The 71,588-nt window shown below is 47.5% G+C and overlaps 3 protein-coding genes and 1 pseudogene across 3 annotated transcripts; all 4 read right to left on the reverse strand.

Annotated features, from left to right (window-relative positions):
* LOC102181632 (myeloid-associated differentiation marker-like) lies at positions 1,512-2,480 on the reverse strand. The gene has a single exon (XM_005695023.2). It carries the CDS (start codon positions 2,478-2,480, stop codon positions 1,512-1,514), a length of 969 nt encoding a protein of 322 aa, XP_005695080.2.
* LOC102181900 lies at positions 21,388-22,346 on the reverse strand (annotated as a pseudogene).
* On the reverse strand, positions 27,635-28,573 carry LOC102182171 (myeloid-associated differentiation marker-like). Its single transcript, XM_005695024.2, has one exon. The coding sequence runs from the start codon at positions 28,571-28,573 to the stop codon at positions 27,635-27,637; it is 939 nt and encodes a 312-aa protein (XP_005695081.2).
* LOC102182732 (myeloid-associated differentiation marker-like) lies at positions 64,635-65,489 on the reverse strand. The gene has a single exon (XM_018065856.1). It carries the CDS (start codon positions 65,487-65,489, stop codon positions 64,635-64,637), a length of 855 nt encoding a protein of 284 aa, XP_017921345.1.

Genomic DNA, 71,588 nt, shown 5'->3' on the forward strand with positions numbered 1-71,588 from the left:
GCTCCTTTTGAAGTACCTAGAAAACACTACCTGATGCACATTTCCAGAGTTGTTTTACAGATGTGAAAAACCCTGAGTGAATGTGAGACCTTAACCATTTCAAGAGCTGGACTATAAAGAAAGCTGAGCACTGAAGAATTGATGCTTTTGAACTGGGGTGTTGGAGAAGACTCTTGAGAGTCCCTTGGACTGCAAGGAGATCTAACCAGTACATCCTAAAGGAAATCAGTTCTGAATATTCATTGAAAGGACTGATGCTGAAGCTGAAATGCCAATACTTTGGCACCTGATGTGAAGAACTGACTCATTTGAAAAGACTCTGATGCTGGGAAAGATTGAAGGCAGGAGGAGAAGGGGACAACAGAGAATGAGATGGTTGGATGACATCACTGACTCAATGGACATGAGTTTGAGTAAACTCTAGGAGTTGGTAATGGACAGGGAGGCCTGGCACTCTATAGTCCATGGGGTTGCAGAGTCAGACACGACTGAGCAATTAAACTGAACTAAACAGAACCACTTCAAGACCTTGAGCACATAGCCCCCAAGCCTCCTAGAGGTAAGGACTGATAATCAGAGCATTGCATAGGAGCACCTCACTATCCTGAGACCCTCCTCCTTTACCTGGCCTTTAAATATGCTGATACTCTTAGGGGAGTTTTGGGCTTTTGGGCATGAGCCACCTTTTTCCTCCCACGACTGTGCAGTTTTTTCTTCTCCAAACTCAGACATTCCACTATTGCTTGGCCTTACAGTGCATAAGGCACAAGAGCTTGCTTTCTTTTACACTTGTTTGATACCCAGAGAGCAGTTGGGATGGAAGGCATCCACCCCTGGCTTCCTCTAAGACACCCTCCAGGCAGCAGGTATTTAGTGAGCTTGCAAAAGTTCTGGAGCCAGTCTCAGGTGGGGCTGAGCAATCCAGGTGGGGTCTCAGAATCCAGTGTCCCTGTTCTAAGCCTCCTGCCCACTGGAAATTACTAACCCTGTGAGTTTTATTTTGCTTTTTTCAGTTAGAAGGGAAGAACACTGTACACCACCCACCACTGGGAAAAAGGGGACACAATCACTAGCTACCCACCACCACCCCAAACCACCCTCCACACACACACCAACTAAGGCACCACCAAGGGGACAGACACACTTTGGCAATGAGGCCCCTCCGGAGGCTCAGGGTGTGGACAGCTGCACAGAGGGCTGTGTGCTGTGGAGTCAGCACCTTAGGAGGTGGGAGGGGGTGGTGGACAGGGAAGGAAGGAGTCTCAGGTCCTGATGGATGAGAAGAAGGAAAATGGGGAGAGATGGTCAGGACACAGGAGATGGGAAAGCCAAGGAAGAACATAAAAAGGCCAAAAAGCAGAATGTAGGAAATGAGAAAGAGGCAAAATAGATTGTGGGCAACCACACAGAACAGGAAGGACACCGAGCAGAAGGAGGGAAGAAAACAGAAAGGAGAGTGAAATGAGTGGAGAAGGATGTGAGGACAGAGAGAGGGAGCCAGGGAGATGACATCAGACAACATAATATCTCCATAAGTAGAGGGAACCTGGGGCCCGTGGGTGGAGTCTTTCACTGACCAGGTAGCTCGCGATCACCAGGTCGGCCACATAAAGCAGCAAGTTGATGGCTGTCAGAACAGCCACAGCCAGTCGCTGGTCCCAGTTGCACACGTAAGTAGTGAACTCATCTCTGCAGGTCATATCACTGGATCGCTGGGACTGGCCACCCAGCTCCTCATTGAACTGATAGAGTGGCCAGAGGACCAGAGCACTGATGTAGAGGAGGATGGAAAACAGGGTCAGCCCAAGCTGGGAAACGGGGAAGCGGATGGGCAGCCAGTTGTCACAGTAGACCAAGCCCAGCAGGATGGCCAAGGTCCCCAGGATGAAACAGGTGGAGTACACAGCCACGCACCACACCAGGGCCGGCTGGTGCTGGTACAGGGAGGTGTTGCTGATGAAGGCGAAGATGATGCAAGCCACAAAGTTCTCCAGCAGCTTGAGCAGGCCATGCACCGTATGCACATAGGTGATGATCCTTCTGGGCCGGTGACCCACCCAAGTCCAGAAAAATTCGGTCCCGTAAGCCATAGCAGCAATGCAAGAGAATGCTGTGGCAGTGATGGCGTGGTTCCGGGTGGGGCCCTGAGGCAAGAACGGCACGTAAGTAGTGGCAGAGATGATGGAGGTTGAGAAGCAGAAGAGGGCGGCATAGCAGGCGTAGTTGATGGGGAAGTTGTACCAGTGGAAGGAAAAGTAGGACCGGAGGTTACTACAGTATTCCACAATGATGATGAGGAAGGTCACAATGTAGCAGAAGCACCAGAAGAACATGAACCAGTTATCTACGCCCACCCGCTGAGTGCCCACGCTGGCCACCAGGGAGGAGGCCACGCCGGTGGAGAGCAGCTGCAGCAGGCGGATGGAGCAGCCCATCACAGTCCAGGAGCAAAGGCCTGGGGGTGACGACGTGGCTGGCATGGTGGTTCAGATGGTCAAATTGGTCACTGTCCTGGGTAAGCCCTGGCCTTCACTGAGGACCCACAAGAGAAAGATCCAGCTCCGGAGGTGGATTAAGTCAGATACTAGGGAAAGGCTTAGGGTCCTGTGATGGATGAGGCTCAGGATCCGTGGAGTTAGAACCAGTGGCCCAGACACCTGCATAACAGCTCAGCCGCTCCAGAATGATTCTCCCCACCCATCACCCTTGGCCTTGTCGGGACACTTGTCTTATCCCAAACCTCACAGCTGGGTTGGGTCTGGCACCAAACCATGAAAGTTTTTCACCTCTTTGTGCTGCGTGCCATTATCTACGGAGACACATGGTCCTTATCTGCAAGCCCAACCCTTCAAGGCTCTGAAAAATGTAGAAACTTTTGTAAAAAGTCATTTGAAACAAATTTGATCTGAACAGACATAAGTCAATCTATGACCTATATTTATTTCACTTAGTGTGAATGTTCAAAAGTTTGGTTGAAGAAACACTACTGCGTTTGATTGCAAGGTGCTTTCAGACCCCATTGTGGTGTGAGGTCATACAGAGTAGATGCAACATGCCACCTGCCTAAAGGTGAAAAATTCTGAATTTTGGACTATATCTGACCCAACAATTTCATAAAAGGCAATATGGATTGTACTGCTAACTCCATTTTACAGATAAGAAAGCTAATGCTTGAGGGAAAAAAATCTCTACCCTAAGGTCCTATGTCTAGGAAGTGGGAACTTCAGATGAAAATGCCAAAGCTGTGAGTTTGAACCTTTTGTTCCACTGTGCACATGTCCTCAGGGCCTGTGGGTGGGAGCCCAGGACAAAAGCTCGGGACTCTGGGACCCAGGACCCACCTTCAGGGTCACAGCCTCCTTCCACAGCACCTGAAGACACATGTGTCCCAGCCTGTCCTCCCTGCAGCATCACTAGAAGGAGCTGCCACCTGAGGGACACAGCCCCACCCGGAGGAGGACAGCTCCAGGGTGAACAGGGAAGAGCCATGGAGTGAGGGCAAGGCCATGGGGACAAGATGACATGGGAAATAGGAACTGTTGTGAATCCTCCCCACCCTGGGGAATTTTGCCTTCACATGTGACTCTTCCCCAGATGGAAAGGGAGACCCCAACCCAGCATGACGCCAAGGTGAGTGTCCTGGAGGAACCAAGAAACAAATATTAAAATGCCAGCTTTTTAAGCTCCAAAGCTGCCATCCAAGAGAATCTAACCTCCTTTTTTTTTTTTTTAATTTTTACTTTATTTTACTTTACAATACTGTATTGGTTTTGCCATACATTGACATGAATCCACCACGGGTGTACATGCGATCCCAAACATGAACCCCCCTCCCACCTCCCTCCCCACAACATCCCTCTGGATCATCCCCGTGCACCAGCCCCAAGCATGCTGTATCCTGCATCAGACATAGACTGGTGATTCGATTCTTACATGATAGTATACATGTTTCAATGCCATTCTCCCAAATCATCCCACCCTCTCCCTCTCCCTCTGAATCCAAAAGCCCACTATACACATCTGTGTCTTTTTTGCTGTCTTGCGTACAGGGTCATCATTGCCATCTTTCTAAATTCCATATATATGTGTTAGTATACTGTATTGGTGTTTTTCTTTCTGGCTTACTTCACTCTGTATAATTGGCTCCAGTTTCATCCATCTCATCAGAACTGATTCAAATGTATTCTTTTTAACGGCTGAGTAATACTCCATTGTGTATATGTACCACAGCTTTCTTATCCATTCATCTGCTGATGAACATCTAGGTTGTTTCCATGTCCTGGCTATTATAAACAGTGCCACGATGAACATTGGGGTACATGTGTCTCTTTCAATTCTGGTTTCCTCGGTGTGTATGCCCAGCAGTGGGATTGCTGGGTCATATGGCAGTTCTATTTGCAATTTTTTAAGGAATCTCCACACTGTTTTCCATAATGGTTGTACTAGTTTGCATTCCCACCAACAGTGTAGGAGGGTTCCCTTTTCTCCACACCCTCTCCCAGCATTTACTGCTTGCAGATTTTTGGATCACAGACATTCTGACTGGTGTGAAGTGGTACTTCATTGTGGTTTTGATTTGCATTTCTCTAATAATGAGTGATGTTGAGCATCTTTTCATGTGTTTATTAGCCATCCATATGTCTTCTTTGGAGAAATGTCTATTTAGTTCTTTGGCCCATTTTTTGATTGGGTCGTTTATTTTTCTGGAATTGAGCTGCATAAGTTGCTTGTATATTTTTGAGATTAGCTGTTTGTCAGTTGTTTCATTTGCTATTAGTTTCTCCCATTCAGAAGGCTGCCTTTTCACCTTGCTTATATTTTCCTTCGTTGTGCAGAAGCTTCTAATTTTAAATTAGATCTCATTTGTTTATTTTTGCTTTTATTTCCAGAATTCTGGGAGGTGGATCATAGAGGATCCTGCTGTGATTTATGTCTGAGAGTGTTTTGCCTATGTTCTCCTCTAGAAGTTTTATAGTTTCTGGTCTTATACTTAGATCTTTAATCCATTTTGAGTTTATTTTCGTGTGCGGTGTTAGAAAGTGATCTAGTTTCATTCTTTTACAAGTGGTTGACCGGTTTTCCCAGCACCACTTGTTAAAGAGATTGTCTTTACTCCATTGTATATTCTTGCCTCCTTTGTCAAAGATAAGGTGTCCATATGTGTGTGGATTTATCTCTGGGCTTTCTATTTTGTTCCATTGGTCTATATGTCTGTCTTTGTGCCAGTACCATACTGTCTTGATGACTGTGGCTTTGTAGTAGAGCCTGAAGTCAGGCAAGTTGATTCCTCCAGTTCCATTCTTCTTTCTCAAGATTGCTTTGGCTATTCGAGGTTTTTTGTATTTCCATACAAATCTTGAAATTATTTGTTCTAGTTCTGTGAAAAATATCGCTGGTAGCTTGGATTGCATTGAATTTGTAAATTGCTTTGGGTAGTATACTCATTTTCACTATATTGATTCTTCTGATCCATGAACATGGTATATTTCTCCATCTATTAGTGTCCTCTTTGATTTCTTTCATCAGTGTTTTATAGTTTTCTATATATAGGTCTTTAGTTTCTTTAGGTAGATATATTCCTAAGTATTTTATTCTTTTCGTTGCAATGGTGAATGGAATTGTTTCCTTAATTTCTTTTTCTACTTTCTCATTATTCGTGTATAGGAATGCAAGGGATTTCTGTGTGTTGATTTTATATCCTGCCACTTTACTGTATTCATTGATTAGCTCTAGTAATTTTCTGGTGGAGTCTTTAGGGTTTTCTATGTAGAGGATCATGTCATCTGCAAACAGTGAGAGTTTTACTTCTTCTTTTCCAATTTGGATTCCTTTTATTTCTTTTTCTCCTCTGATTGCTGTGGCCAAAACTTCCAGAGCTATGTTGAATAGTAGCAGTGAAAGTGGGCACCCTTGTCTTGTTCCTGACTTTAGGGGAAATGCTTTCAATTTTTCACCATTGAGGATAATGTTTGCTGTGGGTTTGTCATATGTAGCTTTTATTATGTTGAGGTATGTTCCTTCTATTCCTGCTTTCTGGAGAGTTTTTATCATAAATGGATGTTGAATTTTGTCAAAGGCCTTCTCTGCATCTATTGAGATAATCATATGGTTTTTATTTTTCAATTTGTTAATGTGGTGTATTACATTGATTGATTTGTGGATATTGAAGAATCCTTGCATTCCTGGGATAAAGCCCACTTGGTCATGATGTATGATCTTTTTAATGTGTTGTTGGATTCTGATTGCTAGAATTTTATTGAGGATTTTTGCATCTATGTTCATCAGTGATATTGGCCTGTAGTTTTCTTTTTTTGTAGTATCTTTGTCAGGTTTTGGCATTAGGGTGATGGTGGCCTCATAAAATGAGTTTGGAAGTTTACCTTCCTCTGCAATTTTCTGGAAGAGTTTGAGTAGGATAGGTGTTAGCTCTTCTCGAAATTTTTGGTAGAATTCAGCTGTGAAGCCGTCTGGACCTGGGCTTTTGTTTGCTGGAAGATTTCTGATTACAGTTTCAATTTCCGTGCTTGTGATGGGTCTGTTGAGATTTTCTATTTCTTCCTAGTTCAGTTTTGGAATATTGTACTTTTCTAAGAATTTGTCCATTTCTTCCACGTTGTCCATTTTATTGGCATATAATTGCTGATAGTAGTCTCTTATGATCCTTTGTATTTCTGTGTTGTCTGTTGTGATCTCTCCATTTTCATTTCTAATTTTATTGATTTGATTTTTCTCTCTTTGCTTCTTGATGAGTCTGGCTAATGGTCTGTCAATTTTATTTATCCTTTCAAAGAACCAGCTTTTGGCTTTGTTGATTTTTGCTATAGTCTCTTTTGTTTCTTTTGCATTTATTTCTGCCCTAATTTTTAAGATTTCTTTCCTTCTACTAACTCTGGGGTTCTCCAATTCTTCCTTTTCTAGTTGCTTTAGGTATAGAGTTAGGTTATTTATTTGACTTTTTTCTTGTTTCTTGAGGTATGCCTGTAGCGCTATGAACTTTCCTCTTAGCACTGCTTTTATAGTGTCCCACAGGTTTTGGGTTGTTGTGTTTTCATTTTCATTCATTTCTATGCAAATTTTGATTTCTTTTTTGATTACTTCTGTGATTTGTTGGTTATTCAGAAGTGTGTTGTTCAACCTCCATATGTTGGAATTTTTAATAGTTTTTCTTCTGTAATTGCGATCTAATCTTAATGCGTTATGGTCAGAAAAGATGCTTGGAATGATTTCGATTTTTTTAAATTTATCAAGGCTAGATTTATGGCCCAGGATGTGATCTATCCTGGAGAAGGTTCCGTGAGCACTTGAGAAAAAGGTGAAATTCATTGTTTTGGGGTGAAATGTCCTATAGATATCAATTAGGTCTAACTGGTCTAATGTATCATTTAAAGTTTGCGTTTCTTTGTTAATTTTCTGTTTAGTTGATCTGTCCCTAGGTGTGAGTGGGGTATTAAAGTCTCCCACTATTATTGTGTTACTGTTAATTTCCCCTTTCATACTTGTTAGCATTTGTCATACATATTGCGGTGCTCCTATGTTGGGTGCATATATATTTATAATTGTTATATCTTCTTCTTGGATTGATGCTTTGATCATTATGTAGTGGCCTTCTTTATCTCTTTTCACAGCCTTTGTTTTAAAGTCTATTTTATCGGATATGAGTATTGCCACTCCTGCTTTCTTTTGGTCTCTTTTGCGTGGAATATCTTTTTCCAGCCCTTCACTTTCAGTCTGTATGCGTCCCTTGTTTTGAGGTGGGTCTCTTGTAAGCAGCATATAGAGGGGTCTTGTTTTTGTATCCATTCGGCCAATCTTTGTCTTTTGGTTGGGGCATTCAACCCATTTACGTTTAAGGTAATTATTGATAAGTATGATCCCGTTACCATTTACTTTATTGTTTTGGGTTCGGGTTTATATACCCTTTTTGTGTTTCCTGTCTAGAGAATATCTTTTAGAATTTGTTGGAGAGCTGGTTTGGTGGTGCTGAATTCTCTCAGCTTTTGCTTGTCTGTAAAGCTTTTGATTTCTCCTTCGTATTTGAATGAGATCCTTGCTGGGTACAGTAATCTGGGCTTAGGTTATTTTCTTTCATCACTTTAAGTATGTCTTGCCATTCCCTCCTGGCCTGAAGAGTTTCTATTGAAAGATCAGCTGTTATCCTTATGGGAATCCTCTTGTGTGTTATTTCTTGTTTTTCCCTTGCTGCTTTTAATATTTGTTCTTTGTGTTTGATCTTTGTTAATTTGATTAATATGTGTCTTGGGATGTTTTGCCTTGGGTTTATCCTATTTGGAACTCTCTGTGTTTCTTGGACTTGGGTGATTATTTCCTTCCCCATTTTTGGGAAGTTTTCAACTATTATCTCCTCAAGGATTTTCTCATGGTCTTTCTTTTTGTCTTCTTCTTCTGGGACTCCTATAATTCGAATGTTGGAGCGTTTCATGTTGTCCTGGAGGTCTCTGAGATTGTCTTCATTTCTTTTAATTCATTTTTCTTTTTTCCTCTCTGATTCATTTATTTCTACCATTCTATCTTCTATTTCACTAATCCTATCTTCTGCCTCCGTTATTCTACTATTTGTTGCCTCCAGAGTGTTTCTGATCTCATTTATTGCATTATTCATTATATATTGACTCTTTTTTATTTCTTCTAGGTCCTTGTTAAACCTTTCTTGCATCTTCTCAATCCTTGTCTCTAGGCTATTTATCTGTGATTCCATTTTGATTTCAAGATTTTGGATCATTTTCACTATCAATATTTGAAATTCTTTCTCAGGTAGATTCCCTATCTCTTCCTCTTTTGTTTGGTTTGGTGGGCATTTCTCCTGTTCCTTAACCTGCTGAGTATTCCTCTGTCTCTTCATCTTGGTTATAATTGCTGCGTTTGGGGTGTCTTTTTAATATTCTGGTAATTTGTGGAGTTCTCTTTATTATGGAGCTTCCTCACTGTGGGTGGGGTTGTATCAGTGGCTTGTCAAGGTATCCTGGTTAGGGAGGCTTGTGTTGGAGTTCTGGTGGGTGGAGCTGGGTTTCTTCTCTCTGGAGTGCAGTGGAGTGACCAGTAATGGGTTATGAGACATCAAAGGTTTTGGAATAATTTTGAGCTGCCTGTATATTGAAGCTCAGGGGTGTGTTCCTGTGTTGCTGGAGAATTTGCATGGTATGTCTTGCTCTGGAACTTGTTGGCCCTTGGGTGGAGCTTGGTTTCAGTGTAGGTATGGAGGCGTTTGATGAGCTCCTATTGCTTAATGTTCCCTGAATTCAGGAGTTCTCTGATGTTCTCAGGCTTTGGACTTAAGCCTCCTGCTTCTGCTTTTCAGTTTTATTTTTACAGTAGCCTCTAGATTTCTCCATCTATACAGCACCGATGATAAAACATCTAGGTTAAAGATGAAAAGTTTCTCCACATTGAGGGACACCCAGAGAGGTTCACTGAGTTACATGGAGAAGAGAAGAGGGAGGGGGTAGTTAGAGGTGACTGGAATGAGATGCGGTGAGATCGAAAGAGGAGAGAGCAAGCTAGCCAGTAGTCACTTCCTTATGTGTGCTCCATAGTCTGGACCGCTCAGAGGTATTTACAGAGTTATACAGGGAAGAGGAGAGGGAGGAAGTATACAGAGGTGGCCAGGAGGATAAGAGAGAGGAATGAAAAGGAGAGAGACAAATCCTGCCAGTAACCAGTTCCTTAGGTGTTCTCCACCGTCTGGAACACACAGAGATTCACAGAGTTAGATAGAGAAGAGATGGGGGAGAAAAGAGACAGAGGCCACCTGGTGGAGAAAAAGGAGGAGAGAGTGGTCAAGCCAGTAATCTCGCTCTCAGGTAAAATTGGATAGTGAAGTTTGGGTTTTTAAAAGTACAAAATTGACAACAAAAACCAAAAGCAAAGATTAAAAATCTAGAGTAGATGTTGGATTTTCAAAAATACAATATTAAAGAAAAGAAGCAGAAGGAAGAAAAAAAAAGCCACAAGAATTATTAAAAAAACTCCAACAACAACCACATAAAGACTATGTATGGTGTTTGCCTTAAAAAAATAGTCTTTTTTTTGAAAAGTAATAGTAGGTTATAGCAATAAAAATTAGAGGAGAAATAGAAGATTTAACAATTAAAAAAAAAGTTAGAAAAAAAAGCCAGAAAAAAAAAAGAGGGGAATAAAAATAAGGAATGATTGTAAAAATAGGAAAGATATATCTGGCCCTTCTCTGATGCGGTGGGCAGTGTGGGGTCACTTCCAAGGCGGTTCCCTCTGTTTAACTTCTTCTGTTTGCTGGTTTTTTAGGCTCACTAGTTTAGTCGCGCTGTGGGGAGGGGCTATGCTGCAAAAAAATAGCACTGTCGTGTGCACACAGTGTCTCAGCCCCGCTGGACCTGTCCTTTCTCACGGCGCACAAACCGCTCTGGTTCTACGATGCTCAGCCGGGAACCGTCTGAGGCCAGCCCTAGGCTGCGCGCACCTCCCCGGTCTAAGCCGCTCAGGTTCGTCGCTCAGGTAGCCCTCAGAGGCTCAGATTCGGTTGGGACTGCGTTTTGTGCCCTTCCCAGGTCCGAGTAGCTCAGGAGTTTGGAGAGCGCGGTCGCTGCGACTTGTCGCCTTTTCTGTCTCTGCTGCTCAGTTTTCTGGGTGTTCCACTGGTGCCTCTTGTGAAGCAGATGGTGACTGTCCAGCACCCCCAGAAGTCTTAGCAAAGAAGCCTGCTTGCAGTTTGGTAGGTAGAGTCTCTCCGGGGCTGCAATTGCCCCTTTCCAGCCCTTACGGCTCTGGCTGCCTGTCCCCGGCAGGGGATGGTCTGCAGCCGGCTATTTCCGTTCTGTCCTTTGTTCTGTGCACGGTCCTGGCAGTGTCTTATGTTCAAGCTTTTTGTGTGGTAGCTATCCCACAGTCTGGTTTGCTAGCCCAAGTTAGATCATTCTGGTTACACGTGGGGCGTTCCTGCCCGATTCTTACAAATCTCTGCAGCCCGCGCCTCCTGCGCGTCCCTGCCCTGCCCCCACTTGCTAGTGGCGGATGCAGGCGTCTGTGCTGCTTTTCCGCTGGGGGAGTTACTGTTGGGCTTGTAATCTGTTGGTTTTAATTATTTATTTATTTATTTTTCCTTCCTGTTATGTTGCCCTCTGTGTTTCCAAGGCTCGCCACAGATTCGGCAGGGAGAGTGTTTCCTGGTGTTTGGAAACCTCTCTTCTTAAAATTCCCTTCCTGGGACGGGCTTCCCTTCCCGGGACGGAGCTCCCTCCCCACCTCCTTTGTCTCTCTTATCATCTTTTATATTTTTTTCCCTACCGTTTTTCGAAGACAATGGTCTGCTTTTCTGGTTGCCTGATGTCCTCTGCCAGCATTCAGAAGTTGTTTTGTGGAGTTTGCTCAGTGTTGAAATGTTCTATTGAGGAACTTGTGAGGGAGAAAGTGGTCTTCCTGTCCTATTCCTCCGCCATCTTAGGACCGTCCAATCTAACCCCTTTTAAGAGCAGGGGATGAAAGAGGAGCTACTGCTAGACCCCTGGGAGGAGACAGTCCTGAGACTGCTCCAGGGACCGGGTCAGAGCAGCAGAGTGGAGATGTTGGGGGCAGCTGAGGTTGGGGGGAGGGATTCCAGGGTCCCAGTGGCCCTGAGGCAGCCCAGTAGGGGTCTTCTGACCCAGAAGGGATGCAGGCATGGAGCCAACCTTCCCCATGGAGAAGGGGTCTGGACTGGAACTGAGACAGGAGAATAGGAGCCTGAAGGGGCTTCAGGGCTGTGACAGGGACACATGGCCAGAGTGGCAGGGACCCTGGAGACCATGGAATTGCCCAGGTCACCTGCCCAAGACAGTCCCACCAGCCAGGGCTGCAGTCCTGCTCACACAGGGGCTCCTCCAGGGTCCAGTGTGGGGGGAGTGCGGCCCCTCCCAGCCCGCCCCCTCCTCAGGGACAGCTGCCCTGTTTCCAAGGGACTATTTGCTGAGAGGCCCCCAGGGCAGAAGGGCCAGCAGCCTGAGCCCCAGCCAGCTTCCTGCCATCAGGGGCCTTGTTGCCTTTGCTGATAATAAACCCTGGGACAAGCTGAGGCTGGAAAGAGAAACACAGAGCAAACCTGAGATCCTCCCTGGACTCCCAAAGCTCCTTGAGCCCCAGTTGTCAGTGGAGCCCTGGAGCCTGCGGGCCTCCCAGTGGGCACTGCCAGGGTGGGGAGGGGCACTGGAGTGAGGGAGGCTGGAGGTGTCGTGCTGTCTGTTCCCCAACTGCCTCCCCCTCCACCAACCTCTCCAAAGTCACCCTTGATTCCACCTAAGGTTAAATGACAGCTTTGGATCCATTTGATGGCGCAGAGGGAGGGCTTGGGGAAGGAGAGGCATGGGGGCTCCTGCTGTGTGGCCCTGGGTAAGACCTGTGCTCTCTCTGGGCCTCAGTTCCCCCACCTGGAAATCAGCAGGTTTGCCTGAGTCTCCCAGCAGACCCTCCTCCACTCTAATCCATGAGCCTGTTCATGGTGCCCCCGTCAGAGCACAGCCTGGATGTGGCTGAGCCCTGCCTGCCCAGCAGCCTGGCATGTGGACTGGAAGACGGTGAGCCGGGAAGGTCAAGGCCAGAAAAGGAAAGAAGGAGGAGGTGCCAGAAAGGCTAAGTAGGAAGAAGGAAAATGGATACTCAGAGTTACAAAGAGGCTCTGGAGCTTTGGCAGACACTTCATAGCTAAATGATCCTGAAGTTTCCCCACCTGTGCAATGGGCTTAATACCTACTTTGTGTTAAATAATGAATAAAAACATGTGAAGGGCTCATCGGAGGGCCTGACACATGGCACACTCAATCCAAGACAGTTCCCCCCTTCAGCTTGTGGCCACTTAACTCCATCTGCGCCTCCACCTTCACACGCTCATCCTCTCTCAACTCTGTGTGTGCAAACCTCTCTGTCCTTCCTCTTATGAAGACACCAGTCACTGGATTTTGGTTTCACACTCCATCCAGGATGTTTTCCATCCCAGAGGCCTTAACTAAATATGTCTCCAAAGACCCTATTTCTAAATGAATGTGTTTTCTGAGTAGAAATGACATTTTCGGAGGACAATCTTCCATCCATTATGGTCCTCACTCAGATCTTCCTGTCGTTTGTTCACTGTGTCTTTTCCTGCTGTGTCTATCATACTAAGTGAATTTGTTTTCTTTTTCAGATTGTTCTGTGTTCACTGGAGTTCTTGGGACACCCAGTGGGTTGATCCCTTGTGTACTTTGTCATTACACTGTGAGACCCCTTCTACAGGATCCCTTTTCCTGGCAGGATCCTGACATCTGTGTTGGGAGTTTCACTAAAGTTTCACCAAAGAATAATTGCACTTGCTTCTGCTCAGGACCTTCCATGCCAACCACCTGTTTGGCACCTATTGTGTTAATTTCCCCAGTTTGCAGAGCCATTGGGCCTGACGGATCAAGAACTTTTTGGCCCAAATCCACGAGTGAAGACCTGAAGTTTCTATTTCTCTTGTGGAGACCAAAAAAAAAAAAAAAAAAAACAAACTCCTGTGGAGGTAGGTAGCAGCCTTGACCTTTCCTCTTTCTGAAGGCCCTGATTTTCCTTGTCTACCCTTGCTCTGAGGCTGCAGACCATGTGATCCTGGCTTTAGGGAAGTGTCTCAGCTCCAACTCCTCACCTTGTGCCACCGCAAAGTCTCATTCCTGACCCAAGTGGGCAAATAGGCCAGCCTCCAGATATTTATGCTCAATTCTCCCTTCTCCCTCCTCCCTCCTACAGACAAGCAGGGGTCACATCAGTTCTGCCACTGAAGATTCAGGAGAAACTTGAGCAAATCAATTAATTCTAAAGGTTCTTTCTCTCTTCTTCTCCTCCTTAAAGACTTAACTTTTAATCACCTCCTCCAGGAAGGCTTCCAGGATCCCACCAGCTCCATGTCTGATTGCTCCCAGATTGATAGTTTCAGTCTTTCTGTGAAGCAGCCTGGTGTGGACAGGTCATCACAAGTTCCTGGGTCTTACCTGGGAAAAACAGGTGAGGTGGGGAGGAAGGGAGGTGTTGCAGGGGCAGCAGACAGGGCCCAGTGTGGATGGACCTGAACACCAGAGACGTAGGTTTTTAGCTGTAAGTGATGAGACCTCACTGACATTCTCTAGGGAGGGGCTGATCCATCAGAGGCCCACTTTGGAACTGACACTCTGGCTATAGGAGGAAAATGGAATGGAGGCTGGAACGTCAGGGAGGCAGCCTGGGTTCCTGCCTCTGCATCTCCTGGAGGACCCTCCCAATACACGTGGTCTTCCTGCATCTGCACCTGGAGGCCTGACTCGTGCACTTCATGAGGGGTGGAACTGATCAAGACATGAGAATTCTCAGGCAGACCAGCCCTCCCTGGTGAGTGACCACACAGTGAAAGGCGACAAGGGTCCTTCACAGGCCCAACTACCCAGAGCTGCCCAGGCAGCCAGATGCAGCTCCTGAATCTGCCCCTGGTAGAAGGTCAGCACCTCGCAGCCTCACTGTGCCCCAGGATGTCTAGCTGAACAGTGACAGGAGCGTTTATGATGAAATGTGGGAGGAGAGTCTGTGTGGTCCTAGATGACAAGACCTCCACGATTGATTTTTTTTAGTAACACAAATGTGTTTCTTTGTAATGTATATCCATATAAAGCTTAGTTTTACCTTATCATAATTGTAATATATATGATTTTGTCTTTTCAAATATTATACTTGATTTCTTTGTTACCATGTGGGGTTCTTAACTACTTTTTTATGTTAGCTTTTAAAAAACTTCTTTATTTAGGTATTATTGACATGAAACTGTTCTGTATACAACTCAATGAGTTTTCAGATAAATATACACTTCATGAAACCATCAACAGTCTCAAGGCCATAAACTTTTCCATCACCACCCAAGATTTCCTCCCCATCCGCTTTATTGTAATAATTATCTCTTTGTCTACATGTGATAAGAACACCCTCTTTTCCAATGATCACTAATTCCAGTTGTTCATTTGTCCAAACTATGCCCTGGATGGACTTGGCCCAGAGACCCAGAGGTGACCACAGAGACTAGATGCTTATTTGCATGGAGCTCTGCTCCAGTGGGTGTGTCAGATGAAAAATCCATAGACTAGTTAAATCCTCTAACAAGGTAACCTCAAGAAGTGACCAGCACGATGAAGAGAACAAAGGTCCTGGGACGGAGCAGATGACTTTTGGAAGATCCTCCTACGCAGGTGACATTTCAGCTGAGAACTGAAGACTGACAAAGAGGTGGCCACGCTGAAGGTAGACAGAACAGCTTGTGCAAGATCTTGGGCAGGGAACGAGTCGCCATCTCGAGATTACGTGTAAGAGAGTTGCGGGATCTGGAGAGTTAAGGGATCATGGAACCATGAGCAGTGGAGACCGAATGTCCCTGGAGACATGTGAGGCACCATGTGTGTCTCCACAGCTCTTCATCGCAGACAGCCAGGAGGGTGGAAAGTCTGGAGATGGGGCACAATTGCAGTTGCATGAGCAATCCGGGGAGGCTCTGGGCACTTCTGCTCTAAACAATGATTTACCGCATGTTTGCCGTGTGTTGGGCACTGCAGACCCCACAGCAAAGCTCATTCCTGTCCTGAAGGAGCATCTGGCTTAAAGCAGAGACATTTAGTCTAGGGGATGTGACTACAGAAGATCCAGAGACATAACAGAACTTTCAGAGGACTCTGAAAAAGAAAAGAGTTGGTCTGTTCTGTTCAAACCCCAGAGAGCCAGGCAAGTGGGCTTTGCACTCTCTAAGGAACTAAAGATGCCCCCAAATGAGATGGGCCACTGTGGGAGCTGATGTTAGATCATTAGAGCCTTTCCAGCCAGCACTGCTGGATCACTCCCAGTGGAGGCTTGAAGCTAATTGTTCCAAAGATATTCCATGGAACACTGGTCCAAGATGCTTCATGGAAAGAGTTCCCTGATCATGCAAGTTTGAGAAACACTTCCTGCTATTGGTTATTTTATGATGCATACTGCTCTACTCAAGGTCCTAGGAAGTCCTGCAATAAACAAATCTGTTTAACTTTTTAACATGGTGTTAAATGTATTTGGCCATATGAAATTTTTGTCTTGCCTTAACATATGAATTTTATTACTTTTTGAGAATACCTGCCATGGGGATCACCTCCTGGGAGCCCTCCCCATTCACCGCACCTGCCACTGGGTGAAGATCACACGGTTCATCGCAGTACAGGAGTGAGGGGCCCAGTGGGGGTCCTTCCCCTGCCCTTCCCACAGCTCTGCTTGCCTGGCCCCTCTGGCCCTGGTGACCCTAGAATGCAGGGCTCTGGGGCTTTGTTCTGACACTAGGAGAGGAAGAAGGACTGTGGGGCATTTCTGGCCACCGGTTACTGTAAAGGGCCATTGATCTCAATGCATGGGGGTGCACGGACGGACACACACACAAACACACACTCTGAGCAAGCACGCAGGCACACAACTTTAAAGACAGGCATTGAGGTGCTGGCAAGGGACCTTTAAGAGCTGCAGGATAAGATGTTGGGCATTGGGGTGGGGCTCAACCCCTAGTTTCCCAGGGATGAGCCCTGTCTAAGGCTCTGGGGTGGGGAGGCAATAGCAGGGGCTTGTAAAAGCCTTGGTTTGGGTAAAGATTGATACCTGCTCAGTTGATTCTGCATTCTAAGCAAATCTGGGTAATCAGGGTCTGTGGATTTTGTGTTTTGCCTGTTTGTCTGGTTGGTTTTTTCCTTGTCTTTCTCTCAACATTAGGAAGCATCTGGCATAGAAACGTGCGCATGCTCTACACATGCAAACGAGGCAACTCCTTTCCCTACAGCAGCAGGTTTCAAACCTACCCCTCTGCTTGCCCTCAATCTACCCCTTCACCCCCTAAAAAATTGAAAAGCAACTTCCTGTTTAAGAATAGGGCCACTGGTACTTTTTGCCCTCATAACCAGGAAAAAGAAGAAAAAAAATCCAGGTTAATGTCAATTTGGAAAAAAAAAAAAAAAAGGCACAAGCTAAACTTTACAAATTATGTTTTACTCAGGAACCTTATGAAGGACCATAGCCTTGGAGACAGCCTCTAAGATAGCTCTGTGGAACTGTTCCAAAGAGCTAAGGGAAGGGCCAGAATATGCATGTGTTTTTGCTGAAAAAAAAAAAAATAGCATGAAGTTGACCATCAAAATATTATTGCTAGCCATAAACCCAGGCACCTCAAGTTAACCAGTTTAGTGCTTTCCTATCTATGGGAAGTGAGTGTGAGCTCACTGAAATTATTAGATGTGCACGTTAACCATCTTGAACTAGTATCCTGTTTTTATCCATTCTGAATTCCTCCCTGGTTGCACTTTTGAAGGTGGCTGCAGTGGCTGATGGATACATAGAGGGTGACATCCATTGTTTACTGAAAAGGCAAACCATGTTCTTTGTCCTTGGCAATTTCTCCTGGTCAAACTTTGACCAAGGTTTGGGAGGCATTTCATAGCCAGTTTGTCCGAGGGCACTAGAAAAACTCATTCCTAAATCAGGCAAGGATTCTTTTGATAGGCCACTTAATACGCTAGTTTTTCAGATTAGGTCCTGTTGATAACCCAAAATTCTATGGATCACCTGTCTCACTAGTCTTTGGGATCTAGGAAATATTTTCTCTTGTTGCTTCTCCTAAAATCTAGAGTTGCAATATTACAGTTACTCTATGTAGAGTTTTATACATGGTAGAGTAACATGTTTGCTGCTGCTGCTAAGTCGCCTCAGTCGTGTCTGACTCTATGCAACCCCATGGACTGCAGCCTACCAGGCTCCTCCGTCCATGGGATCTTCCAGGCAAGAGTACTGGAGTGGGATGCCATAACCTTCTCCAGAGTAACATGTTTAGCCATCATTAATTTTGTCGGAGGCTTGGTTACACATTGGGTAAAATAAGAGAGAGCAATCTTAGAAGCAGATAGAATATAAGTGATAGAGTGGCGACATTAATAAAGTCATAGTACAGCAGAGAGAGGCATGAGGCATACATAATTAGAAAACAGTAAGAAACAACAAATTAAAACAGTGAATAGTATAACTAGTTGTAATCTGGTCACAATAAACCAACAAGTCCACAGGAGAGCAAGCTGGATAAGCCAAGTTCTAGAGGGATCAGGTAAAGAGAAAAAGATAAATGTTACATCTTTATTTACAAATGTATACTTTATCAATTTGTTGTAGATCATAGCATAAGAGGAAAGGTTTTCTGGAAACCAAAGATTAAAAACTCTTCTATTTCAAGGCCTCACTGGTGACTAGGTGGTAAAGAATTTGCCTGCCAATGCAGGAAACATGGGTTCGATCCGTGGTCTGGAAAGATCCCACATGCCACGGAGCAACTAAGCCGTGCCCCACAACTGCTGTGTCCACAAACGCCAGAGCCTGTGCTAGGCAACAAGAGAGGCTGCTGCTGTGAGAAGCCCGTGCACTGCAACTAGAGGGCAGCTCTGCATAGCAATGAAGAGCTGCAGTGAAGACCCACCCAAACCAAAAGTAAAAGGAGATGCCACCACAAAGGTACAAAGGATGTAGCCCTCACAAAATGTGGAAAGTTTACTCCTAAAAATAGTAAAGAAAGTAAAAAGAAGGTCAGGATGACCAAAGACCCTTCTGGGTTGGGATCCCTTATGACTAATTTCCCTAAGAGTTGGCGGAGCCAGACGAAAAGTCTTCTTCGAATCCCAGTGTATTTCACTGGTTGCCATATGAGTTCCTCTGGATAACAGAGACCAAGTTCTTAAAACACAGGGAGAGGCGGGGAAATGCCTAAGATCAGGTACATTTAATCACAAAGACACAGGAAGAGAAATTTAAGTTTTCATTACAGGGCTTTTGTTCCTTTAAGGTAAGAATTTTAAAAGGATGGTTTATCAAACTGTTTTCTCTAGCTGCACATGCAAAAATATATTAATTTTGCAATGTCAAAAGAACCCCAATCTGGCCAATTTAGGGTGAGATTTCCTTTAATTATCAATTAAGCAGATCCTTGTAAGTATAAACTCTGTATGAACATAATAAACTATTCCCAGTATCCTTTAACTGAGAATAATCCAATGTGCATGAAAAAAATCATAGTCTATCTAAGAAACAAGTGGAAATTTTTATTTGAGCTAACCTGGAGGATTATAACCCAAGAGACAGTCTTTCAAAAATCTTTCTGAGGACTGTTCCACCTGTTATAGGTCAAAGCACAGTTGTATAAGCTTTTGAGACAAAAAGTTATACATTAAATGATATATTATTGTCAGTTTACTCAATCCAGATCTACGCAAACAAAGAGAACAATGGGTATGAGTCATCTTGTTCACACTCAGTCGTGTCTGACTTTTGCGATCTGATGGACTATAGTCCACCAGCCTCCTCTGACCATGGGGTTTTCCAGGCAAGAATACTGGAGTGGGTTGCATTTCCTCCTCCAGGAGATGTTGCCAATCCAGGGACTGAACCTGCATTTCTTGCATCTCCTACATTGGTAGCTGGATTCTTTACTGTTGGGAAGAATCTACCTGAGAAGCCTGGGTCATCTTGGTCCCTCACAGAATTAAGAAAGAAGATTATCTCCTAGGAAGCCGTGATCTTTGATGAAATCAAGAAAAAATGTTGTCTCCCAAGGAGGCCTAGTTCATGCAGATGAGCAATACACAAAAAAGTGAAGGAGGAGACCCAAACGGGCAGAGAAAAGTTTATGCTTCAATTTTTCTCAACTTGCCATAAATATGGATTTTATTTCATTACCATTGAGTGTGTTTCAACTGAGCAAAATCTTCCCACAACTTTTAACTGAAGATAAACCAGTTACTGCTTCTCAAAACTAAGTTTCAAGGAGAACCTACTCCTCCAGAGAGGAGCTTAACACCACAGAATAAAATTTAGGATTATCAGACAATAACAGGAAATCTAAAACCCAAGAGAGACTCACCCCAATTCATCTGGACTCCCTAAGGAGGCAGATGGGCACAAGAGGCCTCTGGCGGTACAAGGCTCAGTGCTTCGTAGAGTTCAGGAGAAGAGGAGAAGCCTTCCCTGGGTGCCTTCTGTAGTCGACTGAAAAAAAAAAGCAAAACCTAAAAGTCACAAATTTATGTTTAGTTTGGAGATGTTACTGAGGACTCTAGCCAAGGAGACACTCTCAGATAGCTCTGAGGAACTGTTCCAAAGAGGTAAGGGATGAGTCAGGATATATAGGAGACTTTACTGGGGCTGGGGGAACATGTAGTTAAAATCAGTGGATTACTGCTGACCACAAAAAACAGATATCTCAAGTCAATGATTTTACTGCTTTTCTATGTATGGGAAGATACAGTGCTCTGGGCTCACAAAAATTATTCCTCTGATATGCATCTTAACTTTCTAGGATCAGTACCTTGTTTTTCTCCATTCTGAATTCCCATCAGGGTAGGATATTAGGGCTGAAACAGAGGCTGATGGCCTGAGGACATGATGGACAAGATAATTCACCTTTTTCTGAAAATGCAGGCAACATTCTTTGTCCACATTTACATCACTTCTAAGGCTGGTGGGTTCATGCTCTTCTCACTGCAGAGGCAGGACAAGCTGTTTTAATCACTGAGGCAGGAGGGCCACATTGCTGCCCCTCACCAACACTGCAGACACATGTCTTCAAGACCCTGGGGTCCATCACGAGCTCCTTTTTTGATTCCACAGAGAGTAGTTGGGCTGGAGGGCATTCACTCCTGGCTTCCTCTAAAATGTGCTTTAGTCAGTCGGTGTTTAGTGAGCCTGCAAAAATTCTGGAGCCAATCTCAGATGAGGCTGAACACCAGGTGGGGCCCATGGACCGAAGGTCTCTTCTTTGAGTATCCTGCCCGTTGGACGTTATTGACCTCCAGATATTTCTTTTTAATTTAAATGGGAGGCACACTGTGCACCCCCCTCTACTGGGAGAAAGTGAGCCCAATGCCTGTCTACCTGCTTCCACCCCAACACACACACGCATACACACATACCAACCAAGGCACTGCCAGGGGGACAGACACGCTTTGGAAATGAGGACCTCCAGAGGCCCAGGGTGTGAACAGATGCACAGAGGACTGTATGATGTGAGGAGATGGGAGGGGTGGGTAGGCAGAGAAGGAAGGAGTCTCAGGTCCTGATGGATCAGAAGAAGGAAAATGGGGAGAGGTGGTCAGGACACAGGAGACAAGAAAACCAAAGATGACCAGAAAAGGGAGAGAAAGCAGAAAATGTAGACAAGATGAGAGAAGCAAGAGAAAGAGGCAAAACAGGACATGGGCAACCACACTAAGCAGGAAGGACACAGAGCAGAAGGAGCGAAGGAAACAGAAAAGAGAGAGAGATGAGAGGGGCAGGACGTGAGGAGGGCGAGAGCCAGGAAGAGGGCAGCAGAGGACACCAGAGCTCGGTGAGGATACCTCCTGTGAGCAGAGGGGATCAGGAGTCCCTGGGCTGGTCCTCAGTCCCTAACAAAGACCCAGCGGGCCCAGCACACCAGGTCAGCCACGTAAATCAGCAGGTTGACCGCTGTCAAGATGGCTACAACCAGTCTTTGGTCCCAGGTGCACACTAAGAGGGGTGAGTTGATGGCGGCAGCTCACATCACTGGACCATTGGGGCTGGCCACCAAAATTCTCGTCGAACTGGTAGAGCAGCCAGAGGATCAGAGCGCTGGTGTAGAGGAAGATGGAGAGCAGGGCCAACCCCAACAGGAAAATGGGGAAGCAGATGGGCAACTTGTTGCTATAGCCTCCCAGATACAGCAGGAGGGCCACGGCCCCCAGGAAGAGGCAGATGGAGTATGCGGCCACATACCACACCAGGGCCGGCTGGTGCAGGTACAGGGAGGTGTTGCTGATGAAGCCGAAGATGACACAGGCCACGAAGTTCTCTAGCCCCTTGAGCAGTCCTGGCATGGGGAGCACATTGCAGGTGATCTGGCTGGGCCGGGCACAGATCCAGGCCACTTCAGTGGCATACGTCACAGAAGCAAGGCAGGAGAAAGCCGTAGCAGCAATGGCGTGGTTCCAGGAGCTGCCACGAGGGGCGATCTGGATGTACATGGTGGGGTAAATAATGGAGGCCGAGAGGCAGAGGAGGGTGGAGTAGGAGGCATAGTTGATGAGAAAATCGTCCCAGGAAAAGGGCCAGAGGAACTGGAGCCTGCGTAACTCGACTATGAAAGTAAGGAGGGTCACGACGAAGCAGAAGCACCAGATGAACACGGACCAGTTACCTATGGTCTCCCTCCAAGTGCCAGTGGTAGCCACCAGCGAGAAGGCCAGGCAGGTGGAGAGCAGCTGCAGCAGGCGGAGGAAGTAGCCCTTGATGATTGCAGAGGCCAGGCCAGAGGGCAAGCTCATGCTGAGCGTGATGGTCAGGCTGGTCACTGTCATCAGACTGGGTCTTCAGTGAGGATCTACCAGAGAAAGATCCAGCTGTGGAGGTGGATTAATCAAACATCTGAAAAAAGCCTAGGGTCCTGCGATGGCTGCTACTCAGGATCTATGGAGTTGGAACCAATGACTCAGACAGTTGGGTAACAGCACAGCTGATCCAAGATGATTCTATCCACCCATCACCCTTGGCCTTGTCACAACACTTGTCTTATCCCAAAGTTCAGAGCAGGGTGGGTCTGGCCTCAAACCAGGAACGTTTTAACACAGGGTAGGATGGTCCTTTCTACAGTCCCAACCCTTCAAGTGTGTCAAAATTAAAAAAAAAAAATTTAATTATTTGGTAACAAAATTAGATGTGAACAGACATGAGACAAATTATGATCTCTATTTCCCTTAGTATGAATGTTTAAAAGTTCAGTTTCAGAAACACTAATGTGTTTGATTACAAGTGCTTTCAGACCCCAGTGGGGTGGGGTGGGATATCCTATAGAGCAGACGCACTATATGCAACTGGAGTTGAAAAATCCTGAATTCTGGAGCATATCTAACTCTATGGATTTCATAAAATGGACTGTGGATGTACTGCTAATCCCATTTTAAAGATGAAAAAACTAAAGTCGCTCAGTCGTGTGACTCTGTGACCCAGAGAATTCTTCAGGCCAGAATACTGGATTGGGTAACCATTCCTTTCTCCAGGGGATCTTCCCAAGCCAGGGATCAAACCCAGATCTCCCACATTGCAGGTGGACTCTTTACCAGCTGAGAAACCACTGCTAATCCCATTCTAGAGATGAAAAAACTAAGGCTTGGTGAATCAGGAGCCTTCTCTAAGGTCAAAGTTTAGGAGTAGTAACCTCACATAACAATGCCAAAGCCATGCATTTAAACGCTTTCCTCTACAGCCCAGCATGTCAGCAGGGCCTGTGGGTGGGCGCCCAAGACCAAAGCTCACATCTGTGGGATCCAGGACCTGCCTTCATGGCCACAGCCTCTTTCCACAGCAACCTGAAGACACATGTGTTCCGGCCTGTCCTCCCTGCAGCCATCACTAGAAGGAGCTGCCATCTGAGGGGACACAGCCCCACCTGGAGGAGGGAAACTCCAGGGGTGAATAGGGAGGAGCCATGGGGTGAGAGCAAGGCTGTGGGGACAAGATGACATGGGAAGTAGGGACTGTTCTGAATCCCCTCCCCTCAGCTTTCCCTTAACGTGTGACTCTTCCTCATTGGGACAGGGGACACCAACCCAGTATGACTCAAGGTGGAGTGTCCTGGAGGAACCACAGAATAAATAACATAATGTTTAGCTCGAGCGCCAAACCTGCCATCCAGGTGGGAGTCTGGAAAGATCTAGGAGTAATCCTACATGAATGAGGATTTCTGTGACCTGAGAGATAGGATGGCAGTTTCCAAGCTGGGAAGAAGAGGTTGAAAATGAACAAGGATTTTGTGTCTGTATGCTGATGTGGAGCCTTTGAATCCATTTAATGGCACAGAGGGAGGATTTAGGAAGGAGAGGCATGGGGATTGCTGCTGCGTGACCTGGGTAAGGCCTCTCTGGGCCTCTCTTCCCCCACCTGGAAAGCAGCAGGTTTGCCTGAGCTTCCCAGCAACCTCTCCTCCACTCCAATCTGTAAGCCTGGACATGATGCCCCCATCAGAGCACAGCCTAGATGTGGCTGAGTCCTGCCTACCCAGCAGCCAGGCATGTGGACTGGAAGACAGTGAGCTGGGAAAGTCACAACCAGGACAGAGGTAGGAAGGAGGAGGTGAGATGGACAGTAAGAATTTCAGGGAGGATGTGGGGCATGGAGGAACCTGGCAAGTTACCCACTGAGCCTCAGTTTTTCCATGTCTGCAGTGGGCTTAATGCCTGTGCATGCAATGCTGTCATATTTGACTCTTTACAGTCCCTTGGACCATAGCCTGCCAGGCTACTCTGTCCATGAGATTTTCCAAGCAAGAATTTCCGGAGTGGTCTGCCATTTCCTTTTCCAACAGATCTTCCTGACCCATGGATTAAACCCACATCTCTTCCACTTCCTGTTTTGCAGGTGAATTCTTTACCACTGAGCAACCAGGGAATGTGTCAATTAAGCGAATGAAAGATTGTGAAGGGCCCATCAGAGGGCCTGGCATATGGCACACTCAATCCAAGCCAGCTTCCTGTTCCCCTCTCCCTCCTGCTCTAAGAGGACCCAGAAAGCCCTGCCCCACCTCTGGACACAAACACATGCAAGCTTGATTTGCTCCAGATCAGGCAAACCTGTGTGTCCTGGAAGTGGCCCAGGGATGTGTTTGTTTTTCCTTCCCAGTGTTTTCAGGAAGAGATGGTGTAGAATCAGTTTTACTTCTTCTTGAACTATTTGGTAGATGCACAATGTTTTCATCTCGCATGAAAATCCAGATTTCTAGCTCCTTTAGAAGTCTCATGAATCAGTTGCTACGCCCTTTACTTTATATTGTTTTCCATTCTCATCTCTGTTTAGCACATTCTATATTTTCTTCTTCTCATATATAATCGGCATAAGGCAGAACTATGATCATCTCACATGTGCCCAGTTGCCCCTCTTGGGCGTGGCCAGGCTTCCTGTCTGCTCACATGAGCATCCACCCCTCCTTCTGGGGAGCATCTGTGTCCTCAACCTCATGTACAGCCTTCAGCACACTTCGCATGCTCTGACATCATATGTAGACATATATGTACATGTATGTAGGGCACATCTGTAGATTGTTTTCCTGTTTCATAAACCTGAGATCCTGTCATGCACAGCGCATCTTGCTTTTCCACCACCCCCGACAAGTACAGCTGGTCCTCTCTAGGGGCCTTAGTCCTCTCCACCACCTTTACTTATTTCCTTCCCTCCTGGCTCCTGTGAGCATTTGGACTGACCACCTTTCTCTACAGACTCCCCTCTGAGTCTCAGACATGGGGGACACAGGATATGACAAGAGGTCTGGGATCCATGTGACCACCAGGTTCTACGGCAGAAGGCTGGTTTCTCTGTAAACTTAAGAAATATGACAAAGACTCTCTTCTTCATTTCTGGAAACTCATCCTAGTTTCCTAGGGCTACGGGAACAATTTACTCTAAGTTTGATTGCTTAACACAGCAGGAATTTATTCTCCCACAGTACTGGAGGCCAGAAGTCTGAAATCAAGGTGCCAGGGGGACCATGCTGTCTCCAGCGCTCCAGGTGAGGCTCATTCATTTCCACTAGTAATATTTCAAACCGCTCAGCTTGTGGCCACTTATTCCATCTCTGCCACAGCCTTCATGTTGTCATCTCCTCTCAACTCAGTGTGTGCAAACTTCTCTGTCCTTTCCCTTATAAGGCTGCCAGTCCCTGGATTGCCAGCCCACCCTCCATCCTGGACAATTTTCATCTCAAGATCCTTAGATAATTATGTCCACAAAGACCCTACTTCTAAATAATGCCATAAACATGGATATTTTGGGGGGGGGTGGGAGTCACTCTTCGACTCATTAAGGTTCTCTCTCATATCTTCCTGTACTTTTTTCATAGTGTCTTTTTCTAATGTGTTTAATCATACATGTATCTGTTTGCTGTCTCTTTCAGATTGGAGTTCTTGGGACTCACAGTTGATTTTTCCCTCGTGTACTTTGTCATTACGCTGTGAGCCCCTTGTACAGGAGTCCTTCTTCTGGGAGGATCCTGCTGCCTGGGTTGGGAGCTTCAGCCAGAATAACAGTATCTGCTTCTGCTCAGGACCCTTCAGGCCAATTGCTTGTTGGTCCCCGCTTGCGTAAATTTCCCAGGTTGGAGTTGTTGGATCTCAGGGATCTTGTACATTTTGGTCTAAATACACCAGAAGTGAAGACCTTAGAATACTATTTCCCCTATGGAGACTTAAAAGAAATCCCAAATTCCTTTGGAAGCAGATATCAACTTTGTCCTTTTATCTTCCTGAAGGGCATGGTTTTGTTTTGGTTTGTTTGTTTTTAAACTTTTTATTGTGCATTGGGGTATAGCTGATTAGCAATGCTGTGATAGGTTCAGATGCACACCAAAGGGACTCAGCCATACACATACATGTATCCATTCTCCCCAAACTCCCCTCCCATCCAGGTTCCACATGACACTGAGCAAGGCTCCATGTGCTATACAGCAGGTCCTTCTCGGTTATCCAGTTTAAATGTAACAGGGTATACAGGCAACCATAAATTTTTTCTCTAAGTCTGTGAGTCTTTTTCTGTTTTTTAAGTTCATTTGTATCATTTCTTTTTAGATTTCATATATAAGGGATGTCATATGATATTTCTCTGAAGGGCAGCGCTTTCCTTGTCTACCCTTGTTCTGACGTTGCAGGCCCCATAGTCCTGGCTTTAGGGAAGTGTCTCAGCTCCAGCTCCTCACCTTGTGCCACCCCAAAGCCTGATTCCTGACCCAGGTGGGCAAATAGACCAGCCTCCAGTTGGCCAGGCTCTATTCTCCCTTCTCCCTCCTCCTTCCTCCCTGCTACACACAAGCAGCAGTCACATCAGCTCTGCCGCTGAAACTTCATGAGATCCTTGAGCAAATCAATTAATTCTAAATGTCCTTTCTTTCTTCTTTCCTGTGACCCTGAACTTTTCCTTAAAGGCTTGACTCTTAGTCATCTCCTCCCAGAAACCTCCCTGGATCCCACCAGCTCCATGTCTCATTGTTCCCAGACTGACAGTTCTCAGCCTTTGCCTTTCTGTGAAGGAGCCTGGTGCAGGCAAGTCATCACAAGCTTCTGGGTCTTACCTGGGCAAGACAGGTGAGATGGGGAGGAAGGGAGGTGCTGCAGGAGCAGCAGACAGGGCCCACTGTGGATGGATCTGAACACCAGAGACATAGGTTGGATTTTAGCTGTAAGTGAGGAGGCCTCACTGACATTCTCTAAGGAGGGACTGATCAGTCAGAGGCTCACTCTGAAACTGACATTCTGACATTAGGAGGAAAATGGATGGAGGCTAATTCTGTAGTCAAAGTATGTGATGATGGGCCTTGAGAAAAGACACTCTAGGAGTGAAGGGCAGAGGCAGAGAAGGGGCAGCAATTACCAGATATCTGGTGCCCCCAAGGGCAGCTGCAACCCCGCCTCTCCCTCCTGCTCCCTTTACATCTCAGACCCCATCCCAGGTGTTCCCAGCACCCTACCCTTCCTCTGGGCACCTGAGCACTGAGTGCTTTGGGAAGGGAGAAATGGGGAAGGATATGAGGAGAGATAGAGAGGAACCATGAAGAGGACATCAGAGGACGCCAGAGCTTGGTGAGGATACCTTTGTGAGCAGAGGATCAGGAGTCCCTGGGCTGGTCCTCAGTCCCTACAGAAACCTGACGAGCCCAGTACACCAGGTCGGCCACATAAACCAGCAGGTTGATGGCTGTCAGGACGGCCACAGCCAGGCGCCGGTCCCAGGTGCACATGTCGTAGGTGAGCTCGTCCCTGCAGTCCCCATCACTGGGCCTCTGGGGCTGCCCACCGAGTTCCTCGCTGAACTGGTAGAGCGGCCAGAGGACCACAGCACTGATATAGAGGAGGACGGAGAGCAGGGTGAACACTAGCTGGAAAATGGGGAAGGGGACCGGCAGCCTGTATTCCCGTTCACCCAGGTCCAGTAGGAGGACCACAGCTGCCAGGATGAAGCAGATGGAGTACACGGCCACACACCACTCCAGGGCCGGCTGGTGCAGGTACAGGGAGGTGCTGCTGAGGAAGGCAAAGATGAGACCAGCCACGAAGGTCTCCAGCACCTTCAGCAGGCCTGGCACAGTGTGCACATAGCAGGGGATATCAATGAGATCATACCAATCCCATACCCAGGCCGCATCCAGGGCATAAACCACAGACGCGATGCAGGAGAATGCAGTAGCGGCGATGGCCCGGTCCCGGGAAGGACCATGAAGCAGGAACTGGACGTAGGCGATGGAGTAGATGATGGAGGTCGAGAGGCAGACGAGGGCAGCGTAGCAGGCATAGGTGACGGGGAAGTTGTACCAGTAGAAAGGAAAGCAGGATGGGAGCTTCCATAACTCGACCATGACTATGATGAGGGTCATGGCGAAACAGAAGCACCAGATGGACATGGACCAGTTACCTAGGTCCCCTCTCTCAAAGCCCATGTCAGCTACCAGGGAGAAAGCCACACAGGTAGAGAAGAGCTCTGGCAAGCGGAAGTACCAGAACCCTCCCCAAAAGTCATCATAGTCTGGGGCTGATGCCCGAGTGGGCATGATGCTTCGATGTCCAGGCAGGTCACTGTTACCAGTACAGCAGTGGTCTTTGCTGAGGATCCACCAGAGAAAGATCTGGCTCCGAAGGTGGGTTAAGTCAGACGCCTGGAAATGACACAGGGCCCTGTGACTGCTGAGGCTCAGGATCCGTGGAGTTGGAACCAATGGCTCAGACAATCGGGTAACAGCACAGCTGCTCTGGAATGGTTCCCCCCACCCATCACCCTTGGCCTTGTCAGGAGACTTGTCTTATCCCAAACCTCACAGCTGGGTGTGGTCTAGCCTCAAACCACGAACATTTTGGGTCTCTCTAAATAGCTGTATGCCATTATCTATGGAGACACAGGGTAGGATGGTTATTATCTGCAATCCCAACCCTTCAAAGCTCTCAAAATTGAAAACAAATGTTTAAAAAATTGTTTGGTAACAAAATTTGACATGAAGAGACATGAGACAATTTATGATCTCCCTCTTTTTTTTTTTTTCATTTTATTGTGAATGTTCAAAGGATGAGTTGCAGAAGCACTAATGTCTTTAATTACAAGGTACTTTCAGACCATAGTTGAATGTTATGTCCTACAGAGTAGATGCACCATGTCATCTATCTGGAGCTGAGAAAGTCTGAATTCAGGCGCAGATCTGACACTAAGGATTTCGAAGAAGGGATTGCAATTGTAGCAGTAACCCTATTTTATAGATGAGAAGAAAAAGGCTGGAGGTATTAAGTCCTTCCCCAAGGTGGCATGACCGTGAAGTGGAAACTCCAGATAAATATACCAAAGCCGTAAGTGTGAACACTTTGCTCTGCATCCCACAGTCAGCAAGGCCTGCGGGTGGGAGCTGGAACCCAGGACCCGCCTTCAGGCCTCCTTCCACAGCAGCCTGGAGACACACCTGCCCTGGCCTCTCCTCCCCGCAGCATCACTAGAAGGAGCTGCCATCTGAGGGGACACAGCCCCACCCAGAGGAGGGAGGCTTTAGGGGTGAACAGGGAGGAGCCATGGGGTGAGAGCAAGGCTGTGGGGAAGAGATGACATGGGAAGTAGGAACATTTTGAATCCTTTGCCTACTTTTTCCTTCACATGTGACTCTTTCCCACTGGAGAAGGGAGACCCCCCAACTCAGCATGACTCCAAGGTGGAGCATCATGAAGGAACCACAGAATAAATTAATGTACATACTGTTTGGCGGTTAAGCTCCAAAGCTGCCATCCAGATGCGAGTCTGGAAAGATCTAGGAGTAGTCTTACCTGAGTAGGATGTTCCTGGCCTGGGAGACTGGTTAGCAGCTTCCAAGCTGGGAAGAAGGGATTGGAAATGAACAAGGATGCTGTGTCTGATGCTGACGTGGAGACTTTCAGGGCAACCCAGGGAGGGGGTAGGGATAGGCGGATGATCACCCCCTTCTAAGGGCAGGAGCTGAAAGAGGAAGGCCCTGCAGGACCCCTGGGAGGGGACAACCCTGAGGATGCTCCCTGAGGATAGGCAGGGGGCAGAGTGGAGATGACTGGGGGGATCCCAGGGTCTTAGGGCCCTGAGGCAGCCCAGTAGGGGTCTTCTGACCCAGAAGGGATGCAGGCATGGAGCCAAGCTTCCCATGGAGAGGGGCCTGGACTGGAACTGAGACAGGAGAATAGGGGCCTGAAGGGGCTTCAGGGCTCTGACAGGGACACATGGCCAGAGTGGCAGGGACCCTGGAGACCATGGAATTGCCCAGGTCACCTGCCCAAGACAGTCCCGCCAGCCAGGGCTGCAGTCCTGCTCACACAGGGGCTCCTCCAGGGTCCAGTGTGGGGGAAGTGAGGCCCCTCTCAGCCCGCCCCCTCCTCAGGGACAGCTGCCCTGTTTCCAAGGGACTATTTGCTCAGAGGTCCCCAGGGCTGAAGGGCCAGCACCCTGAGCCCCAGTCAGCTTCCTGCCATCAGGGGATTATTATATCACCTTTGCTGATAATAAACCCTGGGACAAGCTGAGGCTGAAAGAGAAACGCAGAGCAAACTTGACAACCTCCCTGGACTCACAAAGCTCCTTGAGCCCCAATTGCCAGTGGAGCCCTGGGACCTGCGGGCCTCCCAGTGGGCACTGCCAGGGGTGGGGAGGGCACTGGGGGTGTCAAGGTATCTATCTTCCACTTTGTTCCCACAACCTCTCTGAATTTACCCTGTGAATGCTACTGGAGAAGGAAATGGCAACACACTCAGGTATTCTTGCCTGGGGAATTCCATGGACAGAGGAGCCTGACAGGCTACAGTCCATGGGGTTGCAAAGAGTAGGACACAACTCAGCTACTAACACAAACACATGCTGCTTAAGGGTAAATGACAAGTTTGGATCCTTCTCATGCCACACAGGGAGGACTTGGAGAAGGAGAGGATGAGGTTCCTGCTGAGTGACACTGGGTCAGGCCTGTGCCCTCTCTGGGCCTCAGTTCCACCACCTGGAAAGCAGCAGCTTTACAGAAGTCTCCCAGCAACCACCCCCCCCAAGTCTAATCTGTGAGCCTGGACATGGTGCCCTCGTCAGAGCACAGCCTAGATGTGGCTGAGCCCTGCCTGCCCAGCAACCAGACATGTGGCCTGGAAGATAGTGAGCCGGGAAGGTCATGGCTGGGACAGAGGAAGGAAGGAAGAGGTGCCAGAAGGACAGAGAAGGAGGAGGGAAGATGGACACTAGAGTTACAAGGAGGCTGTGTGTCATAGAGGAACCTGGCAAGCTACTTAACAGAACCAGTTTCCCCATCTGTGCAATGGGCTGAGTACCTACTCTGTGTCAATCGATGAATAAGAACTACATGACGTGCTCATCAGAGGGCCTGGCACATGGTACACTCAGTCATCCCAGCTACCTGTTCCCCTCCCGCTCCCCCGCAAGGAGGATCCAGAAGGCCCTGCCCCACTCGGAACAGAAGCTCATGCAAGACTGGTGTGCTCCAGATCAGGGGCCATAAACCAGTTTGTACTAGAGGTGATCCCTTAATGCATTTTGTTTTCCCTCACAGTGTTTTCTGGAAGAGATGTAGAAAAGGTATTATTTCTTCCCTAAGTGTTTGGTAGCTGCCCATTGTTTTCACATGAAAATCCAAACTTCCTGCTCTTTTCAAAGCCTCAGGAGATCTGATGTCACTGGGCTGTGTTCCCTTGGGGGAGGTGGCTGGAGCTGAGCATCTGCTCTGTCCTCTATACTGTTTTCCAGTCATATCTTTGCATAGTTTTCCATATTTCTCTTATTCTCATTTATCACTGACATAAAGCCGGACTATAATCATCTCGCATGTCCCGGTTTCCCCTCTTGGGCGTGGCCAGGCTTCCTGGCTGCTCACAGGATTGTGCACCTCTCCATCCATATCCTCAACCTCATGTACAGCCTTCAACACATTTCATATGCTCTGAAATCACATTTAGACATGTGTGTGCATACATGCACGTGTGTTTGTGGGGAGTATCTGTATCTTTTTTCCTGTTTCATATGCATGAGCTCGTGTCATGCCCAGGGCATCTTTGCCACCACCCCTGACAGGTGCAGCTGGTCCTCTCCAGGGGCCCTGGTCCTCTCCATCCCCTTTACTTATTTCCTTCCCTCCTGGCTCCCATGGGCATTTGGACTGACTCCCCTTCTCTAGATCAGTGGATCCTCCTCTGTGAGTCTCAGACACTGGGGAACCCCATTTATGACCCTCTAGAGGGTGACTGTTGAAAGCTTTGCAAATGTGCATTGCTTTGAATTTTCCAATATTTGGATTAATCCCTTTTCAGAGAGTAGACTTTGGTCTGGAGGGTGCACCATGAGGAAATGAGGGGCTCCTGAACCAGGGCTGTGCTGGGGGAGGGTCACTTACTGTGGCAAGGGGCAGAAAACAGGGGGCAGGTGGTCTGAGCGATGTTTACGGGAGAGAGAGAGGAGAGTTTGGCAGGGACAGGCCAGTCACAGCCTTGGGCACCACATTAAGCATTTGGGACTCAGTGGGAAGCCCATGTTGGTACCATTCATTTACAGAGAAGCCTCTGGGAATCCTCCCCCCTCAACCAGGATAAGAACATAGCAGAAGTCTAATGAGAGGGATTCAAAAAGTGAGAGAAGAACACTGAATCCAAACCCACAGACTGAACAGGCTCCCTCAAAGCCCTGGGAGGGAGCTGGCATGTGCTGGGGGGTGGGAGCTCACCAGGGTAGAAGAGCCCAGGGAGACAGACTGGGCATTAGGAGCTGTGACCAAATGTGGGCCCTTCTCGCTCAGTGGATGTTCTATGAAGCACCTGCTCTGGGCCAGGCTGGATCACAGACTGAGGACCTGGGTGAACAAGGCTTGGCCTGTCCTTGAGAAGGTGGAAGGGAGGGTGACCCATGACCTGACCATCAGCACATCTGGGGGTTGTGTCCACAGAAGGGAGGGCAGGTGTCCTGAGCAGGGACGGAGAATGGGGGCAGACAGGACATCAGGTCTGAGTGGAGGGTGAAGAGTGTGTCTTAGTGGAGGAGGAGGCAGGGGGCCAACTGGGGAGAGGAGAATTGGAGCCCCAGTCTAAGGAGTGGGGGCAGCTTGTCTGGGGAGCCGGAGGCAGGGGATGGGCCTGAGTTTGGGCCCTTCTGTAGGGCTTGTGTCACCAGGGACCCAGGACGGAATGTCAGCTCCCGGGTTCACTGAAGAACTCTATTCTCAACGTGCTGAGCAAGCAGCACTCTAGAAACATCTCTGTCCCCATTCCCCAGGCCCTGGGCTCCTGTGGGAACTGCTCTAGCCCCTCTGGGTCTGAGGCCAAGTCTGCAGCACCCTGCCCCAATGCAGCAGATGGGAGCCCCTGGACAGCACACCTGACCTCAGGACCTGGATTCCTTGCCTGGCCCTGCCTGGGCCCCAGGCTCATGGGTGAAGCCAGGCCTGCTCCAGACATCTGCCAAGCCCAGGGTGTCAGGGGCCTGGGAGACTCACCCCTGACCCACTTCAGCCCGATGTCAGGGTGTGAGCAGGAAAGGCCCGGGTTGCATGGGCCTGGATTCAGCCCCCAGCCCCTCTCTGTCCTGTGTCTGCAGGACAGCGTGCTGGGGTACAAATCCGTGGAGGACGCCAGGGCAGCCACAGAGCTCTACCGCATCTCCAGGAGAATCGAGAGCAGTGAGGGTTTGTTGCAGGCAGGGGGACCCCTTCCAGGGCCTGAAACTGGGCTCTTGTCTAACACTTGGAAATGAATTGTCCGAGGAGACACACGTGCTGACAAAGCAAGAGATTTTATTGGGAAAGGGCACCCAGGTGGAGAGCAGGAGGGTAAGGGAACCCAGGAGAACAGCTCTGCCGCATGGCGCGCAGTCTCCAGTTTTATGGTGATGGGATTAGTTTCCGGATTGTCCATAGCCAATCATTCTGACTCAGAGTCCTTCCTGGTGGTGCATGCCTTGTTCAGCCAAATGGATGCCAGAGAGGAGGATTCTGGCAGCTGGTCGGACATGTGGTATCTCCTTTTGACCTTTCCCGAACTCTTCCGGTTGGTGGAGACTTATTAGTTCCATGTTCCTTACTGGGACCTCCTGCCATAAAACAACTCATGCAAATTGTTACTATGGTGCCTGGCCAGGGTGGGCAGTTTCAACCAGTGTGCTTCCCCCAACAGTATCAGCCCCTTTCCAAGGACTAGAGGCCTTCATCTCTTTAGGATAGCAACTCTCTTGCTTTTGGAAAATGCATTTTTAGCAGTAAAATAAATCTATATTTTCTCTACTTTTAAAGACCCTACAAAGAACACTTGAGCTGGGATGGGGCAAGTGTCAAATTCCTTAACATCCTGAATCCTGTGAATGCAGGATGAAATCCTTGTGACTTAATTAATACTCCACCTCACTGTCCTCTTACAACTACATCTATGCCCAGGTGGGAGGCATTATTTCCTGAAGGTGACACCCAGCTCTGAGGCACATTCATCACATCTTGAAGCTGATGCCCCAGCACTGGGGAGTTTTCAGGCAAAGGCACAGCAGAAGTGATGGGTGCCCTGCCTGGTGACCTTCAGCCCCTCATTCCTACTCTTATTTGTAAAACAAGGAAACAAAAGTGATGGACTCTGGAGTCTGAGAAAATAGGTTCGAAATCTGATTCTGCCATTTAGCAGCTGTGTGACTAAGGACTTAACCTCTCTGTGCTTCAGGTTTCTCAATCTGTAAAGCAGGGAATTCTAACAATTCACTGGGCTCTTCTGAGATGTTACATACAAATCATTGAGCACCAAGCATGTCATAGCTCAGTCCAGTTCAGTCGCTTAGTCGTGTCCAAATCTGCGACCCCATGAATCACAGCACGCCAGGCCTCCCTGTCCATCACCAACTCCCGGAGTTCACTCAAACTCACGTCCATCGATCAGTGATGCCATCAAGCCACCTCATCCTCGGTCGTTCCCTTCTCCTCCTGCCCTCAATCCCTCCCAGCATCAGAGTCTTTTCCAATGAGTCAACTCTTCGCATGAGGTGGCCAAAGTACTGGAGTTTCAGCTTTAGCATCATTCCTTCCAAAGAACACCCAGGATTGATCTCCTTTAGAATGGATTGGTTGGATCTCCTTGCAGTCCAAGGGACTCTCAAGAGTCTTCTCCAACACCACAGTTCAAAAGCATCAATTCTTCGGTGCTCAGCTTTCTTCACAGTCCAACTCTCACATCCATACATGACCACCAGAAAAACCATAGCCTTGACTAGACGGTATAGTATATTCAAAAGCAGATGTATAGTATATTTAAAAGTATATTCATTGCTTTGCTGACTAAGGTCCGTCTAGTTAAGGGTATGGTTTTTCCAGTAGTCATGTATGGATGTGAGAGTTGGACTGTGAAGAAGGCTGAGCACCGAAGAATTGATGCTTTTGAATAGTGGTGTTGGAGAAGACTCTGGAGAGTCCCTTGGACTGCAAGGAGATCCAACCAGTCCATTCTGAAGGAGATCAACCCTGGAATTTCTTTGGAAGGAATAATGCTAAAGCTGAAGCTCCTGTACTTTGGCCACCTCATGTGAAGAGTTGACTCATTGGAAAAGACTCTGATGCTGGGAGGGATTGTGGGCAGGAGGAGAAGGGGACGACTGAGGATGAGATGGCTGGATGGCATCACTGACTCAATGGAAACGAGTCTGAGTGAACTCCTGGATTTGGTGATGGACAGGGAGGCCTCGTGTGCTGTGATTCATGAGGTCGCAAAGAGTCGGACACGACTGAGCGACTGAACTGAACTGAACTGACTAGACGGACCTTTGTTGGCAAAGTTATGTCTCTGCTTTTGAATATGCTATCTAGGTTGATCAGAACTTTTCTTCCAAGGAGTAAGCGTCTTTTAATTTCATGGCTGCAGTCACCATCTGCAGTGATTTTGGAGCCAAAAAAAAATAAATAATAAAGTCTGACACTGTTTCCACTGTTTCCCCATCTATTTCCCATGAAGTGATGGGACCAGATGCCATGATCTTCGTTTTCTGAATGTTGAGCTTTAAGCCAACTTTTTCACTTTCCTCTTTCACTTTCCTCAAGAGGCTTTTTAGTTCTTCACTTTCTGCCATAAGGGTGGTGTCATCTGCATATCTGAGGTTATTGATATTTCTCCTGGCAATCTTGATTCCAGCTCAAGCTACCACTAAATGTCAATATCTGATGATTATTCTCTGCACAGTCCAGTGACCTAGCAGAGAGAAGCTATCCTGTGCTGCAGGGCCTGGCCTCTAAACGAAGAGCATGCATAGTGTATGTATCGAAGTGTCCATACCAGAGCAGTGACTCACATTAGGGTCACCTTCATGATACTGTTTAGATCTGTGCCTGGGTCCTGCTTCAGCTCCACGGAACCAGAATCCCTGGGGGTGGGGAGTGAGGCAGAGAGGTAGGGGCGGGGTGGCACCTGTTGACCTTCACAGATGTTTCCGATGCCTAAGACCCTGGGATCCCCTGAGGAGCTGTCTCAGCATGCTGGTACCAGAGCACTGCATTCTCACACTGGACCAGGATCAGCATCACCTGGGGGGCTGCTGGGCCCCATCCCAGAGTTTCTGACTCAGCAGGTCTGGGGTGGAACCCAGGAATCTGCATTCCCAGTAACTTCCTGTTGATGTTCTGCTGCTGGTCCGAGGACCACACTTTGAGAAACACTGTCCACATCAGGCAACCGTGATGTGCAGCCACGGAGGAGCCTCTGGCCTAAGAGCTGAGCATCTCCAGAGGCATTCCGGTCACTACTCCAGCCTCGCCCCTGACATCTCCCTGGGCTGCCTGCTCATGCAGAGAGAGGGCACAGCTCCCCAGGATGTGTCCCAAATAGCCCACTGCAGGGATGAGGGGCTCCAGGTGAGGTTAAGAACCCAAAGAATTCAAATGCAGGCCCATCTGACAGCAATGCCGGTGCTTTTCATTCAGACAGCTTTACAATGGCAGTTTTCCCATTCCCACCTATGACACCTGGGAACCAGTGTGAGAGGGCGGGGAGGTGCAGCTTGACTTCTCAGGGGTCTCTGCTGGAGGCGGCTGTGTGTCTGGCTGTGAGTGGCCACCAGGTGGAGCACTAGTGCCATCTCTCCCCAAGGCTGACTTGCAGGGAGAACCAGCCTGAGGGACGCTCTGGCAGGAAGCACGAGGGCCTGGGTCTCCAACTTGGTTAGAGGCGGCTCCAGGGACCCTCTAGATGCCCTCTCTCAGCCATTGAGCTGAGGATGAGAGAGGCCTGGGGCAGTGTTGCAGCCTGATGTGGAAGGGGACCCCAGGATTCCTGCCTCTCAGCCCAGGTTCCTTCCAGGGTTTCAGGCTTTCTTGGAAGGAAAGGAACCAGGATTCCCAGAGAAAGAGCTTTCAAATCTCTAACCCAGCTTTCTGCTTCTGGCTCAGTGCAGGGTCAGTTACCCTTGGCAGGTGCCACTCAGCCCAGCGGCTGGTGTCTGTGAAGAACCACTGCCCTCTGTTCCCAGGTGCTGGAGCCCGAGGGATGCTTGTGGGGATCCTGTTTAGGGCCCTGAGCTGGTCCCTTGCTCAAGACTGAGCGTCTTCATTTCTTCATGTCCTTCTATCTCCAAGGTTTAGGGCTGAGATAGAGGGTCAGGGATGCAGACACCACCCTGTCAGCCAATCCCAGCTCTTCACCCCCGGGGTCCTCAGTGGAGGCTGGAGTCGTTCCACCTGATGGACCCCCACCCAGGACCCTCCTTCAGGAGGAGGAGCTGAGGCTGGGGAGGAGCTGGCATTCCTGGTGGTTCAGTCTAACTGCACCGGGACTCACTGGAGTCTACAGAAAAGAGGGGTGGGTTTGTAATAAGAACTCTGTCTATGTAACTAGCATCTGCCCTTTAAGGGAAGGAAAGGCTGGAAGACAGTGACCACGGCTGGGGCTCCCCTGCTGTTTGGAAGCCCCAGGAGCCTGGCCCGAGGTGCAGCCTCAGGAAGGGAGAATCTGGTGGGCAGAGACTGGAGACCAGGCCCTGCTCAGTGGTTCCCAGGCTGGGAGGTCTTGAGCTCTAGCCCTGCTGAGTTCCTGATGTGTAGACTGGGGATAATAATTAACCCTCCCAAGTTAGTGTGAGTGTCAGAGACAATGATACGAGGGGCCAGGCACAGAGGGGCCCTGGTGAAAGGCAGCTTTGAACAAAGACACACCTGTGATCCTTCCATCCCCTCACCTGCATCCCTGCCATTAGCTTCTAGCTGCTTCCTCTATTTCCATTCTTTCCCTCAATGTCTGCTTGTGCTGAACTCAAACTGAGATAACTTTGAAGGCTTCTCTTTGCTGCCTTGGGATCAAGCACAAACTTTAAAGTATCACCTCCAAAGCCCTGTAAACTCACACCCCTTTTTACCTCTCCAGCCTCCTCACCTCCCTCCTTCCAGCCACAGAGAACATCTTCCAGTTCCTCTTGGTCCTCTCAGGGCCTTTCCCCTGACATGTCTTTGTGCTCCCCAACCCTGAACTGGGACCAGAGCTCAGCCTGGCACACGGTCATCCTGTGCTCAGTCTATGCCACTCTAAGCCTCAGTTTCCTCATCCAGAAAGTGGAGTTAATAGCACCTGCTTTTTGGACATGAAGGCTCTTGATTACACCACGAAGAGAACATTTCTGGAATCCTAAGCGGAGAACAGCTGTACTAGAAGGACGCTGGATAACTTGGAGAATCATTAGGGAGGCAGCAGCCCGAGATCAGGCAGAGACCAGGAAGGTGGGAGCGAGGCAGCCAAGGGCAGCTGGTCCAGGCGCCTTGGCCATTGGAAGCACACGCTGAGTGCTACTGCAGGCCCCACAGAAGGGATTCCAATCTGTCCTGGAATCTGTGTGTCATCTGCTCCTTAGGTGCGCCCCAGTTGTGGGGCAGTTCAAATATTTATCTAGCCTTTTAAGTTTCTTATTGAGGGTGAGGTCCAATCTCTCACTGAGACTCACAGAAGGAGGACATCCTCAAATATGGTGGGGAGTTCAGGTTCTCAACGAATCCATGCAGGGAGGTGTCTGTCACACAGGGCCACAGGGCAGTTGGGAAGATTAAAATGAGATAACATGCAAATCTGTGATTCTCAAACATTCCTGCTAAAGGCAGAAGAAATGGAATGGATTCTGGTTAGGAGATCCAAGCTGAAGCCTGAGGCTTCAGTCTTATGCTGTATACAGTCAGCAAGTATCTGCCATGTGCCAGGGCCTCAGCGTGGGGACTACAACAGTGAACAAAGGACATGGCATCCCTACTCAGGCCTGAGGGACCCCCCACCGCATGTATTCCAGGGTTTATCTTGGAAACCTCTTATTTTCCTTGAAAGTGAATGCGGAATTTTCCCTTCCATTTTGTAACAGGACCATAATGCTAATAATACACCCATAACATGTCAGATATATTTCAGTACAAAAGTTATGAATGAACTGGTTCTTGCATTGCCCTATTTGCTTGAAGATACAGAAAACGGTGTCTTCATGTGCCTATATTTGAGCAAGTTCTGGTTGATACTCCTCCTCTGGCTGATGGAGGAGAAACTGGGTCTTGTGGGAGAGGGGGTAAAGTGTAAGAGAGATGATGGAGGGACTGGCCCCCTGCCAGCCTCTGCAGGCTCCAGGAACAGAATATTCTGGAAGTGCCTCCTTCTCCCTGAAACACCAGAAAGAACCACACTCCCTTTATTTTTCGAAAATTGAATAAGGAATGGTCCCACACTAACAATAGGAGTATTACTGGGGGCAGTCGTCTGGGCTGATGGGCAGCTGGCCCCGGTTCAGCATGGACATGGGCCACTGCAGTCACCAGGTGGCCTGAGGGATGGCGTGCTGTGGGCAGCAGTGGGCAGCCAGGAGCTCAAGGGGCAGGGGGGCTGCAGCTGGGACCAGGGAAGTGACTTCCCTTGACAGTAGTGCTGAGAGGGTGTCCTTGGCCCTAAGGCTTGTCAGGGTCAATGTAGGGAGGGGAGGAGGCCTGAGGGACCCCCCCACCCCATGAGCAGCCTGGGGCCCCAGATGGGTGCTTTGGAGGAACTTTGTTACATGACAAAACTTACTCTCCTTCCAGGCAAAGCACTGGAGGGATTTATGGAAAGAGATGCCGGTTGAAGTGGGGGTGACGGTCTAGGCTTGAACTGAACTCCTCCTCCTTACATCCTCACCCCTGGTCAGAAGAAGACCCAGAAAAGACCAACTGGAGCAAACCCTCACACTCCCAGCCTGGCTTCAGAAGAGACCTCAGATGACAGCTCACAGGTTCTGTTGGCTGAGAAAGGGGCCCTTAGAACTTGGGCTGCACCGGAGCTGCTGTGGACACAACAGTTATAAGTTGTGTATAAGTACATATGTGTCGTGCTCACTGCAAGTCAAGCTCTGCTGTTGATTCGTTTGCTCGTCCCAGAAGCCCCTGAACTATGCACTCATTGTCCCCATTTTCACAGGCACAGAGAGGTCAACTGGCCAAGATCACACGGGTTTAGGTGGCAGAGCTGGATTTGAATCCAGTCATGTGGGTGTAGGATTCTCCTTGGCATTCACCTTGCAACTTATACCCAGAGAATGGGAGTAGCCAATATTTCTTCTGTCTGATTTGGTGACTTATTACCTCTATTTCATTTTATCTTCAGGGAGATTATTACTGTCATCCCCATTTTATAAATGATGAGACTGAGGCTCGGAGAGTACATTATGTAATTTAAACAAAATCACACGTTACTCCCTGACAGAGACTGGATTTGAATACAGGTCTGTCTCTGCAAAATTCAGCAGGTAATAGAATCTCAGGAAATGCAGAGCCCCTTCCCTCTTCTCTTCAATCCAGGAATCATCTCCTGGTTCTGACCGCAGTGCCCCAACCAGAGGTCCTGCAACAGCCAGACCACTTCCTGTTGGAAAGCCAGTCAGAAAACGCCAGAGAATGTTGAGATTCTAGGCAGGGGCTGTGTGTGTGTGTGTGTGTGTGTGTGTGTGTGTGTGTGTGTGTGTGTGTGTGTGTGTGTGCTCAGTCGTGTCTGATTCTTTGCAACCCCATGGACTGTAGCCTACCGTGCTCCTCTGTCCATGGGATTCTCCAGGCAAGAATATTGGAGTGGGTTGCCATTTCCTTCTCCAAGGCAGGGGCTAACAGAGCCTAACTATTCTCTTTCTACCCACCAGCCTCTCTACAGGGACCTTTGAGAGGAGCCAGCCCCACAGACAAGGGCTGCATGGATTGGCAGCCATCACTGCTGCCCCAACAAGGGTAGACAGACAGGTGCCTGAGGCTGCAGGAGAGAAAGGTTCCTCTTCTCTTCACTCAAAGTTAGACTGAGGAAGTCATTGCCACGATTTTCCAAGAAAAGCCAGAGAATGGGGACATCTGTGCCCCGAGCTCTGTTCTGGAGGTAGCTCAGAACACAGTCTGGGGGAGCATCATCTGGAAACCCCCTGCGTGGAGGAGGCCAGAGGAGCAAGGGTAGGGCCACTGTCCTGGGAGGCAGGGAGCCCAGGCCAGGCAGCAGAGAGCAAGAGAAAGGCCTGAGGCTTGGGCGCCAGAGGGCTTCTCCATCAACTGTTTCTGCTAAAGGGCTGGGGCAGGCCCTGGGAATCCAACAGGTGGGTTTCAGGGCCACAGCTCCACCTCCCCAGACCCCTGGACCCAGGGCACCTCCCTCCCCTCTGCCTTTGGAGACAGGCCCACGCAGGCATCTCTCAGCTCCTCCACCAGCTCTTCCATCAAGGCTGCAGGGAACATGGAGACCAGCTGCCAACTATCCCTCTTCTAACCTTCCTTCTTCACTTCGTATATTTTTCAAACTGAAATTTTGTTTTCTTAAAGGTAATTTACTTATATGTTTCAAAATAAAATTGCTCCAAAAAGCCGCATATTGAGAAACCTTGCTTCCACGTGTGCTCCACGCCCTCTCCCCTCCACTGCCCTCTCTCATCGGTTGCCAGGTCGCGACTGCTCCATTGCACTCATGGGAGCCCTTCCAGTGCTCCAAGATACAGAGCAAGTCCACACAGATTTATTTTCTATCTCTCCCACTCTTTTTACATTAAATGTAATTTAATGTATATAAACTATAACTTTATAATTTATATACATTATCAGTTCAGATCAGTTCAGTCGCTCAGTCGTGTCCGACTCTTTGCGACCCCATGAATCGCAGCACTCTAGGCCTCCCTGTCCATCACCATCTCCTGGAGTTCACTCAGACTCACGTCCATCGAGTCCGTGATGCCATCCAGCCATCTCATCCTCGGTCGTCCCCTTCTCCTCCTGTCCCCAATCCCTCCCAGCATCAGAGTCTTTTCCAATGAGTCAACTCTTGGCATGAGGTGGCCAAAGTACTGGAGTTTCAGCTTCAGCATCATTCCTTCCAAAGAAATCCCCGGGCTGATCTCCTTCAGAATGGACTGGTTGGATCTCCTTGCAGTCCAAGGGACTCTCAAGAGTCTTCTCCAACACCACACTTCAAAAGCATCAATTCTTTGGCGCTCGGCCGCCTTCACAGTCCAACTCTCACATCCATACATGACCACAGGAAAAACCATAGCCTTGACTAGACGGACCTTAGTTGGCAAAGTAATGTCTCTGCTTTTGAATATGCTATCTAGGTTGGTCATAACTTTTCTTCCAAGGAGTAAACGTCTTTTAATTTCATGTCTGGAGTCAACATCTGCAGTGATTCTGGAGCCCCAAAAAATAAAGTCTGACACTATTTCCACTATTTCCCCATCTATTTCCCATGAAGGGATGGGACCGGATGCCATGATCTTCGTTTTCTGAATGTTGAGCTTTAAGCCAACTTTTTCACTTTCCTCTTTCACTTTCATCAAGAGGCTTTTTAGCTCCTCTTCACTTTCTGCCATTAAGGCTGGTGTCATCTGCATATCTGAGGTTACTGATATTTCTCCCGGCAATCTTGATTCCAGCTTGTGCTTCTTCCAGTCCAGCATTTCTCATGATGTACTCTGCATAGAAGTTAAATAAGCAGGGTGACAATATACAGCCTTGACATACTCCTTTTCCTATTTGGAACCAGTCTGTTGTTCCATGTCCAGTTCTAACTGTTGCTTCCTGACCTGCATACAGATTTCTCAAGAGGCAGGTCAGGTGGTCTGGTATTCCCATCTCTTTCAGAATTTTCCCCAGTTTATTGTGATCCACACAGTCAAAGGCTTTGGCATAGTCAATAAAGCAGAAATCGATGTTTTTCTGGAACTCTCTTGCTTTTTCCATGATCCAATGGATGTTAGCAATTTGATCTCTGGTTCTTCTGCCTTTTCTAAAACCAGCTTGAACATCTGGAAGTTCATGGTTCAAGTATTGCTGAAGCCTGGCTTGGAGAATTTTGAGTATTACTTTACTAGCATGTGAGATGAATGCAATTGTGCAGTAGTTTGAGCATTCTTTGGCATTGCCTTTCTTTGGAATTGGAATGAAAACTGACCTTTTCCAGTCCCGTGGCCACTGCTGAGTTTTCCAAATTTGCTGGCATATTGAGTGCAGTACTTTCACATGTATATAATAATGTATATAATAATGTATATAAATTATATATGTATGTAAATAATGTATATAAATTATAAATTGTTATTTTCTAATGTATAGAAAATAATGCATTTTCTGTATCTTACTGTTTTTTCTTAGGGTATCCTGGACATTTTTCTTTTTCATTATTTTGAAAGCATCCTCATTTTTCCCAGTTGTATAGTATTCCCTCTTCTCTCCACACCTTGGTTTATTAACCAGCATCCCAAACATGACCATGTGAGTTGTTTCTAATCTTTCCAATCTTATTTTCAAGAGAGATCTTGAGTGGGATCTTGATTCTCACCAGGCTTCTATGGTTAGAAAAAGTGGTGGGTGAGTCCAACACCCTATTTTCAACTCCCTTCACCTCACCGGAAACCAAAGGCTCCAGGAACATAGTTCGAAAACTATGATTTTAGCCCAATCCCAATTTATCAATGGGAAACTGAGACTCAGATCAGGGACAAGACTCATCTGTTATATGGTGGTGGAACTAGAACTAGAAACCAGATTTCTTGGGTTCTGCTCTCCATACTCCTCATGGTTCATCCCTGGAACCAAACCACAACGGTGGGGCCACTGGACTGGAGGCAGGACCAACGTGACTGTGAACTCAGACATGGACCCCAGATCTGCCCCTCTCTCTTACCCTGGGATTCCACTAAGCCATCAAGGAAGCCTAGGGAGGGTCTATGCATGCTTCCTTTTCTTGATGAAAAATGAATCATTAGTCAATCTAAGAAAGAAGTAGAATTTTTTATTTGAGTTCAGCCGTAAAGAATCCACCTGCCAATGCAGAAGGCATAGGTTCCATCCCGGGGTTGGGAAGATCCCCTAGAGAAGGAAATGGCAACCCACTCCAGTATTCTTGCCTGGAAAATCCCATGAACAGAGGAACTTGGCGGGCCACAGTTCATGGGGTCAAAAAAGTCGGACATGACTGAGCGAGTAAACAACAACAATGAGGAATACCACCCGAGCAACAATCTTTCTGGAAGCTATGAAACTGTTCAGAAGAGGTAAGGGGAGAGGCCAGCATGTATGTGACTTCAGGGAAGCGGTACATGCAACCAAGCACATAGTTTTGGTAGAATGTTACTGCTCTTCATGAGGAAGGGATCCCTTACTTAACAGTTTTAGTGCTTTTCTAGGTATGGGAAGATGCAAGAAACTGGGATCATAAAAATTTCTCTTGAAAAACTCTTGCTATTTGAGGTCCAGTTTTATAGATCACAGTGTCTCATCCTGATGTTCAACCTAAACTCCTTCCAGGGTAGATTGTAGGTTGGTGACTGTGGTGGCTAATTACTTGATTCTTGTAGAACGGGGTGGTGGGCGACATTTTTTATTTCACAGCCTTCTCCTTTTTGGTCTTAATTTTGACCAGAGTTTGGGAGGCATTTTGTGGCCAGTTTGCCACAGGCCACTAAGAATGTCTATTCCTGGTCACTTAAGGTGCTATTACTCACCCAGTCCTGGTAACAGTAGCCTTAATCCTCTGGACCACCTGTCTTACTAGACTGTCATCTCCAGGAAATGGTTCCTTCCTATTGCTTCTTCCCATATCTAGAGTCACACTATTACTATCATGGATCTTAGTGAGTATACAGTCAGGTCAATCATTTCAGGTCAGCGTTATTTTTTACCAGAGGCTCAATCACACATTTGTTAGTGGACAAAGCAATAATCTTGTAAAATAGGCAGAATACAAATAATATAACTATGACATTAATAAAGTCACAAATTGTGTTAATCTTCTGAGGAGTTACATGCCTGGGGCCAAAAGAAGGAAAGCTCATCTTTATGGCTGAGCAGGTATTTCTGCCCCCAGAGAGGTTGGTTAGCACACACTGCAGATGCATAATGCTCACTAGGAGCGAGGAGGCGCAAAGGGGCAGAGAAAATTTTATGTTGAAATGTTTCTTGCCTTGCCTTATAATATGAACTTTTTGAGTCCTTCTTAAGATTTTTCTACGATGGGGATCATCTGGGAGCCCTTCCCATTTACCCCACCTGCCACTGGGTGAAGATCAAATGGCTTCCTCGCAGTACAAGAGTGAGTGGCAGTGGCGGGGGGTTGGGGGGGTGGGAGGGGAGCGCAGTCCTTCCCCTGCCCCTTCCCCACAGCTCTGCTTGCCTGGCTCCTCTGCCCCTGGTGACATAAAGGATGCTGAGCTCTGAGGCTTTGTATCTTAGAGTAAGAGAGGAAGAAGGCTTGGGGTGACTTCACAGCCACCAGTTATTTAAAGGGCTGCTGGTCTTAATGCATGCTTGCCCATTGACATAGACAACCACACACAGTCAGTATGCACAAGGCACACACCTTTAAAGAGAGGCATCCAGGGGCTGGCAGGGCCCCTTTAAGACCTAGGCTGCTTCTGACTTCTAGTCAAATTTGGGCAGTTAGGACCTGTGGACTTTGACGGTTTTGTTTTCATTTTATTTTATCTTTATATTGAGGTTTTTAAAAAAGAACATTGTGGATGTGGAAGAAAAGACAAGATTTCTTTCCTTGGTTGACAGCAGAGACTGACAGGGATCAGAAACTCTAGGTAATTAAAAGAAACCATACATATTTTTCTCTACATTTATATAGGTCACTTTATGCCTGATTCTCAGAGAAGCAGAAAGCAGTGGCGAAAAGCCAGACATGCAGAAACATGTGCGTGTGTGCCCACACACTCAAGTACTGCAATTCATTTGACTACAGTAGCTGAAATCCCCACTCAGTCAACCCACCTTCGCCAGAAAAATAGAAAAGAAACTTCACCTTTAAGAACAGGTCCATTCAGTCAATTTTGTCCTCATGACCAGGAAAAGAAAAGGAAAAATCCCAGGCAGGCTAACATCACCTTTAAGGCTACAATGGCCCTGCTCTTCTCCCTGCAGAGGCAGGACCTGCTGTTTAGATCACTGAGACAGGAGGGCCTCATCACTGCCCCCCATCAACACTGCAGACAGGTGTCTTCAAGACTCTAGGATTCTTTACCAGCTCCTAGTTTGATTCCCCAGAGGGTAGCTGGGATGGGGAGGCATTCAACCTTTGTTTCCTTTAAGATGGCCTCTGCAGGCAGTGGGTTTTCAGTAAGCTTGGAAAATTTTTGGAGCCAACGTCAGGCACGGTTGAACACCACCTAGTGCCTAGGAACCAGCGTCTCTGCTTCAAGACTCCCACCCACTGGAAATTACTGAACTCCAGAGATTTTTTTTTTAACTTAATGGGGAGGCACAGTGTATACTCCCTCCCCTGGAAGAAAGAGGGCCCATTGCCTAGCTACCCACCCCCACTCTCAAACCCATCACACATATACCAGGGGACAGGCATGCTTTGGCAATGAGGTCCCTCCAGAGGCCCTGGGTATGAACAGCTGCACAGAGGGCTGTGTGCTGTGGAGTCAGCACCTTAGGAGGTGGGAAGGGGTGGTGGGCAGAGAAGGAAAGAGTCTCAGGTCCTGATGGATCAGAAGAAGGAAGATGGGGAGAGATGATCAAGACACAGGAGATGAGAAACCCAAAGATAATCAGAAAAAGAGCAAAAAGCAGAAAATGTAGAAAAGATCAGAGCAGCAAGAGAAAGATACAAAACAGGATATTGGCAACCACACAAACAGGAAGAAGACAGAGCAGAAAGAGGGAAGGAAACAGAAAAGAGAGTGAGATGAATGGGGAAGAATGTGAGGAGGGAGAGAGGGAGCTATGAAGACGACATCGGGAGACGACAGAGCTCTGTAGAGACACCGGATAGGACCAAACAGTCTGGAGCACTGGAGACATCCTGAGACCCTACAGAAACGTGGTGGGCCCAGTACACCAGTTTGGCCACATAAATCAATAGGTTGACGAATGTCAGGATGGCCACAGCCAGTCCCCGGTCCATGGTGCAAATGGTGTAGGTGAGCTCGTTGCTGCAGTTCACAACCCTGGACTGCTGGGGCTGGCCCCCAAACTCCTCATCGAACCAGTAGAGCTGCCAGAGGATCAGAGCACTAAAGTAGAGGAGAATGTAAAACAGAGTGAGTACAACAAGCTGGAAAATGGAGTACAGGATGGACAACCGGTATTCCCATTCAGCCAGCTTCAGCAGGAGCGCCACAGCTCCCAGGATGAAGCAGATGGGGTACATGGCCACACACCAGTCCAGGGCCAGATGGTGCAGGTACAGGAAGGTGTTGCTAATGCAGATGAAGATGACGCAGGCCACGAAGATCCCCAGCACCTTCAGCAGGCCTGGCATGGTGTGCACGCAGCCAGTGATATCATCCAGCTTGTAGCTGTTCTATGTGAAGGCCACATCCATGACATATACACACACAAAGCTGGAGAATGCGGTGGTGGTGATGCCCTGGTCCCAGTAAGGACCACAGGCAGGAAGTGGATGAGTGAAATGGAGTAGACGATGGAGGCGGAGAGGCAGACGCGGGCGGCATAGCAGGCGTAGGTGACAGGGAGGTTGTACCAGAAGAAAGGAAAGCTGGATGGAGCCTACATAGCTCTACATGGAGATGATGAGGGTCACAGTGAAACAGAAGCACCAACTGAACATGGACCAGTTACCTCTGTCCCTGTTCTCAAGGCCCGTGTTGACCAATAGCAAGAAGGCCATGCAGGTGGAGAGGAGCTGTGGCAGGCTGGGGAGGCAGCACGCCTGGACCCAGCCATCCAGGCCTGGGGATGTCCACCTGGTGGACACGGCACTGTGACAGTCAGGCAGATCACAGTCACTGCTATAGTAGTGGCCACTGAAAACCCACCAAAGAAAGATCCAGCTCTGGAGGGGGAGTAAGTCAGACGCCTGGAAAAAGCTCAGGGCTCTGTGATGGCTGAGGCTCAGGATCTGTGGAGTTAGGATCAGTGACTCAGATGCTTGGGTAACAGCACAGCCTCTCCAGAATGGTTCTCCCCACCCTTCACTCTTGGCCTTGTCAGGAGATTTGTCTTATCCCCAAACTCATAGCTGGGTTGAATCTGGCCTCAAACTATGAACATTTTGGATTGCTCTGACTGCGTGTCATTATCTACAGAGACACAGGGTAGGACGGTTGTTATCTGCAGTCCCAACCCTTCAAGTCTCTCAAAATTGAAAGCAAAATTTTAAAAAATTATTTGGTAACAAAATTTGACCTGAACAGACATTTTACTTAGTGTGAATGTTCAAAAGTTCAGTTAAAGTTATACTAATATGTTTGTTTACAAGGTGCTTTCAGACCCCAGGGGGGTGTTGTTATATTCATATGGAGTAGTTACACCATGTCACCAGTCTGAAGCTGAAAAATTCTGAGTTCTGGCCCTTATCTGACCCCAAGAGTTTCAAAAAACAGACTGGATTGTACTGCTAACCCATTTTACAGATGAGAAAATTAAGGCTGGGGGATGTTGAGTCCTGCCCCAAGGCCACAGGTGCAAGACCTTGTACCAAGGCCATAGAAGCGTAGCCGAGAACCCAGGTCACCTCAGAAGATGACTGGAGCCCCTTTGTCACCATGGCCAAAAGACCCCCAGATCATCACCAGCAGGCTTTCTGGCCCCATGTGAGGCAAAAAAAAAAAAAAGCCCACCCTGGTAGTCACCCTATAGCGCCCTAACCAGTCACCTAACACCAACTTTCCAGCAGGAATTTTCTTTGTCTTGAAGCTATAAAAATTGGCTCCTGTCGAAAACTGTCCACTCCCTGGTCTGTCAGGTCAGCCTGCTGTGCTTGCAGTGCCCAATTTGTTATCTCTGTTCTTTCTGTTTAATAAACTCACTTCCTTCTGAAATGCTGTGTCCAGAAACTCTTTTCCAACCTGCACTTAGACTACCTCAACAGGGAGCTTAAGGTTGTTAGGCTAGGAAGTGGGAACCCAGATGAAAACGCCAAGATGTGTGTGTGAACACTTCACTCTACAGCCCACGTGTCAGCAAGGCCCACGGGTGGGAGCCCAGGACCAAGCCTCAGGGCTCCAGGACCCAGGACATGCCTTCAGGGCCACGGCCTCCTTCCACAGCAAACTAAGACACAGTGTCCCGGCCTGTCCTCCCTGCAGCATCACTACAAGGAGCTGCCGTCTGAGGAGATGCAGCCCCCTACTCTGACCCCCGGAGGAGGGCAGCCTCAGGGGTGAGCAGGGAGGAGCCATGGGGTGAGAGCAAGGCCGTGGGGACAGGATGACATGGGAGTAGGGACTGTTGTGAATCCCCTCCACCCAGTTTTGCCTTAACTTAATGTGACTCTTCCACATTAGGGAAGAGAGACCCTCACCCAGCATGACTCCAGGGAGGAGTGTCCTGGAGGAACCAAAGAACACATTTAGAACACGAAATTTTTGCACTTGTTTTTTGTCCCTGGATATGTTCCAGTGTCTCCGGGTTTCTCGTCTATGGGAACTTGAGTAGAATTTGTATCTTGCTGTTGTGTGAAAATTGTATAAATCTTAATTATGTTGAATGGTTCATAGTGCTTTTCAGGTCAACTATACTTTTCTGCATTTTCATTCTATTAATTTTGGGGAGTTTGCTATTAAAACACTAACTAAAAATTATACTTTATCTACTTAAAAAGTAATTGTAATATGTAGTGGATATTACATACATACCTATATTACATACACATTTGTAACTTTGTTCTGTATTTTGCAAGTCTCCTGTAAATGTGTTATCATATTTTCATAATTTAAAAAATAAAAAATAAATAAATTAGCATAATGTTTGGCTTCTAATCTCCAAAGCGGCCATCCAGGGGGAGGATGGAAAGATCTAGGAGTACTCCTACCTGAGCGAGGATTTTCCTGGCCTGGGAGAATGGTTAGCAGCTTCGAAGCTGGGAAGAAGGGATTTGAAATGAACAAGGATGCTCTGTCTGATGCTGATGGGGAGCATTTAGATTCACTTAATCTCACAGAGGGAGAGCTTGGAGGAAAGGCATGGGGATTCCTGCTGTGTGACCCTGGATAAGGCATGTGCCCTCTCTGGCTTCAGTTTCCCCACCTGTAAATCAGCAGGCTTGCCTGAGTCTCCCAGCAGCCCCTCCTCCACTCTAATCTGTGAGTGTGGCATGGTGCCCCCTTCAGAGCCCAGCCTGGATGTGGCTGAACCCTGCCTGCCCAGCAGCCAAGCGTGCAGACTAGAAGACAGTGAGCCAGGAAGGTCATGGCCTGGACAGAGGAAGGAAGGAGGAGGTGCCAGAAGGACAGAGAAGGAGGAGGGGAGATGGACACTCAGAGTGACAAGGAGTCTGTGGGGTGTGGAGGAAACCGGCAAGTTACTTTACAGAGCCTCCGTTTTCACATGCGTGCAATGGGCCTACTATACAAACAAACTATACAAAGTCGTGTCCGACTCTTTGTGACCCCATGGACTGTAGCCTACCAGGCTCCTCCATCCATGGGATTTTCCAGACAAGAGTACTGGAGTGGGTTGCCATTTCCTTCTCCAGGGGATCTTCCCAACCGAGGGATGGAACCCGGGTCTCCCGCATTGCAGGCTGACACTTTACCCTCTAACCACCAGGGAAGCCCCTATATATCTATCAAATGAATGAAACTATGTGAAGGGCTCCTCAGAGGGCCTGACACCTGGCACCCTGGATCCATACAACCTACCTGTTCCGCTCCCCCTGAAAGAGAACCCGAAAGTCCCTGGCTCCACTTTGGACATAAGCACATGCAAGCTTGACTTGCTGCAGATCAGGGGCTGCAAACTTGTACGTCCTGGAAGTGATCTGCCTGTGTGTTTGGTTTTCCTTGGCAGTGCTTTCAGGAAGAGATGTGCAGAATCAGCTGTATTTCTTCCTCAAGTGTTTGGTAGATGCACAGTGTTTGCATCTCACATGAAAATCCAGATTTCTAGCTCTTTTAGCTGTTCTAGTTCATAAGATCAGCTGCTATGCCCTTTACTCTATATTCTTTTTGATTCTCATCTTTGTTTGGTTTTCTATATTTTTCTTCCCTGGTGGCTCAGATGGTAAAGCGTCTGTCTACAATGCGGGAGACCCGGGTTCAATCCCTGGGTTGGGAAGATTCCCCTGGAGAAGGAAATGGCAATCCACTCCAGTACTATTGCCTGGAAAGTCCCACGGACAGAGGAGCCTGGTAGGCTACAGTCCACGGGGTCTGAAAGAGTCGGACACGACTGAGCAACTTCACTTCACTTCACTTCATGTATAATTGGCAAAGTAGGATCATGATCATCTCTCATGTGCCCAGTTTCTCCTTTTTGGTGTGGCCAGGCATTGTGCCTGCTCACAGGAGAGTCCACCCCTCCATCCAGGGAGCATCCGTGTTCTCAACCTCATGTACAGCCTTCAGCACATTTCACATATGTACATGTGTGTAGGGCACACCTATAGATATTTTCAATTTTATAAACTTGTGACCGTATCATCACACAGCATCTTGCTTTTCCACCACCCCTGACAGGCACAGCTGGTCCTCTGCAGGGACCCTAATCCTCTCCATCTCTTTTACTTATTTCCTTCCCTCCTGGCTCCTGTGAGCATTTGGATTGACCACCCTTCTCTGTGGTGATCAGTGAGTCTCCTGTGAGCCTCAGACACTGGGGTCACAGGATATGACAAGGGGTCCTGGGATCCATGTAATCTCCCTTCTCTAGGGCAGAAGGTCAGCAAGCTTTTCTGGAAACATGTTAAAGCTATGCCAAAGATTACATTTTTTGTCTCTAGTAGCTGGAATGTAGAAAGAAGTTATACAACTTAATAATAGACAACCCAGTTAAATATCGCCTTGGTGATGGACAGGGAGGCCTGGCATGCTACAATTCATAGGGGCGCAAAGAGTCGGACACGACTGAGCGACTGAACTGAACTGAACTGAAACTTCCTAAGATGTCTGAGTTATCTTACTGATTTAAATGTGATATTTTAAATAATTTCTTTAGGTACCATGGAACTCTAATTTAAAATTTGTAATCTGGTATTTTACCCTCTACATCTTGCTTCAAGGCATTATGAGTCTACAAGAATGGCTACTATTTTACAAAAATGAAATTCATGTAAGAGATAAATAATTTAGATGGAGTAAATTCACCTAATCAGCACCCGTACTCTTATGGACAAGTGTATCAGTTCAGTTCAGTACAGTCGCTCAGTCGTGTCCGACTCATTGCAACCCCGTGAACCGCAGCACACCAGGCCTCCCTGTTCATCAGTTCCCGGAGTCCACACAAACCCACGTCCATTGAGTCGGTGATGCCATCCAATCATCTCATCCTCTGTTGTCCCCTTCTCCTCCTGCCCTCAATCTTTTCCAGCATCAGGGTCTTTTCAAATGAGTCAGCTCTTTGCTTCAGGTGGCCAAAGTATTGGAGTTTTAGCTTCAACATCAGTCCTTCCAATGAACACCCAGGACTGATCTCCTTTAGAATTGACTGGTTGGATCTCCTTGCAGTCCAAGGGACTCTCAAGAGTCTTCTCCAATACCACAGTTCAAAAGCATCATTTCTTCAGCGTTCAGCTTTCTTTATAGTCCAACTCTCACATCCATACATGACTACTGGAAAAACCATAGCTTTGACTAGACGGACCTTTGTTGGCAAAGGAATGTCTCTGCTTTCTAATATGCTGACTAGGTTGGTCATAACTTTCCTTCCAAGGAGTAAGCGTCTTTTAATTTCATGGCTGCAATCACCATCTGCAGTGCTTTGGGAGCCCAGAAAAATAAAGTCGGTCAATGTTTCCACTGTTTCCTCATCTATTTGCCACAAAGTGATGGGACCAGATGCCATGATCTTAGTTTTCTGAATGTTGAGCTATAAGCCAGCTTTTTTACTCTCCTCTTTCACCTTCATCAAGAGGCTCTTTAGTTCTTCACTTTCTGCCATAAGGGTGGTGTCATCTGCATATCTGAGGTTATTGATGTTTCTCCCGGCAACCTTGATTCCAGCTTGTGCTTCCTCCAGCCCAGCGTTGCTCATGATGTACTCTGCATATAAGTCAAACAAGCAGGGTGACAATATACAGCCTTGACATACTCCTTTTCCTATTTGGAACCAGTCTGTTGTTCCATGTCCAGTTCTAACTGTTGCTTCCTGACCTGCATACAGGTTTCTTAAGAGGCAGGTCAGGTGGTCTGGTATTCTCATCTCTTTAAGAATTTTCCCCAGTTTATTGTGATCCACACAATCAAAGGCTTTGGCATTGTCAATAAAGTAGAAATAGATATTTTTCTGGAATTCTCTTGCTTTTTCCATGATCCAGGGGATGTTGGCAATTTGATCTCTGGTTCCTCTGCCTTTTCTAAAACCAGCTTGAACATCTGGAATCTCACGGTTCACATATTGCTGAAGCCTGGCTTGGAGAATTTTGAGGGAAAATTGTATAAACTGTGCTAATCAATAGTTGTGCTATATTGGAAAAGTGAAAGTTAATATAAGAAATAGATCATTTAATTCAAATGGCACAGTTTGATTGTAAAAAATAGGCCAAAATAATCTGCAAAGACAGATATGGGAATGGTGTTAGTTGCTCAGCTGTGTCCAACTCTATGCAACTCCATGGACTGTAGCCCACCAGGCTCCACGGGATTCGTTCATGGGGTTCTTTACACACAAATCCTGAAGGATGAGCCCCAGACTGTGACAAGTTCTGTGGCTTCTCTTTCTTACGTTAGATGTCAGGGTCTGGTCTGAGAAATTCATCTCTCTGGGCAGAGTGCATGGAACAACCAGGAAGCCATGAACTTTATAATCAAATAGTCATGAGTTCAAGTTCTGGCTCTAGCACTTAACACTGTGCCTAAGTTTCACTATCTGCTATCCATGGGATTCTCCAGGCAAGAATACTGCAGTCTGTAGCCATCTCTCCTCCAGGGGCTCTTTCCAACCCAGAGATCGAACCCAGGACTCCTGCATTGCTGGCAGATTCCTTACCATTTGAACTACCAGGGAAGTCCATGTGAACGGTGGGTAAACACATGAAAAAGTACTCAGACTCATTAATAGTGAGAGAATTGCAAATTGTAACCCCAATGAGATATCACTAAATACCTTAAACATACACAATTATCATTAAAAAAAAAAAAAAAAAACTGAGCAATAAGGCAAGAAACACAAGTCAGTGCCAAGTTGTAGGGGTTCTTAATTATTCTTTCAAAAAATGTCTGAGATTTTTGAGAAGCGTAATGATTTAATTTTTAAAATAAAGTTTCACAGGACTCCCTGGTGGTCCAATGGTTAAGACTCTGCATTTCCAATGCGGGGGCACAAGTTCCACCTCTGGTTGGGGAATTAAGTTCTTACATACTTGTTGCTCAGCTGGTAAAGAATCCACCTGCAATGCCAGAGACCTGGGTTCAATCCCTGGGTTGGGAAGATCCCCTGGGAAGAGAAAGGCTTCCCACTGGAGAAGGGAAAGGCTTCCCACTCCAGTATTCTGACCTGGAGAATTCCAGGAACTGTGTAGTCCATGGTGTCACAAACAGTTGGAATGACTTAAGCGACTTTCACTTTCACTTCACATACTGGGTGGAGGGGCCAAACAAAAACATAATAAATAAACAAAGTGACATCTGGTAACTGTCTAAAATAAATAAGTTTCAGAAGATTAATCTGACATACGCTTATAGAATGGTGAATTTAATAAAAATGATACATGAAAAAATCTAATAAAAAGCATAGTAACTTTTTTTATTAGAATGTAAGTTATAAATCATTAAAATCCCGAAGTTATAGGATAGATAAGCTAATCTAATTGTCCAGTTGGCATGTTTAAAAAGTTGGAATCAAATTAACTTGCAGAAACTGCAGGAGCTTGTTCTATAGTTTGACTACTTTTATAGGCGGCGCACTAAGCGCGGCCGAGAGGAGCTACCCCACGTCCAAGGTCAGGGGCAGCGGCCGGGAGGAGACACCCCGCGTCGGAGGCCAGGGTGGCGGCCGGGAGGAGCTACCCCGCTTCCCAGGCCAGTGGCGGCCGGGAGGAGACATCCCATGTCCGAGGTCAGGGGCGGCCGGGAGAAGCCACCTCGCGCCCAAGGCCAGGGGTGGTGACCCTGAGGAGCCACCCTGAGCCAGAGGCCAGGGGCGGCACCTGGGAGGAGCCACCCACGCCTGAGGCAAGGGCCGGTGGCCGGGAGGAGCAACCAGAGGAGTGGTGGCTGCGCAGGCACAGGAGGGCCTAGAGGAGCTATCCCACATTGAAGGTCAGGAAGGGCGGCGGTAAGGAGATACCCCTCGTCCAAGGTAAGGAGCAGTGGCTGTGCTTTGCTGGAGCAGCCGTGAAGAGATATCCCATGCCCAGGGTAAGAGAAACCCAAGTAAGATGGTAGGTGTTGCAAGAGGGCATCAGAAGGCAGACACACTGAAACCATACTCACAGAAAACTAGTCAATCTAATCACATGGACCACAGCCTTAACTCAATGAAACCAAGCCGTGCCCCTGGGGCAACACAAGACGGGCGGGTCATGGTGGAGAGGTCTGACAGAATGTGGTCCACTGGAGAAGGGAATGGCAAGCCACTTCAGTGTTCTTGCCTTGAGAACCCCATGAACCGTATGAAAAGGCAAAATGATAGGATACCAAAAGAGGAACTCCCAAGGTCATTAGCTGCCCAATATGCTACTGGAGATCAGTGGAGAAATAACTCCAGAAAGAATGAAGAGATGGAGCCAAAGCAAAAACAATACCCAGTTGTGGATGTGACTGGTGATACAAGCAAGAGCCGATGCTGTAAAGAGCAATGTTGCATAGGAACCTGGAATGTCAGGTCCATGAATCAAGGCAAATTGGAAGTGGTCAAACAGGAGATGGCAAGCGTGAACGTCGACATTCTAGGAATCAGCAAACTAAAATGGACTGGAATGGGTGAATTTACCTCAGATGACCATTATATCTACTACTGTGGGCAGGAATCCCTCAGGAGAAATGGAGTAGCCATCATGGTCTACAAAAGAGTCCGAAATGCAGTACTTGGATGCAATCTCAAAAACGACAGAATGATCTCTGTTCATCTCCAAGGCAAATCATTCAATATCACAGTTATCCAAGTCTATGCCCCAACCAGTAACGCTAAAGAAACTGAAATTGAACGGTTTTATGAAGACCTACAAGACCTTTTAGAACTAACACCCAAAAAAGATGTCCTTTTCATTCCAGGGGACTGGAATGCAAAACAGGGAAATTTGGCCTTGGAATGTGGAACGAAGCAGGGCAAAGGCTAATAGAGTCTTGCCAAGAAAATGCACTGGTCATAGCAAACACCCTCCTCCAACAACACAAGAGAAGACTCTACACATGGACATCACCAGATGGTCAACACCGAAATCAGATTGATTATATACTTTGCAGCCAAAGACGGAGAAGCTCTATACAGTCAACAAAAACAAGACCAGGAGCTGACTGTGGCTCAGATCTTGAACTCCTTATTACCAAATTCAGACTTAAATTGAAGAAAGGAGGGAAAACCACTAGACCATTCAGGTATGACCTAAATCAAATCCCTTATGATTATACAATGGAAGTGAGAAATAGATTTAAGGGACTAGATCTGATAGATAGAGTACCTGATGAACTACGGAATGAGGTTTGTGACATTGTACAGGAGACAGGGATCAAGACCATCCCCATGGAAAAGAAATGCAAAATGGCTGTCTGGGGAGGCCTTACAAATAGCTGTGAAAAGAAGAGAGGCGAAAAGCAAAGGAGAAAAGGAAAGATATAAGCATCTGAATGCAGAGTTCCAAAGAATAGCAAGAAGAGATAAGAAAGCCTTCTTCAGCGATCAATGCAAAGAAATAAAGGAAAAAAACAGAATGAGAAAGACTAGAAATCTCTTCAAGAAAATTAGAGATACCAAGGGAACATTTCATGCAAAGATGGGCTCGATAAAGGACAGAAATGGTATGGATCTAACAGAAGCAGAAGATATTAAGAAGAGGCGGCAAGAATACACAGAAGAACTGTACAAAAAAGATCTTCACGACCCGGATAATCACGATGGTGTGATCACTCATCTAGAGCCAGACATCCTGGAATGTGAAGTCAAGTGGGCCTTAGAAAGCATTACTACGAACAAAGCTAGTGGAGGTGATGGAATTCCAGTTAAGCTATTTCAAATCCTGAAAGATGATGCTGTGAAACTGCTGCACTCAATATGCCAGCAAATTTGGAAAACTCGGCAGTGGCCACAGGACTGGAAAAGGTCAGTTTTCATTCCAATCCCAAAGAAAGGCAATGCCAAAGAATGCTCAAACTACCGCACAATTGCACTCATCTCATATGCTAGTAAAGTAATGCTCAAAATTCTCCAAGCCAGGCTTCAGCAATACGTGAACCGTGAACTTCCTGATGTTCAAGCTGGTTTTAGAAAAGGCAGAGGAACCAGAGATCAAATTGCCAACATCCCCTGGATCATGGAAAAAGCAAGAGAGTTCCAGAAAAACATCGATTTCTGCTTTATTGACTATGCCAAAGCCTTTGTCTGTGTGGATCACAATAAACTGGGGAAAATCCTGAAAGAGATGGGAATACCAGACCGCTTGACCTGTCTCTTGAGAAATCTGTATGCAGGTCAGGAAGCAGCCGTTAGAACTGGACATGGAACAACAAACTGGTACCAAATAGGAAAAGGAGTACATCAAGGCTGTATATTGTCACCCTGCTTATTTAACTTCTATGCAGAGTACATCATGAGAAATGCTGGACTAGAAGAAACACAAGCTGGAATCAAGATTGCCAGGAGAAATATCAATAACCTCAGATATGCAGATGACACCACCCTTATGGCAGAAAGTGAAGAGGAACTAAAAAGCCTCTTAATGAAAGTGAAAGAGGAAAGTGAAAAAGGTGGCTTAAAGCTCAACATTCAGAAAACGAAGTTCATGGCCTCTGGTCCCATCACTTCATGGGAAATAGATGGGGAAACAGTGGAAACAGTGTCAGACTTTATTTTGGGGGCTCCAAAATCACTGCAGATGGTGATTACAGCCATGAAATTAAAAGACGCTTACTCCTTGGAAGAAAAGTTATGATCAACCTAGATGGCATATTCAAAAGCAGAGACATTACTTTGCCGACTAAGGTCTGTCTAGTCAAGGCTATGGTTTTTCCAGTGGTCATGTATGGATGTGAGAGTTGGACTGTGAAGAAAGCTGAGCACCGAAGAATTGATGCTTTTGAACTGCGGTGTTGGAGAAGACTCTTGAGAGTCCCTTGGACTGCAAGGAGATCCAACCAGTCCATTCTGAAGGAGATCAGCCCGGGGATTTCTTTGGAAGGAATGATGCTAAAGCTGAAACTCCAGTTCTTTGGCCACCTCATGAGAAGAGTTGACTCATTGGAAAAGACTCTGATGCTGGGAAGGATTGTGGGCAGGAGAAGAAGGGGACGACAGAGGATAAGATGGCTGGATGGCATCACTGACCCGATGGACGTGAGTCCGAGTGAACTCCAGGAGTTGGTGATGGACAGGGAGGCCTGGCGTGCTGCGATTCATGGGGTCGCAATGAGTCAGACACGACTCAGCGACTGAAATGAACTGAGCTGAACTGATAGGAGCTTCCCCTCAGTTACTTTTACTTTGTATAAAACAATGAAAGTGTGAAAGTGAAAGCCACTCTGTCATGTCTGACTCTGTGACCCCATGGACTATACAGTCCATGGAATTCTCTAGGCCAGAACACTGGAGTGGGTAGCCTTTCCCTCTTGCAGGGGATTTCCCTACCCAGGGATTGAACCCAGGTCTCCTGCATTGCGGGTGAATTCTTTATCAACTGAGCTATCAGGGAAGCCCTATATGAAACAATAGTTGTTGACAATTAGCTCCCATATTATCACAAAATAAAAGACAATAACTTAACATTTTAGTTTTTGTGTAATTCACATTTTTTCCGTCTTCACTAAGCCCACTGTTTAGTTTACTAACTTAATTTTTGTTTTTGGCAAGACATTCTTGATCAAGGAAGCAGAGCATTGATTCAGTGGCCCAGCCTCCTTCATCTGGGTCCTGACTGTCCTGCCACAGCTGCAGTAAATTTAAACTCCAATTTGCTGACTCTGAGCACACTCCTGGATCTTTGTACAATGTCAAGTTCCTCTAAAAGTTTCTAAATGCTCCCTCTCACTCTCTGAACTTCATCTCATTGTGGACAAGGAACAATTAGCAATCAGCACTAATCCACAAACCACACTCTGAGGAGCACTGTACAGAGCTCTCTCTGGAAAATGATGGATGAGCCTAGGGTTGGGGTACAAGGTAGAGAACTGAACTAAAGTTCTAAAGTGATCCCTCCACCCAGGGATGCTCTGATGCTGTAGTTTGGGAAGGAGATGATCTGGGGATTTTAAATGCTCAGTAAAGCTACCAAATGTTTCTGAACATGCTTCTCCTGAGGCCAAGGAGGTCAGTGCTCCAGACAGACAACCCAGAGAGATTCTCACATCCATACTCACTCACTTACTTTGTTTGGTTCAGCAATTTTAGGAGATCCGACTCTTTTGGAAGTTATCAGACTCCCTTGGGAACTCTTACCTTTTCTGCACATAAATCCCTTTGAGAATATGACTATCCCAGAAATACAAATGTACATACGTTGGAAATCTTGCATTCATTACAAGGCTTTAGTAGACCTCTTAGACCCCATCCCAGGACATCAGTGGACTCATGGGGCTTAGAGTAGGAAGCTGGCCTTGAAGAAGTAAGTCAGGTGATTTTTTAAAAAATAATTTTATTTATTGATTTATGGCTGTGCTGCGTCTTCGTTGCTGGGAAGCTTTTCTCTAGTTGCCGTGCCTGGGCTTCTCCCTTGTGATGACTTCTGTTTCAGAGCACCAGCTGTAGGGAACTCAGACGTCAGTAGTTTTGACTCCTGGGCTCTAGAGCACAGGCTCAGTAGTTCTGGTGCACAGGCTTAGTTGCTTCAAGGCGTGTGTGATCTTCCGGGATCAGGGATCGAGCCACTGTGTCTTTTGCGTTGGCAGGTGGATGCTTTAGCACTGAACCATTAGGGAAGCCCAGAAAGTAATGGTTTCCTACAAATGGCTGCTGAACTGGACTCAAAAGAGGTGGAAAGTCAAGAATGCAGGAACAAGGGAGCCTGGGAGACCTCAGACTGTGGGGCGCCTGGAAGCAGTTTGTGTTTCTGACAAGAATCACTGGAGAGTTGGACCCCTGGGAAGTGACTGAGGAAACTCAGGTTATGAGAGAGAAACATGGTCCCCATCAAGCAGAGGTCATGGGGAAGGAGGGTCTTTGTAATCAGGAGGGATGTGACCGATAAACAGGACCCAGCAGCCAAGAGGAAACAAGCAGAGAGGGTGGACAGAGGGGAGGGAGCCAGCTTCCATCTCCACATATGAGTCTCCAAGACTGGCAAGTCCAGGGGCCCCAGGAAGAGCGGGGCTGGGAGGGACCAGGGGTCTCTGGCACCCCTCCCCCATCTAGCAGATGAGGAAACTGACTCAGCAGCAGTAAGTGCCCTCCTTAGGGGGACGGGGCAGGTTTGTGCAGAACGAGGGTGGACAGGGCAGAATCCCAGCATGGAGGATGCTGCTGCCATGCTTGTCCCAAGGAGCATGGGGCCGTGGACAGACAGCTGGTCTGGGAACAGGACACCTGGGTCCTGACTCTGACTCTGCCACACACAGGGTGACTCTGGACACATCCTACCCCTCCCTGGGGTCCAGCTGCTCCTCCTCTATGATGAGAGGGTTGGACTAAGCAGAGGACCTTTCTACTCTCTTTTGAGCTCCACAGTGAGGGGACTGGACCAGCCTTGGAATTGTGACAAATGACCTTTAACTCCCAACAGGAGGGATGGAACAGCCACCCTCATGAACCACAGGCTTGGCCAGTGAGCCCCTCAGGTGATCCCATCCTGGACAATGGTTCTTTTACTAAAGCACAGAGGCATCTCCATTCTCCTGGGAAGTGAGGTCCCAGAGTTGTGTTCAGTTTGATTCAGGAAAGTATATGAATATGAGATTCCTGCACCGAACTTATGGAGATAAATGCATACTTGCTTATATCGATGAAAAAATTGATTAATAGTCAGTTAATAAAGAAATGGAAATTTTTATTCAAGCCAACATAAGAATTATAACCAGGGAGACAATTTCAGAAAGCTGTGAAAACTGTTTCAAAGCGGTTAAGGGTTGAGGGAAGTGTGTATGTGACTTTGGTGAAGGGATACACACAACCAAGCTCACATCTTGACAAAGTTACTACTTTTCGAAAGGACCAGATACCATGGCTAATCATTTTGGTGCTTTTCGAAGTATGGGAAGATGCAAGGTACCATGTTTATAAAAAATTCTCCTAAAAATACATAAGTATCTGAGGGCTGGTTCTGCCAGTTTTCCCAGAGCAGAAAGGGCCACATGGTTATCTTCGTCCTGAATTCCTTTCAGGGTGGATTGTAGATCAGTGACTGCAGTGACTAATGACTTGATGCTTGTAGAACTGGGTGGTGGGCAACATTCTTTATTACACAATCCCTTCCAATTCCGTCTTAATTTCCAGCAAGGTTTGGAAAGCATTTTTTACCAATTGCTCCAGGAGTCTAGAAATGCTCATTTCCAGGTCAGGAAAGGATTTTGCTGACTGACCACTCGGTGTGCGATTACTCACCTAGCCCTGGTAACAGTAGCCTTAATCATCTGGGCCACCTGTCTTACTAGTCTGTCAGCTCCAGGAAAGGGTTCCCTCCTTTGCTTCTTCCCATAGCCAGAGTCACACTATTAGAATCATATAGGTCTTATAGACTATACATCAGGGCAGTCATTTCAAGTATTTGGTCATCATCATTATTATTATTTTTTAACCACAGTCTAAAACACACATTCATTAATGCAAGAAATAACAATCTTATAAAATAAGCAGAATAAATTAATAATAAGTAGTGACATTAATCAAATCATGAGTAGGTAAGCAGTGTTAAGGAGTTACATGGCTGGCACTAGAAGAAAAATTGATCTTTTTGGCCAAACCTTCCTCTGAGGAGGGCTGTTTAACACAGTGCAGATGTGCGATGAACACTAGAGGAGGAGGAGGGCCAAAGGGCAGAGAAAATTTTTTTATGTTGAAATTTTTCTTGTCTTGCCTTCAAATCTGAGTTTCATTTCATCACTTTTTGTGATTTTCTGATCATGGAAAGCCCCTCCTGGGAGCCCTCCCCGACCACCACCTTCCACTGCATGAAGAGCTCACGCTTCCTCCCAGTGCAGGAGTGAGGGGCAGCAGCGGGGGCCTTCCCTCCCCTCCCCCACAGCTCTGCTGGCCTGGCCCCTCTGGCCCTGGTGACGCCAGGACGCTGCGCTCTGAGACTCTGTGTCTGAAGACAGGAGACTCAGGCCACCAGTTACTGTGAAGGGCTGCTGGTGTCAGTGCACCCGTGGCCTGGAACACACACAGAGCGTGCATCCAGGCGCACAGCTTTATGGAAAGGCATCCAGGTTCTGACAGGGGCCCTTTAAACCTAGGGGACAGGGTATTGGGCAATGGGGTAGGACCCATAGGCTACTTTTCCATGGCTGGGCCAAGCTCCTAGGCTCTGGCCAATGTAGAAATTGGGAGACAGTGAGACAGGCTTGCAGAGAGGGCTGTTTGGGTGAGAATAGAAATCTACTTAGTTGCTTCTGAACTCTAGACAAATTTGAGTCAATTAGATTATGTTAATTTTATGGAGATTTTTCTATCTTTCTACTGAGGTTTTAAAAAGTACATTGCGGATGCAAGAGAAGGTTTCTCTCTATGATTCAGAGCAGGGACTGATGGGAACCAGAGGCTCCAGGGAATTTTTAAATTTTTTACACATTTAGGTGGCCCTAGTGGTAAGGAACCCACCTGCCAATGCAGGAGACATAACAGATGCGAGTTTAATCCCTGGGTTGGGAAGTTCTCCTGGAGGAGGTCATGGCAACCTGCTCCAGTATTCTAGCCTGGAGAATCCCATGGACAGAGGAGCCTGGCAGGCTACAGTCCATGGGGTAGCCAAGACTCAAACACGACTGAAGTGACTGAGCGAGCATGCATATAGATCACATTATATGTGAATCCTAGAGAAGCAGAAACAGCAGTAGAAAGCAACTGGCACACAGAAATTGTGTGTGCAACACACAGTCAAGGAAAGCAATCATTAATACTTTGACTATTGAAGCAATGATACCCACTCAACCAACACAGCTACTAATCCAAAAAGGGTTGAAAGGCACTTCCCCCTTAAGAATAAGGCCACACAGTAATTTTTACCTTTGTGATAAAAAAAAGAACAAAAACTGTACCCAGTCTAACATCAACTTCAAGGCTGGCAGTGTCCATGTTCTCCCTGCAGAGGCAGGACCTGCTGGTTTTAGCACTGAGGATGGTGGGTCACATCGCTGCACCTCTGAAATACTTTGGAGTGTTGTCTTCAAGAAACTGCAGCTCTTTGCCAGTTCAGTTTTTGATTCCCCAGAAAGTAGTTGGACTGGAAGCCATCTGCCCTTCGCTAGCTTTAAAATGAGCTCTAGGCAGCAGGTATTTAATGAGTCCACAATATTCTGGAGCCAATCTCAGGTAGGACAGAGCATCAGGTAGGGCCTCTGGATCCAAGGTCTCTGCTTTAAAAGCTTACAACTCACTGGAAATTATTGACCTCCGGACTATTTCTTTTACCTTAAAGGGGAGGGACACTGTATACCACCTTACACAAGGAGAAAGGTGGCCCAATCCCTAGCTATAACCTCCCTCCTCCTCCCTACCAAACACACATACACACACCAACGCACTGCTAGGGGGACAGACACACATTGGCAGTGAGGACCTCCGGAGGCCCAAGGTGTGAACAGCTGCACAGAGGGCTGTGTGCTGTGGAGTCAGCACCTCAGGAGGCGGGAGGGGGCAGTGGGCAGAGGAGGAAGGAGTCTCAGATCCTGATGGATCAGAAGAAGGAAGATGGGGAGAAGTGGTCAGGACACAGGAGACGAGAAAACTAAGAATGACCCAAAAAGGGACAAAGAGTAGAAAATGTAGGAAAAAATGAGAAAGAGGCAAAACAGGGTGTGGGCAACCTCACAAAACAGGAAGGAGATGGAGGGAAGGAAACAGAAAGGAGAGTGAGATGAGTGGGACAGGACTTGAGGAGGGAGAGAGGGAGCCAGGGAGAAGACATCAGAGAATGTCAGAGCTCGGTAAAGAAACCTCCGGTGAGAAGAGGCAATCAGGAGCCTCCGGGCAGAGCCTCAGATTGGGAGGCCAAGATCACCAGGTCAACCACGTAAATCAGCAGGTTGACAGCTGTCAGCATGGCCACAGCCACTTGTTGGTCCCAGATGCACACGCTATACCCAGCACCGCAACTTGCATCTCTGGACCGCTGGGGATTCCCGCCAAACTGCTCGTTGAACTGATAGAGAGGCCAGAGGACAGCAGCAGTGGTGTAGAGGAGGGCGGCAAGCATGGTCTGCCCCAACACAAAATGAGAGGAGGGCAGACTCTCTTCACAGTCACACCGGTGCCGCAATAAGGATATGACCCCCAGGATGAAGCAGATGGAGTACACGGCCACACACCACACCAGGGCCGGCTTGTGCATGTACAGGGAGGTGTTGCTGATGAAGGCGAGGATGCCACAGGCCACAGTCATCTCTAGCTTTTTGAGCAGGCCAATAAAGGAGCAGAAGGGCTCACTAGTGTTGACACAGGTCCAGATTGCTTCCACGGCATAAGCCACTGAAGCAATACAGGAGAACACAGTGGCGGCGATAGCATGGTTCCGCTGGGTGCCATAGCTCAACATCTGAAGATGGATGATGGGGTACATGATGGAGGCTGAGAGGCAGACAAGGGCAGAGAAGCAGGTGTAGGTGATGAGAAACTTGTCCCAGGACAAAGAACATTCCTCCTGGAGTCCACATACCTCAACTAGGACGATAAAGTGGTTCACGGCAAAGCAGAAGCACCAGATGAACATGGACCAGTTACTTATGTCTGCATTCCAAGCACTCTTGCTGACCACCAGGGATAAGGCTGCACAGGTGGAGAGCAGCTGCAGCAGGCGGAAGAAGTAGCCCATGATGGTCACAGAGCCCAGGCCTGAGGACGATCACATGGTCATGTGGATCACTGACATCAGGATGGCTGTGGTCTTCGTGAAGGAGCTCAGGAGGTGGATTGAGTCAGACAGTAGAAAAAGTTCAGGTTTCAGTGTCAGCTGAGGCTCAGGATCTGCGAAGTTGGAACCAACAGCCCAGACACTTGGAGCACAGCTGCTCCAGAATGGTTCTCCCCACCCATCACCCTTGACCTTGTCACAAGACTTGTCTTATCCCAAAGCTCACAGCTGGATTGGGTCTGGCATCAAACCATGAACATTACTTATCTCTTTGAACTTTTTGCCATTGCTGTCAGAGACACAGGGTAGGATGGTCCTTATCTGTAATCCTAACCTTCAAAGCTGTGAAATATCCAAAAGAGTTTTAAAATTTTGTTTGGTAAGAACATTTGACCTGAATGAACATGAGACAAGTTATGATCTTTCTTTATTTCACTTAGTGTTAAACTTCAAAAGTCAGTTGCAGAAATGCTACTATGCTTGATCACAAGGTGCTTTCAGACCCCAGTGTGGTGTGATGGCATATACAGTAGATGCACCATGTCACCTGTCTGAAGCAGAAAAATTCTGAATTCTGGAGAAGATCTGACCCCCAAGTTATCAGAATAGGAATTGTACTGCTCGGGGTTTCCCTGGTGGCTCAGAGGTTAAAGCGTCTGCCTCCAATGCGGGAGACCCAGGTTCAGTGGGGTCAGGAAGATCCCCTGGAGAAGGAAATGGTAATCCACTCCAGCATTCTTGCCTGGAGAATCCCATGGATGGAGAAGCCTGGTAGGCTTCGGGGTCGCAAAGAGTCAGACACGACTGAGCGACTTCACTATACACTATTCACTATACCATTTGACAAAAGAGAAAATAAGGCTCAGGGAACCAAACGTCTACCGCGAGGTTCCATGGATAGGAGTGGGAACTCAGATAACAATGCCAAAGCTGTGGCTTTGTACAGCCCACATGTCAGCAGGGCCTGTGTGTGGGAGCCCAGGACTGAAGCTTGGGGCTCTGGGACTCAGAACACCCCTTCAGTGCCATGGCCTCCTTCCACAGCAACCTGAAGACACATGTGTCCCAGTCCCTCCTCCCTGCAGTCATCAATAGAAGCTGCCATCTGACGGGAAACAGCCCCACCCAGAGGAGGGCAGCTTCAGGGGTGAACAGGGAGGAGCCATGGGGTGAGAGCAAGGCCATGGGGATGAGATGACATGCAAAATAGGGTCTGCTGTGAATCCCTTCCACCAGTTTGACTCAAAGGTGAAGTGTGTTGGAGGAATCACAGAGTAAATTGGCTTAATGTTTGGCTCTTAAACTCCAAATCTGCCATCCAGCTGGGAGTCTGGAAAGATCTAAGAGTAGTCTTACCTGAGCAGGATTTTCCTGGCCTGGGAGACTGCTTGCAAGCTGTTAGCAGCTTCCAAGCTGGAAGAAGGGATTAGAAATGAACAAGGATGCTGTGATTGATGCTGATGGGGAGCCTTTCAGGGCATCCCAGGGAGGGGGTGGGGATGGACGGATGATTGGCCCCCTTTCAAGGGAAGGAGCTGAAACAGGAGGCCCCTGCAGGACCCCTGGGAGGTGACAGCTCTGAGAACGCAGCCGGGACTGGGGTGAGGGTAGGAGTGGCAGAGTAGAGATGACTGGGTGGGGGGGATCCCAGGGTCCCAGGGGCCCTGAGGCAGCCCAGTAGGGGTCTTCTGACCCAGAAGGGATGCAGGCATGGAGCCAACCTTCCCATGGAGGAGGGGCCTGGACTGGAACTGAGACAGGAGAGCAGGGGCCTGAAGGGGTTTCAGGGCTGTGACAGGGACACGTGGCCAGAGTGGCAGGGACTCTGGAGACCATGGAATTGCCCAGGTCACCTGCCAAAGGCAGTCCCGCCAGCCAGGGCTGCAGTCCTGCTCACACAGGGGCTCCTCCAGGGTCCAGTGTCGGGGGAGTTAGGCCCCTCCCAGCCCGCCCCCTCCTCAGGGACAGCTGCCCTGTTTCCAAGGGACTATTTGCTGAGAGGACCATAGGGTGGGAGTGCCAGCACCCTGAGCCCCAGCCAGCTTCCTGCCATCAGGGGCCTTGTCACCTTTGCTGATAATAAACCCTGGGACAAGCTGAGGCTGAAAGAGAAGCACAGAGCAAACCTGAGAACCTCCCTGGCCTCACAAAGCTCCTTGAGCCCCAATTGCCAGAGGAGCCCTGCAGCCTGCGGGCCTCCCTGTGGGCCATGAGAGAGGCTGGGGTGTCACTCTGACTGTTCCTGAATTTGTTCCCAATTTACTGTTAAAATGACCCTGCAATTCACACCTAAGGCTAAATAATAACTTTGGATCCATTTAACACCACAGAAGCAGAGCTTGGAGAAGGATAGGATGAGGTTCCTGCTGTGTGACCCTGGGTAAGACCTGTGCCCTTTCTGGGCCTCAGTTCCCCCACCTGGATAGCAGCAGCTTTACCTGAGTCTCCCAGCAGCCCCTCCTCCACTCTATCTGTGAGCCTGGACATGGTGTCCCTGTCAGAGCACAGCCTGGATGTGGCTGAGCCCAGCCTGCCCAGCAGCCAGGCATGTGGACTAGAAGATGGTGAGCTGGGAGGGACATGGCCGGGACAGAGGAATGAGGAGGAGGTGCCAGAAGGACAAAGAAGGAGGAGGGGAGGTGGACATCAGAGTTACAAGGAAGCTGTGGGGCCTGGAGGAGACACTTTAGAGCTGGATGATCCTGGGCAAGTTATTCATCAGAACTTCAGTTTCCTCATCTGTGCAATGGGCTTAATACCTGATTTGTGTCAATTAAATGAATAAAAGCATGTGAAAGGCTCCTCAGAGGGTCTGAAACAAAACACAGTCATGCCAGCTACCTGTTCCCCCTCCTTCCCCTCACAGAGGACGCAGAAGGCCCTGGTCCCACTCTGGACATAAGTACACGCAAGCTCGATTTGCTCTGTATCAGGGGTTACAGACTGGTTTATACTGAAGGTGATCCCCTGACATGTTTAGTTTTCCCTCAGAGTGTTTTTTGGAAGAAATGGTGTGGAATAGGTATTGTTTCTTCCCGAAGGGTTTGGAAGCTGCAGTGTTTTAATTTCACATGAAACTCCAGATTTCCGGCTCCTTTAGAAACCTCAGGAGATCTGGTGTCACCGGGCTATGTTCCCTTGGTGGGGGAGTGACTAGAGATGAGCAGCGGCTATGCCCTCTATATTGTTTTCCATTTATATCTTTGTGTAGTTTCCCATATTTTCTCCTTCTCATGTACAGTTGAAATAAAGCAGGACTATAATTATCTCAACATGTTCTGGGTTTCCCCTCTTCAGAGTGGCCAGACTTCCTCCCTGCTCACAGGAGCTTCCACCCCTCCATCCAGGGAATATCCATGCCTTCAACCTCATGTACAGCCTTCAACACATTTCACATGCTCTGATATCATATGTAGACATGTGTGTACATACATACACATATGTTTGTAGGGTGTATCTGTATCTTTTTTCTGTTTTATAAGCATGAGGCTATGTCACGCACACAGCATCTTGCTTTTCCACCACCCCTGGCAGGTGCAGCTGGTCCTCTCCATGGGCCCTAGTCCTCTCCATCTCCTTTACTTATTTCCTTCCCTCTTGGCTCCTGCGGGCATTTGCACTAATCTCCTTTCTCTAGATCAGTGGACCCTCCCCTGCAAGTCTCAGACACTGGGGACACAGGATATGACAAGAGAGTTCCGGGAACCCCCCTGTATGACCCTCTCAAAGGTGACAATTTAAGCTCTGAAAGGGTGCATTGCTGTTGTATTTTCCAATATTTGGATTAATCCCTTTTCAGAGAGTGGACCATGGTCTGGAATGAGCATCCTGAGGAAATGAGGGGCTCCTGAACCAGGGTTGTGCTCGGGGAGGGGCACTTCTCACAGTAAGCAGGAGAAGCCAGGGTGGATGGTCTGAGCAATGTTTATGATGGAGAGACACAGACACACACACACACACACACACACACACACACACACACACTCACACACACAGAGTAGACTCTGGCAGGGACAGGCATTCACAGCCTTGGGGGCACCAAATTAAGCATTTAGGACTCGGTAGGAAGCCATTGCAGAGAAGGCGATGGTAACCCACTCCAGTACTCTTGCCTGGAAACTCCTATGGACGGAGGAGCCTGGTAGGCTGCAGTCCATGGGTCGCTAACCATCAGACACAACTGAGCAACTTCATTTTCACTTTTCACTTTCATGCATTAGAGAAGGAAATGGCAACCCACTCCAGTGTTCTTGCCTGGAGAATCCCAGGGACAGGGAAGCCTGGTGGGCTACCGTCTCTAGGGTCGCGCAGAGTCGGACACAACTGAAGTGACTTAGCAGCAGCAGCAGCAGGAAGCCATTGTTGAGACATAAACAGGGGACTAACATTCACTTACAGAGAAGCCTCTGGGAATTCCTCCCAGATAGGAAAGAGACAGATATGCAATGACTAGGGTTCAAAAAGTGAGTCTTGTTGTGCCTAAGACTGTGAATGCCTGTCCCTACCAGACTCTGCTCTCTCTCCCATAAACATTGCTCAGTCCTCTCTGCCCCTGGCTTCTCCTGTGAGAAGTATCCCTCCCCTATCAGAGCCTTAGTTCAGAAGCCCCTCAGGATGCAAACTGTAGACCACGATCAACTCTCTGAAAAGAGTTTGATCCAAATAGCAGCGAATACAGCAGCACTCCACCTTCCTCAAAGGCTTCAATAGTCACCTTCTGAGGGTCCTGTGATGGGGGTCCCAGAACTCCTGAGTCATAGAAAGGAAAGGGGACCATGAAGATGAGTGTGGGCATCATTGTCAGGACTCAGACTCCTTGGTCTGCCTCCAGAGGACTCTCTTGTCTATCTGGGGACCTCGGGCATTTGAGGGGCACCGATGGGGGAGCCCTGGGTATGAACCAGGAACCCATAGTGCAGGAATCACCTGACTTACTGCTGCAAGGCCGCTTCTTACCCTGAGGCCCATGAGTCCACTGATGTCCTGAGATGGATTTTAGGAGGTCTAAATAGTCCTGTAAGTGAAAATAGTATTTCCAGAGCATGTGCATGCATATTCCTGGGATAGTCATATTCTCAAAGGGAGTTGTGTGCTGGAAAAGCTGAAAGGTTTCCAAAGGGCTTTCTTATATCTTCCAAAGAAGTAGTGTTTCCTAATATTGTGCACCAAACAGAGTAAGTTTGGATCTGAGGTTCTCTCTGGGCTGTCTGTCTGTCTGGAGCAGTGACCTCCATTGTGATCAGTAGAAGCACGTTCAGAAATATTTGGTAGTCTTTCTGAGCATTTAATTTCCCCAGCTTGTTTCCTTCCCAAACCGCAGCATCAGAGTATCCCTGGATTGAACTTCAACTTCATATCCTTTGATCCTTTGGGGATCCTTCGTATCCCCATTTCCCCACCTCCTTGTCCCTGGTAACCATTACATTTACATTCTGCTTCTGTTAATCTGACTTTTTTAGATTCCACACATAAGTAAGATTTCACTAGCTTTTCTGTGTCTCCCTTTCCACTTATTGTAACGTCCTCCAGGTTTATTTCTGCTGCTGCTAATGTCAGAATCTCTTTCCTTCTTTAGGGCTGAATAGTATTCTGCATGTGTTTCTTATTCTATTCACCCACTGATGTACACTCAGGATGTTTTCATATCACCATGCTCTTTAATATCAGGTAAGATGAAAGGGCAAAAAGTAAAACTGGAAATTTGGAAAAACAGAATTTCTCCAGATTGTTACAAAGTGTTCCATCATTTAAAACATTATCAACAGGTGGCATATGCATGTCTTGATATGGCATATTTGTAAAATGTTATCAAACACTTTACAGAATGAGAGGGCAGTCTACGGCCATACCACCCTGAACGCGCCCGATCGCGTCTGATCTCGGAAGTTAAGCAGGGTCAGGCCTGGTTAGTACTTGGATGGGAGAATGAGAGGACATCTTAAATTTTATTTTCACTCAAAAGAAAATCCATGCACAAAAAAATTCATGGGTTCAGAATCTATTTCTTTCAATGAAATTTTAATTATAATAAAATAACAGTAATAGGAAATTATAGTGTTA

Source organism: Capra hircus, chromosome 21 (genome assembly GCF_001704415.2).
Source record: "Capra hircus breed San Clemente chromosome 21, ASM170441v1, whole genome shotgun sequence".
Taxonomy (NCBI): Eukaryota; Metazoa; Chordata; class Mammalia; order Artiodactyla; family Bovidae; genus Capra; species Capra hircus.

Coding starts and splice junctions, on each gene's coding strand:
- LOC102181632 (XM_005695023.2), bottom strand. CDS start 2,480: ATGCCAGCCACGTCGTCACCCCCAGGCCTTTGCTCCTGGACTGTGATG.
- LOC102182171 (XM_005695024.2), bottom strand. CDS start 28,573: ATGCCCACTCGGGCATCAGCCCCAGACTATGATGACTTTTGGGGAGGG.
- LOC102182732 (XM_018065856.1), bottom strand. CDS start 65,489: ATGGGCTACTTCTTCCGCCTGCTGCAGCTGCTCTCCACCTGTGCAGCC.